The 71,453-nt window shown below is 40.0% G+C and overlaps 4 protein-coding genes across 6 annotated transcripts in view; 2 read left to right on the top strand and 2 right to left on the bottom strand.

The window, feature by feature from the left end:
• LOC138960793 (uncharacterized) overlaps positions 1 to 1,940 on the top strand; it is an 8,293-nt gene extending 6,353 nt beyond the window's left edge. The window contains exon 5 of the mRNA XM_070332471.1: positions 1,352 to 1,940. Within this exon, the coding sequence (XP_070188572.1) occupies positions 1,352 to 1,656 (305 nt within the window). The 3' untranslated portion in view covers positions 1,657 to 1,940. The remainder of the gene's footprint in view (positions 1 to 1,351) is intronic.
• A 12,249-nt stretch (positions 1,941 to 14,189) lies between these two features.
• On the top strand, positions 14,190 to 39,498 carry LOC138961810 (protein phosphatase 1 regulatory subunit 16A-like). 2 transcript variants are annotated; one of them, XM_070333486.1, is made up of 12 exons: positions 14,190 to 14,267; positions 16,818 to 17,571; positions 20,275 to 20,345; positions 21,143 to 21,288; positions 21,741 to 21,844; positions 22,975 to 23,099; positions 23,886 to 24,011; positions 26,108 to 26,183; positions 26,614 to 26,737; positions 27,507 to 27,551; positions 33,628 to 33,745; positions 36,211 to 39,498. In XM_070333486.1, the coding sequence occupies exons 2-12, from the start codon at positions 17,301 to 17,303 to the stop codon at positions 36,997 to 36,999; spliced, it is 1,995 nt and encodes a 664-aa protein (XP_070189587.1). In that variant the 5' UTR covers positions 14,190 to 14,267; positions 16,818 to 17,300; the 3' UTR covers positions 37,000 to 39,498. The 2 variants fall into 2 exon arrangements, with proteins under 2 accessions (XP_070189587.1, XP_070189592.1); XM_070333491.1 differs by lacking the exon at positions 27,507 to 27,551.
• Positions 39,499 to 53,363: 13,865 nt separating this feature from the next.
• On the bottom strand, positions 53,364 to 58,899 carry LOC138961793 (F-box/LRR-repeat protein 8-like). 2 transcript variants are annotated; one of them, XM_070333471.1, is made up of 4 exons: positions 57,851 to 58,899; positions 57,114 to 57,325; positions 56,212 to 56,307; positions 53,364 to 55,793 (listed from the first exon to the last, which is right to left on the bottom strand). In XM_070333471.1, exons 2-4 carry the CDS (start codon positions 57,315 to 57,317, stop codon positions 54,876 to 54,878), a joined length of 1,218 nt encoding a protein of 405 aa, XP_070189572.1. In that variant the 5' UTR covers positions 57,318 to 57,325; positions 57,851 to 58,899; the 3' UTR covers positions 53,364 to 54,875. The 2 variants fall into 2 exon arrangements, with proteins under 2 accessions (XP_070189572.1, XP_070189581.1); XM_070333480.1 differs by having other exon boundaries at positions 58,229 to 58,899.
• A 9,529-nt stretch (positions 58,900 to 68,428) lies between these two features.
• LOC138961769 (F-box/LRR-repeat protein 8-like) overlaps positions 68,429 to 71,453 on the bottom strand; it is a 5,336-nt gene continuing 2,311 nt past the window's right edge. The window contains exon 4 of the mRNA XM_070333443.1: positions 68,429 to 70,986. Within this exon, the coding sequence (XP_070189544.1) occupies positions 70,066 to 70,986 (921 nt within the window). The 3' untranslated portion in view covers positions 68,429 to 70,065. The remainder of the gene's footprint in view (positions 70,987 to 71,453) is intronic.

Below are 71,453 nucleotides of genomic sequence, written 5' to 3'. Positions count from 1 at the left end.
GTCGAAAACGAGGCTGGATGTCTAAGGGGGGACTATTATAGAGCAGTTTTTGCCACGAATTGGTCCCCCGGGGGACTACTTCAGAGGGGGGACCGGACCGGATCCTACACCGGGACCCACACTTTTAATGTTTAGACGGTCCATGGACCCCCTGAGCGGAGTTTTAGAGGGTCCCAAGAGGCCCGGGTTCCTAAACCCCGTATGTACATATAACGCATTGTGATCTCGAAAAATATGATATGAAGTGGTTTTTTTTATTTTATTACCGGGCCAGAATATTCGAGAAGGACACTTCAACTAATCTTTGTCAAATGCAATACACGCACACTTTGTGCCCGCGGGAAACTGGCATAATGTGTGCTTGCACTTTGACTAAGCTGACGACTGCAGTTTGAAAAGAGTATACGGTAACAGAAATTTAGTGCGTCCCTCGACCCGCTCTTTATAGGTTAAGTGCGTCCCTCGACCCCCTCCATGAACTTCTAGTAGGCCTACCTGATTTCGGCTTCTAGTGCGTATAGGACGCAGGGACGCGCACTTTGGGGACTCAGGGTCTCCCTAAATAAACGTTTTAGGCACACAAAAAAATAGGTCTGTTTACGGTAACCCGATCGACCCTATTTTTTTCGCGCGACCCTAGACTTTTTTTTTGGCATTTGGGGGGAAAAAAAAAGAAAAAAAAAAATCTTGGTTTTTTTGCAAAATAACGTAAAAATATGGTTTTTTGGAAGAAGAAAAAAAAAAAAAATCCCGACCTACCGACCCTATTTTTTTGGCCTATGTTACCGTAAACAGACCTCTTTTTTTTGGCCTTATATAGTCAAAACAACAAACTCCACACAACGCTTGGGTAACTAACCAGAAGCGACTATGGACAGAATATGGTGTCCGTTTTGTTAGCTTGTTTTCGTCAATGTAATTGTAATCAAGTTAAAAACACGAATGGCTTTTTCTAATAAGAGGTTAAAGGGGGGGGGGAGGGGGGGTAGTAAGGCAACAAACCCAATATAGGCTCCTCTCCGTTATACATGTTATAGTAAATTCACGAAACCAGGTAATTTAAAAAAAATCATGAAGATTTCAGTAAATTTACTGGTTCACTCGCTCATGGTGGTCATTCATGAATTTCAGAGAAACTCCGAGTTCATATAACTTTTGTTATATATGTAACGTTTTGTTTTGTCATAAATTAAACGTTCGAATAACACACCTTCTTGGGTTTTTTTATTCTGAATTTTGGAACGTTGGCGGTCTTTTTGGATTTCCGAGTTCATTTATTTATTATTATGGGTTTTTTGTGGGTTTTTTTTTAAATTTCAATACCTACACATTTCATTCATATTTTGTGCAGAGAGTGACTTGCAGGCAATGGGGGGTACCCACACGACAGCTGAACCTCATACCAGCACTGATCACAGTCCCAATCATGCAACTCACACCCCGAGCCCCACCCACGCTCCGCCCCAGGGAAGCGTGACAAACAGCGGCCACGTGACAACGGAACCTCATACCAGCACAGATCATAGTCACAGTCCCCATCATGCAACACACACCCATACACATGCTCCGCACCAGGGAAGCGTGACACACAGCGGCCATGTAACACACGGCGGCGGCGGCACACACGGCAATGGGGCACATGGCCATGGCCGCTGAGAAGAAGAATATGCACACAGAAGCCATGACGTAAAATCTCGCGTTTCAGTGACGTCAAACTGACGCATACATTAAAATCGTCGGATATCAGACAATGTCAGTGTCCTGTGTCACATCTCCTTAAAACAAAACAATTTTTTTTATTCAAAGCTGCATGACTGTATGAAGTCCTACTGACGCAGAAAGATCGCTTGATACCAGACGATAATTATCAGTGTCTAGTCCCAAGTCTCCTTTTTAGAAAGATGAATAAAGAATACTGCATGGCTGTGCCATACCAGGTTTACATGAGTTGCTTTTTTACATTCAATCAAGTTTTGACTGACAGTTTTATTTGAGGGTTCAGGGCGAGGTTTGTCTCCCTATGTGTCCGTACTGTCTGTGTTGTCTGTCTGTCTGTCCAAATAAAAGCATATCTCAAAAACAACCTGACTCTCACGGATTCATCAGTTTTCTTGAAATTTGTGTCACACAACCTGGTCCGGACTATGAGATTGCATTTCTTCTAGGTACCTTGAAATTCGTTTTATGAAATGTTCACCGATCAAGCGAACTATTATTCTACATTATGTTACAGCAATGTTCAATCCGTCGAGATGTCCCATATACTAATGACTTACATAAAATTCACCGATCAACCGAACTATCATTCTACTTTATCTCGGAACCCCACCCCTGGAAAAAGCATGTACCTTGCTTTGAGTGGTTTTTTTTTTTTTTTTTACTAGTTTTAGCACCAAAACAATGCTGCTCTTAACCCTCAAAACAAGGCCTAGAATGCACCAGATTGCACAGATTTTAACCGTTTTTCAAAAATTTTCCGGGGGAGCATGCCCCCGGACCAGCAGGCGCGCGCTTGTGGCTTCGCCACTTCGCTGATTTGCCCCCCCAAAAAAGGAGGAACCCCCCCCTTTCAACTTATTTGGTCCGGCCCTGTTCCATATGAACGCTCACCAAAGGGGAACATCCTAGATGCCCTACGTAAAGGACGATGGGTAAATGAAACAAAATTATAATCAAAGAAATTAACTGAGTTAAAACATACTTAAGAACAACAATATTACAGTCATAATTATAAAGAAATCAAATAATAATGATTATAATGTAAACAATAATGAAAATTCAAAAATAGGAAAAGAAAGAAGAGCAAGTAAGAGAGAGAGAAGAGAGAGAGAAGAGAGAGAGAAGAGAGAGAGAGAGAAGAGAGAGAGAAGAGAGAGAGAAGAGAGATAGAGAGAGAAGAGAGAGAGAAGAGAGAGAGAGAGAAGAGAGAGAGAGAGAGAGAGAAGAGAGAGAAGAGAGAAGAGAGAGAGAGAAGAGAGAGAGAGAAGAGAGAGAGAAGAGAGAGAGATGGGGTGAAAGCATATTATAATACACCAATGTTTACTCCGTCCAGAAGTTCATTTGCTTAAGTGAAAAACAACACTGGACAGCATATAAAAATACATTCACTAGAACTAGCAGCATACACTCAGAGCTTTCTTACCTCAAGTCACACACATACACACACACGCGCGCGCGCACATACACATACACGCACGCACGCACACACATCGCTGCCTATTGCAATTTTATAACGTAAAAGAAATCGCAGTTGCTGGTAAAAATAAAAGATAAATTAAAACATTTCATTTTCATTACTTTATTGTCCCATCGCTGGGAAATTCGGGTCGCTTCCAGGCTCCCAGTGGAAAGCTAGCAGCAACGGAGTCGCGCTTCCCAGGTGTCTGCGTGTTTAGGTGTATTCACCTGCACTTATGGCAGAATGACCAAGGACTTTTACGTGCCATATATTGTGGTGACACAGGGGTGCCGTCGGACATGGCTTCCGTCTCTCGGTCTGCACATAAAGTTGACCCGTGTCCGTCCAGGCCCGAATTCGAACCAGCGACCTCCCGATCACAAGTCCAGCGCTCTACCAACTGAGCTACAATAAACATAGGTCTGATGGTCATACATACAATGAAAGAACAGAACTTTATCTTCTTTTTGTTGTTTTGTTTGTTAACAGGATGCAGTAAGCGACTGCAGGACTGACCAACCTGAATGATCCACAGGCAGATTTCAACAGGCTGGACTGTTCCAGGGACATGCTTGCGCATCATGATATTGCACAACAGATACATTACCCTTCAGACCCACAGCAGCCAGGACCCATTTTCTTCAAGACGCCAAGAAAATGTGCGTTATTTGGGGTCATGACAGAGGCACTTCCTCAGATGGTACTGTTCCTGTTGGATGAAGCAGTTGATGTTGGCAAGTGCGCAAACACCGTAATCTCCATGCTCCACTTTTTTTTCCAACACTACCGACTGAAGGAAACAACGTGCCATCTCCATGCGGACAACTGCAGCGGCCAAAACAATGCCATGCTACAATACTTGTTGTGGCGAGTGATAACTGGGCGCCACACATCCATCACGCTGTCATTTCTCCTGACTGGCCACACCAAATTCGGCCCAGACGGCTGTTTTGGACTTTTCAAGCGAAAGTTCCAGAGAACCAAGGTGGACTGCCTTGATGATATTGTGCGCGTGCCCAAGCAGGCATCATCATCTGGTGTGCTGATTCCGCAGCTTTGTGGAAACCAGAGAGGGGATGTCCTCGTGCCGACTGTAGACTGGACAGCCTTCTTGGGCTAGTGGTTCAGAAAGCTTGAGGGCCTCAAGCAGTTTCAGCACTTTGAATTCCAGCCTTCAGGTAAGTGAATGGAATTTGGCCTTGGTTGAGTGTACTTTTTTGTTGGGGGGAGGGGGGGGAGGGGGGGGGGTGGTTGGGGGTGCTTACAGGGTGGAAGGGGAGAGTGAGTGTGGCCCGAGTGGGGATGACTTTGTATTTGTTTCCTTAACCTAATGAGTAGTATTAATTACACATAATGCTGTAGTATTATGCATTGTGCAAAAAAACATTAGCCAAAAAAAATCCAAGATATCTTGAAGCTAAAACAAATTGTTTACAAAACATTTAATTGATTGTCTACAGGTGAGGTCTTATGCCGTGAGCGGGTGGGCAGTGCTGTGCAGATCGACAACATGCTGAAAGCGCCAGTAGATTTCAATGACACCGCACCACCTGCTATCAAGCTACCAGCTGGTCTTTTGATTCCAAGGCAACAGTACCTGTACCATGAGATCAGAGAGTTTGTGCATTCTGATCACCAGGGCTCTGTGTGTCCTCAGCCCAAAGACAGCGAGTCCAGTGACTGTGCAAAACAGAATGCGTCACTTTTCCCACCATCGTTTAAAGCTCCGTCATCCGAACCATTCACAAGCTCCACAGCTGCTCCCCAGCACAGGAAACCAGGTCGCCCAAAGAAGAAACCGAGGGGAATGGCAGCAAAGAAGCTGAAATTAACAGAGTGAAAATGTCTGCTACGTGCTATGTGTAGAAACCCAGTGAGACATTCTTGTGCGCGCATTGTTTTGCTCATTAGAGCTCAAACCATGATCTTTATGGCTGTCGTTGATTTCTGTAAATAAATTTTGCAGCAGAAATTAGTAGTCTGAGTGCAATCTGTGGACAAACCTGGATACTTTGACACCAAATATAATTATGTCTGGAAAAATTCTAATTCAAGAGTTATGAGAAATAACGCATTAATAATCTTTCGACGTCAATTTCCGCAAATCGCGAAATGCATTGAAGCATGTTTCAAGTTTTTGTAAAGAAAACACCTAATTCAGATAATTATATTCTGTTTTTTTTGCATTTTAATCAACTGGAAATGCGCTTTTAGAAACCCTGAACAACTTTTTTTTCCTCCTCAAACGGGGCATTATACCTGATTTTCTTGTGCTCTGTTACATATATTTATTTATCTATCTATTTCTTTGTTTCTTTTTGTAAACGTTGTTTCTGCCAAAGGAAAGGAAAGGAAAGGTTATATTAAGGTTCCGAGTTACTATCAAGTTCCAAAATGGCTAACAATTAATGGGTAAAGGGACACAACCACGTTACGGCTTAGATTGATGTCCCTTTTTGATGTTGTTTCCCTTACCTCAAAGTCGCAGGCGACTGTAACAGTGGAAAATTTAAGTAAAGTGGTAAAAGAGAAATGATTAACAGAGTTTAATTATTGGCCGAATAAAACAAAACGTTACAGTCACAGATATTTCGACCCAGCGGTTTTTTAAGTGCACAGACAAACAAATATTAATTAAACAAAACAAAAAGACTTGTCTTTTCCCCAAGCGGCTAAGTCTTTTATTTGTTTAATTAATATTTATTTGTTTAATTAATATTTATTTGTGTGTGCACTTAAAAGACCGCTGAGTCGAAATATCTGCGACTGTAATGTATTGTTTTGTCAATAACAAACGTTCCAACAACTTACCTTTCTTGTTTTTTTATTCTGAATTTTGGAACGTTGGCAGTTTCTTTGTTTTTGGATTTAATGGCCAAACGAGTATGGCACATCTGAAAAACAAAAGATGACGTTTTCACACACATACAGTCTTACACACACACACACACACACACACACACACACACACACACACACACACACACACACACACACTTACACACACACACACACACACACACACACGCACACGCCGTCTCACACACACACCGTGCACACACACACACACGCATACACACTGGCAAAAACACTCAGTGCTCTCTTCCTGACAGAGAAGGATTATCATTCTGTCTGTTGGCTGGTTGCAAACTGACATAGGCACTTGACACAAGTCACGTAGGATGGGGGTGGGGGGGGGGGGGGGGAGGAGGGGTATGTGCCGCTCTAGCTATTGCCTATTATTACGCAGTCCGTACGACACAAAGTTCCTTCATTCACACTGACATCCCCAACCCCTCCCCCCTCCCCTCCAAACAAACTAACGAAAAAAGAACCCGCCAACCCATTCCTTCCCCCCCCCCCCCCTCAAACAAGCCCCCACCTCCGCCCTGCACTAAAACAAGCGCAAGAAAGCAATGGCTGGGATAGATATAATTGCAAAATAATTTGTGTTCTTGTGAAAAGGTCAAAGAAGGGCACACAAACATAGTACATGTAGTAATAAGGGAGATTTATGAGGGTTGCGGAAGGAGGTCATTTTGACGATTCTGACGTCACAACGTCCGTATGAAACGTCAAATAGGGGGAAGGGCTCCTTATATGGACCACTTTTTGTTTCATGCTGATAACTAGCTTGTTTTCTTGCGAAGAAGTTTCATTTTGTGTGTGTTAGTCCTTCTCTCTTGGGTTAACCGTTAGGCCTACTTAGAGTGAATTAGCTTTGATAGACATTGAGCAAAAATTAAATACATAAAACCATCACAAATGGTCCGTATTAGGAGCCTGGGCGCCCAATATGGATCAGTGAAGAGGCCTTAGCGAATCACTGTAAAAAGGCCTAATACTTCAAAATAATAAGATAACAACTTAGTGTGCAAGTCAGACTAATTAAAATATGCTTTCGATTTATTTGTTTCGGGTTGATGAGAGCATTATTTGAAGCACACCAGGGAACTAAAGAAGCTTATCAAAAACAAAGTGAAAATAGTGTCATGTTGTATGTCATTTTGCTGGTGTTTGTGAGATATTTCATGTGGATTCAACAGGTTTTTAATGCTGATAGATGTGTTCACAGAATCTTCCAACGCAAGTCCTGAATACGATGAAAGGATAATAAAATTAATCCATAGTGACAATATCGACTAAATTGTGAGAGAAAAAAAACGGAAAGTGGATCACACGGGTTCACGATGGCTCAGGGGTTAAATAAACCACGAAATCTGGTCAGTCAGTGTGGTTTACGCGAGCTAAGTAGCAATGCAGAGGAACTGTTTCATTTAATGCTATTAAATGCTGTTGCAAGTGTGTTCCATAAGATTAGAACTGCTTTTTTCATTAGAAGATTTTTGTAAACCATTTGAGACATACTGGGACTTTAAGGTATCAGTCACGTCTATATCAGGTAATGCTGCCTGGTTTGGTGGAGGGTTGTCAAAAGTGTATCATACCGTGAGTGTCAGTCTCACAGACATGAGCTACTTTATCAAGGTCAATCTGGTCAACTTGTATGTAGTTATATGGTGAGTTGGCAGAATTACCCCTTTCGCATTCGCCACTGGCAAGCGAACACTCTTATCCATGTTTCCTGCATGTGCACATCAGTGCTTGTTCAACTTTGCAGATGTGGCTCTTTTTTCTTGTACAAGAGCGTCACAAGGCAGAAGCTCTAAATTTGTTTGAAAGTGTCCAATGTCCTCTCTTGTGTGATTCTTGTCTGAATTAGTTTTGTAGCAGCTTCTTCAAATCTTGACGTGTGTGTCGTAGCGTCCTCTGCATTAGAGCGAAAAGTTACGACATAGAACTTTTCTTGGATGTTAGGTATGATCATCTGTTTTCTTTTTCCTTGCTCTGAAATTGATGTTGCATTTTGTCTGGTCGCTGTAATTCACAAACCTCGTATCTCAATGTTTTTGGTTTTTTTTCATCGGAATGAGCTTATGTATAATTAATATGTTGAGAGTTTGCATTTATTTCTTTTTCTTGTATATTTTTCTCATGTACCCCCATGGAGTTTCTTGAATAAATTCTTTGCCTTGCCTTCCCTTGCCTTCTTGTCGTCATCTCGCACAAGCACAGTAGTAATCTACAGTCATACACACGCGTGGACTCTTACCGCTGTTTCCCTTCGGCATTATATCACAACAAGTCGTAGCATTTGTGAGTCTGACAACATGATAAATGTATACCGGCCACTCCCTCGACGGTGTATATACTTTATCTCTGAGTGTCACAATAGCTCTCTCTCTCTCTCTCTCTCTCTCTCTCTCTCTCTCTCTCTCTCTCTCTCTCTCTCTCTCTCTCTCTCTCTCTCTTTCTGTGTTTCTCTGTCTGTCTGTCCACGGTCTCGTGTCTCTCTGTCTCTGTCTCTGCCTGCCTGCCTGTCTGTCAGTCTGCCTCTCTCTCTCTCTCTCTCTCTCTCTCTCTCTCTCTCTCTCTCTCTCTCTCTCTCTCTCTCTCTTTCTGTGTTTCTCTGTCTGTCTGTCCACGGTCTCGTGTCTCTCTGTCTCTGTCTCTGCCTGCCTGCCTGTCTGTCAGTCTGCCTCTCTCTCTCTCTCTCTCTCTCTCTCTCTCTCTCGTAAAGCGTGTACGTTTATTTTATTCCCATTTCGATGCGTGTGGACGATGGTTTCAGAAAGGTAAGCCTCTGTTTGGCAGTTATCGCGCACGCTTCACGCTAAGTCGGGATTACTGAGGCGTGTCGAAAAAACTTCGCCTACGCAATTAACATTTTTTTTGCGTGCATGTACGTGTTGTGACCCTGTCACTGGATCAGACGCAGCAGACAGAAGAAGAAGAGAAACAAGTCGCGTAAAGCGAAATTACTACATTTAGTCAAGCTGTGGAACTCACAGAATGAAACTCAGTGAACGCACTGCATTTTTTCACAATGACCGAAGTCCGCCGCTTGTGCATAACGGAGTGAAACTGACGAGCCTGTTCAGCGCGGTAGTGGTTTCGCTGTGCTGCATGGGCTAGCACGCTTTTCTGTACCTCTCTTCGTTTGAACTTTCTGAGCGTGTTTTTAATCCAAACATATCATATCTATATGTTTTTGGAATCAGGAACCGACAAGGAATAAGATGAAATTGTTTTCAAATCGATTTCGGAAATTTAATTTTGATCATAATTTTTATATTTTTAATTTTTAAAGCTTGTTTTTAATCCAGATATAACATATTTATATGTTTTTGGAATCAGGAAATGATGTAGAATAAGATGAACGTAAATTTGAATCGTTTTATATAAAAAAATTATTACAATTTTCAGATTTTAATGACCAAAGTCATTAATTAATTGTTAAGCCTCCAAGCTGAAATGCAATACCGAAGTCCGGCCTTTGTCGAAGATTGCTTTACAAAAATTTCAATAAATTTGATTGAAAAATGAGGGTGTGACAGTGCCGCCTCAACTTTTACAAAAAGCCGGATATGACGTCATCAAAGACATTTATCCAAAAAATGAAAACAATGTCTGGGGATATCATACCCAGGAACTCTCATGTAAAATTTCATAAAGATCGGTTCAGTAGTTTGGTCTGAATCGCTCTACACACACACACGCACACACACACACACACACACACACACACACACACACACACACACACACACACACACACACACACCCACACACGGGTACATGACATAAGCTCGAAAGACAAAAGCTCGAACGACAAAATCTCGAACGACAAATGCTCGAATGGACAAATGCTCGACGCGACAAAAGCTCGACGCGACATATGCTCGAACGACGAATGCTCGAATGGACAAATGCTCGACGCGACAAAAGCTCGACGCGACATATGCTCGAACGACAGATGCTCGAATGGACAAATGCTCGACGCGACAAAAGCTCGACGCGACATATGCTCGAACGACAAATGCTCGAATGGACAAATGCTCGACGCGACAAAAGCTCGACGCGACATATGCTCGAACGACAAATGCTCGAATGGACAAATGCTCGACGCGACAAAAGCTCGACGCGACATATGCTCGAACGACAGAAGCTCGACCGGACTGTAGAATGATGCTGTCAAAACTACTCTGATAACGTCATATCTGAAACTGTCACGGTGATGTTGTTCTAGTTTCGAGCGACAAATTAACTAAATTTGTTTGATATCACGTGGTTGTGGTTGTGGTTGTGGTTGTTGTGGTTGTTGTTGTTAGCACGCTGCTGGATTCCACACACACACACACACACACACACACACACAGAGTCGTCAAGGACCGGATCATGAGTAGTAGGAAATGTTGTTGGCCATTCCGAAAAGGAACTCCATGAACAGACGCTCCGTGGTGCGCTCCGCATTGGCTGACCAGCCGTAGAATGCGATGCTCTTGTCGCTCGTTTTGTTCTTCCGGCGCTTCTTGCGTTGCTCTCCACAGCGGGCTGCGTGAATTGCCATGTCTGTGTGCGCTTGTTCTCCTTTCAGGAATTTGAGAAAGTCCCAGAGATTGGGATGATCTTTGCCAATAATAGACTGGACTCGGCGATGCTAGCCTTCTAGTGCATTTGTGTTTCTTGGTTCATGTTCAATCGTCCTTTCATGAACGCACCACATGGCTGGGTTGAACACAGGGTTTCTCCAAACGAGGCGAAGTGCCGCTTACCTGAACCTTTCCTGATAAACAGTCAATCCCGGGCCAAATCAAAATAATAACATTGACAAATCTAAACCCCGACACGATCTTCCCCCTTCTTTTCTCTCTCTCTCTCTCTCTCTCTCTCTCTCTCTCTCTCTCTCTCTCTCTCTCTCTCTCTCTCTCTCTCTCTCTCTCTCTCTCTTTTGCAGACAGATTTTAAAATAACACAGACAGGCAAAATAACACCGAGAACGACATTCGAGCTTTTATCGCGTCGACCTTTTGTCGCGTCGAGCATTTGTCCATTCGAGCATTTGTCGTTCGAGCATATGTCGCGTCGAGCTTTTGTCGCGTCGAGCATTTGTCCATTCGAGCATTTGTCGTTCGAGCATATGTCGCGTCGAGCTTTTGTCGCGTCGAGCATTTGTCCATTCGAGCATCTGTGGTTCGAGCATATGTCGCGTCGAGCTTTTGTCGCGTCGAGCATTTGTCCATTCGAGCATTTGTCGTTCGAGCATATGTCGCGTCGAGCTTTTGTCGCGTCGAGCATTTGTCCATTCGAGCATTTGTCGTTCGAGATTTTGGCGTTCGAGCTTTTGTCGTTCGAGCTTATGTCGGACACCGCACACACACACACCACGACCCTCGTCTCGATTCCCCCTCTATGTTAAAACATTTAGTCAAACCTTGACTAAATGTAAAAACAAGTCGCGTAAGGCGAAATACAACATTTAGTCAAGTAGCTGTCGAACTCACAGAATGAAACTAAACGCAATGCAACGCAGCAAGACCGTATACTCGTAACATCGTCAGTCCACCGCTCACGGCAAAGGCAGTGAAATTGACAAGAAGAGCGGGGTAGTAGTTGCGCTGAGAACGATAGCACGCTTTTCTGTACCTCTCTTCGTTTTAACTTTCTGAGCGTGTTTTTAATCCAAACATATCATATCTATATGTTTTTGGAATCAGGAACCGACAAGGAATAAGATGAAAGTGTTTTTAAATTGATTTCGACAATTTAATTTTGATAATAATGTTTATATATTTAATTTTCAGAGCTTGTTTTTAATCCAAATATAACATATTTATATGTTTTTTGAATCAGCAAATGATGGAGAATAAGATGAACGTAAATTTGGATCGTTTTATAAAAGAAATATTTTTTTTACAATTTTCAGATTTTTAATGACCAAAGTCATCAATTAATTTTTAAGCCACCACGCTGAAATGCAATACCGAAGTCCGGGCTTCGTCGAACAATACTTGACCAAAATTTCAACCAATTTGGTTGAAAAATGAGGGCGTGACAGTGCCACCTCAACTTTCACGAAAAGCCGGATATGACGTCATCAAAGACATTTATCAAAAAAATTAACAAAACGTATGGGGATATCATACCCAGGAACTTTCATGTCAAATTTCATGAAGATCGGCCCAGTAGTTCGGTCTGAATCGCTCTACACGCACGCACACACACACACACACACACACACACACACACACACACACACACACACACACACATACACACACACATACACCACGACCCTCGTCTCGATTCCCCCCTCGATGTTAAAACATTTAGTCATAACTTGACTAAATGTAACAAGAGTGTGGCGGCTCAACTTCAGTCAGTCCATCGCGGCTCATCACAGTAGTACATGTATTGTGCAGAATAGCTGAAAGTTTTGAGAGTAACGCCCAGTGAATGCTCAGGGGTGCTGTTTCAGCAAGTTGATTTGTAAGGGGGCTTTCGGCTAGACCGTGTAGTAAAGCTGAATTCAACTAATCGTACTCAGAGCGTTGGCACCGTTTAGCCGGCCGGACACTGAGCCGGATCATTCATTCAACCGGTGACGTCCCTTGCAGCGCGGCCAAAACTAGGAAGGCAGAAGAAATGGTAGACCATATGCAGCAACACGTACAAAAGGGGGGAAAACAAGAGATGGAAACTGATGAAGGCAGGAATCGAACTGAATTGAAGACACAAGCAATCGACACAGCCATCCGCGTCGAACGCTGAAGAAGAAGAAGAAGAAGACACAAGCATTGTTCTGGTAGTGAACCCTCCAGCTCATGGTTGGTAAAGGCAATCGTTGTTGTTGCGGATACCGAGACATGAGAACATCAGTCCCGGCGAACACTTGAAATGCAAAACAAAGAGGTTCGCGGCAGTAAAATGGACACTAAATTGACATGGGAGGCAATAACACTGTCTGCTTTTCCCAACTTGACGAAACTTAGTTATGCGGTTTGTCAGTTCGCATCTCCCGCCACAAAATGTAATGATTAACATTTCCCGTGATCACGTTTTGGGGCTCAAGACTGTGTGCGGTATTACTGGCCGTATAAAATTTCATCTCACACGGCATCACTGCAGAGCGCCTAGAACTGTACCCGGCACGGAATATGCGCGATATAAGCCTCATTGATTGATTGATAAAAATGACCCACATACAATTTTCCCACATAATCAAACACAATGTCTTGACGTGGGCCTACTCCTGATCGAGGGCCACGCTTACCTAACCGGAGAATGCAAAACATTAATTCGTAAAATAATTGCAGTTTTTGACTCCGTGCATGAAAGTCAATCAAACGTGGTATTTTTTCAAACGCGGATAGCCGCCTGAGATAAGGCAAGTTGTTCAGTTGTTCTTAGACCACAATTAGCTTCAGTCACTCAAGAATTTTTCCAAAGGATTATTAGGGGTAAAAATTGTATCACTCAGTTTAAAACAAGTTGTTTTGACCAATGTTTTGACAATTTTGCTCCCCTCACTCGACCCCCACCCCCCCGCCCCCCCCCCCCCCCCCCCGCTAATCAGTAGCGTATATAATTGTCGAACTTCAAGTGTTTAGTAAGTTATGTAAAGGTTTATTTAAATTATTCATTCTCAGATTCAGCCAATTGCACAGTATGTTGCTGAGTATAGCGGGGTCAGACTTGAGAAAGCTGAATTCCAGTGTGAAATAGTTAATTTGTTTGCTCTAAAAATACTGAATTTCTATAATGCAATAAGCTGTGTCAAATATTGGTTGAAATTGTCAGAATTGAGTAACACTGATCATTTTTCGTTCGGCGAATGCTGCATGGCAGTATCTGTTTAGAATATGAAATTAGTGCCATTTTCTGCCCCATCGTCAGTAGGCCCCTATGTGTCTCTTCCGAAAGTCACTGAACTTGACACGCCTTTCAGTCATATGAATGTGAGGGCCCTTACCGCTGGAGCATAATATCCCTTTTAAAACTTAACTAATTCAAATTTTATTTACTCGGATTGAAACCGTTTACGCGCTGAGATAGACAAAAAAAGAGATAACAGGCAGCTTCAGGACTGAGCACCTTGCTCTCAAGTCGTCAGCACACACCTGACATTTCCACCTGTCACATGATCGGCGGAACTGACGTTCAGCGCCATCTGCCCCAGCGACACCGAAATGTCGGCGACTCAGGAATAGCAGTGAAAAGCGACAGCTCAACTAACGGGGTCTGTCAGGTGGGTTGTGTGTCATTTTATGCGCCCGTTCTGCTTTTGATTTCTAAATTTTTTAATGTATGGACTACATTTCGCCCGATCGCCGCTTTTTGTTCAGCGTCGTAAGTGTGTCGTCTGCTCGTCGCAAGTATGACCCACTTTGTTAGAAAACTTCAAAGATTGCCGACCTGATACTCAAACGTAACAACACTTTTTGCCACTGTTCTGACCCTGTTACTGGCTGCAAATCGGCAGTTGATGGCTTTGTGTTCTTTTTCCTCGATTTTTAAGAGTGACTGTGGCCAGGCGGTTCAGCCTGCGGTGGATTAATCGACAGAATTTGTCACCAGCATCCGCCCAGAACGAAGTTGGAATGTTAGTATTATGTGTGCAGTTGGCAATTGTGTAGGAGGGTCATAGATCTTGGCTAAGCCAAACGGAGAACAAGTGACACAGGCCAATATTCCATAAACCCGGCAGCATACTTGAGCAACAACACTGGCTTATTTAGTGGCAGGGTTATGACGCGTACCGTAGGATTGCCCTCACCGGGCTCACGAGAGCGTAGAAAAGGCAGCATGAAGGTGCTAAAAAGTGCAAGACGAGCCGCAAGGAAGTGAAAATTGACAGTCGAAGCATGAATGTGAATGAGCACAAGTGGTAATTGGCGAATAATATTCACATGACAAGTTTGATTCTTGCCCACTGTTGTTGTTTGAAGTGTTGCTGTCATTGTGTGGGAAGGAAACCCAACTTGGCAAGCTGCTGCCGTGTGCTGGGGTATTTGCTCAATGGCTTGGGAAATCCTTGTGGCTGATGTTTTTAGATAGTGAGACTACTTGAAAAAGTTGCTACACAGGTTTCTGATGTGCTGAATGCTTATTAATGGCTCACTTGCCTGCACACAAACTGTGTTTATCCTCTCGCTCCTTGTTCGTTGGTGTGATAAACTATCAAAACAAAGGAAATTTTTAAGGGCATGCATTCATTGCTACATCCGAGAATTGTAGCAAAAGTACTCATCTTCCAGGGATTTCTAAAGAGACAACAGAATTGTAGATGTTGTGTGAGTTCTGTGTGTTTGCGTGATATTATGTAGCATACAGGAACATGTGTCAAAAAGATGTTTTCCACATAAACTCATTGCATAATAATACATGTATCATAGGTTCAAACATTAAATAGAATTGAAAGGCAACCTTTGTCAACCACTACGGTGGCATTCGGACAATGTATTTTCGAGACCCATGTGCTGTATTTTTCCTAAATTTGTACTGTTCCTGTGAATGACAAATCACGTATAAATTAATACATCGAGTCCAGCTGTAGCAAAGATGTAAACTAAATTAGCTATACTAGCCTGCATGTCACAGCTAGCTACATGTCTACCAAAATTACAAGGACGCATTAACTCTGTTTCCATTGATTTTTGATTTTTGTTTGTTAGAAGAACACAGCATAAAATGAACGACTGGTTTTATGTGTACGAAAATTGACATTAACTTGAGATTAAAAAAATGTGGAAAGTGATCAGTATTTTTCACCATAGCACTATATAGTTTTCACATGGCCACAGGGTAGTTCGTTAGATGGTATTGTGAATTATAAGAGGGAAAAGTTGTTATATATGTTATCAGATGATGTAATATTATTAACTGTCAAAGGGAACCAAAATTCCCTGAGAATTATCTGATAGGAACAGCTAGTCCATCAACTGTTGTGCTGCGATTATTCTGTGGGAATTTTTTTATGCTTTAGTTATTACACCATCTGATATTTTTGTGGAAATTTATATGCTAGCTGCTGGTGTCAAGTACTGAAGTAGACAGAAATTCTAAAAAATGAATGTTGTTTTTAGCATTGATTTTCGAATGATAACGCAGAGTGACACTGACAGTTGCCTGTCCCCGTACATAGCTAGGGATTTCAACTTGCAGAGCTGTGTGATGAAAGATAATTTTCAACATGTGAAAGTCCTGCATGAATCAGTGAGAGCACTGGTACTTTTACCTTACCTCTCTCGCTCATTAAGGGGCGGGGCTGCTGTGGTTTTGTTTTATTTGTCTCTTTGTGTCATATCATCAGTGCTGTAACTTTAAGTCATAAACCTTCTAGCTGATCCATGTAATTGCAGTTTTGACTTTTGTGGCTTGCTGTAACCTATGAATCATGTGTGGTTTTGTTGGTGAAGGTAGAGAGAAGGTGTTTACTTGTTATGATGGGTGAACGTTAGTGAGAGTGGTCATGTTTACTTCTAATTGTTCTAAAGGAGTTTGAAGTGAGCTATTTGATCAAACAGACAAACTGATTAGGAAAAAGTTTCAGACTCAGTTGAAAGAAAGAATCTTTGGCTCACATATATTATGTTTAGTAAAAACTTTCAAAGGGCAGTTAGTTGGAATGTACGCTGCCTCCAGGAAAATTAATGCACCCACTGTAAAAGCACGCCACCTTGTTTTTGTTTGTGAGTTGAATGTATTATAAACCCTTGAAAAACATGTGGGTTTAATGTTACTTTAAATTGTAATCAGAATTAATCTTATCTTTATAACTTTCTTTTTGACTTTGCAGACCCCAGGCTTTCACTGATCAGGTAGGACACGACTGTCGGACTGAGCCAGTCACTCCTCATCCCTTTTTGTAAGGATATTCTCCATGCTTGGTCCAGAGTTTTCATCACATCAGTGATGTAGAAATATGCCTGTGCCGTGTGCAGCATTCTCATAAATTTCAGGAGTTTACAGATTCAAACAATGGGTCAGAAGACCTGCATTTCTGATCCGCATAGTTTGTCACTGAACCCCAAGAACTGGAACTGAGATTTTCCTGGGATCGCTTGATACATGAACAGAACGGAGTAGTGATCTACAGCATGAATTATATTAAACAGTTCATCCAAAAAAATTGTGAGCGAAAGTTATTTCGCAACAAGCGTACACGTCCCCACTCATATTTTATATGCGTTTGACAAAACTGTTTCCCTTGACTCTTGAGTTGACGGATAACCTTTAAAAGTGGAGTGCACAGCAAGTGTGGAAAGCTATAATCAGTACCATGGAGCATTATGAACTGGTGCAAGAGATGGGGTCAGTGGAGCGTATGACCACGCAAGACCGCCTGAAACACGCCAGGAAACGGAGGACCCAGCAACTGAAAAAGTTTGGACAGTATGAGCGACAGCTGGACAAAGAGAGCACAAAGAAAAAGAAAAACCAGGACAAGAATGCGCAGCAAAAACGGCCGAAGAAAAGCAACAAGGGCCGTGTCATATTCGCTCCCAACATAGCATTGCTGGAGGCTGCTGCCAGGAATGATTTGACCGAAGGTGGGTGGACATTTTTTATATATCTTTTTAGAGGTTTTCATCTAGATCTTGACAGAATTTTTTTTTTTTTTTTTAGTAGAAATATTCCTCCATTTGTCATACAATGAAAGATTTAATATCAAATATATATATGAAGTTGTGCCACTGTTTTTAAATTCAGCGACTCATTTCATGGAATTTCAGTCTCGTTGTACATGTAATAATAACACTAGTCAACAGACTATACGCACAGAGGGTAGTGAGGGACAGAAGGGTACTATAGTAAAAAGAACTTCACCTGTAAAGCTTGGGAGCAGATGCAAGAGATTAAGGGAAGTAACCTTTTAAATCGACTAAATTTAAGAGAGAAAAAAAGAGAGAAAAAGCTGACGTACCTTCCCTATCTTTTTTGGTCAGTTACCCTAAACCAACATGTATTTTCATTTGGCCTTAGAGTTATGTGGGGGGTGGGGGGGTATAGCAATAGCATCCCCACACCTGAAACTGCTACGTTAAACAACAGTTATATGGGTAGCCTAGTAATAATTTAGGTTGGCTGATCACAGCCCTTGGGCAGTCTGACCAGAGTGGGGAGGTGTTCCCTGTTTGTTCCCTTTGAAGGGCAGCCTGTGGGAATCCTCCCACTATCTATTGTGAAGCAGCGAAATCTCTAGCCTTCCAATGCTGTGACATCTCCACTTTCTCTCATCTCCCCCCCCCCCCCCCCCCCCTTCACTCTACACTATCATTGATCATAGCCTTTGGTCCTTGGGGCTTTGAAAATTACATACCACACCTCACCAGAAAGGTAAAAAGTAAAAATACTATTTCTTTTGTGTTTTTTTCTCACACTCACGGTAGCTCAAACTTCAATCCAAAAAAAAAAGTTCCACTGTTTTCTATTACCCAGTGAGTCATGTGTGAGGGATGAACATTGTTACTGTTAGTGTTAGACTTTGTAAATCAGATTGCTGTTTTGTCAACCAGCCAAAATAAGCCATTTGCATAACATGTCGTAAGAAACGTTTGCCAGCGTGTGTTAAATACAATAAAGAACTGTGACTGTGAGATACGTTTGTCTGCCTGGTATTGCGATGATCTACACAATGCGGCTTTCTGTCAAAAGATACTTAAGATACAGGGGTTGTGAGAGAAGAGCATGCAACTGTTGCCGAAGCAGTTTGAAAAATCGGCCATAACAGAAGTGGAGGTGCCTAACAAAGTAACATAGATAGGACCGGATACACATCAAGAGGTTATTTTATCTTGAGGGTTGACTTGGCTTTGATTTGTTTATGTTTATAACTTTTTCAGTTCATGAAAAGACCAAAAAAATAATGTACCCGGTACTCGTGTGTGAACGAAGAATACATAACGAATAACAGCAACATTTCAACCCAAGGGTCGTCTTCAGGCACACAAACAAACAAAGTAGACTAAAAAGAAGACAGACGATAGAACAGAAAGAAGAACTACAGATGTAACGATTCACCAACTGAAACAAATTGAAAGATGAGTTTAGTTCAGTTCAACCTTCACCGGATTACGCTTTGGGCTACACAGTCTGGATGATGTGGGTCGTGTACGACCCATATTTTCTAAAGGAGGATTTAACGTAAAAAATTATGGGTCGTACACGACCCACGCCAATCCAAATAGGGATACACTCTTTACCGCCGGACTGTGTTGTTCAAATGACGTCATTTATTTGTTTGTTTACAAAGATAATCCTATAAAAATTGGTCGGTAGGAAGGTTCTATGGTGTTTGAGGATTACAATCATGAAGTCTCAATCAAAAACTCCTAATAATTTTTAGAGATATAGACACTTTTGTGAAGCTCTGGGTTGTCCACGACCAAGGAAGCACGGTGAAGGTTAAGGAAGCGGAGGTTGATGTGTCGTTGTTTGGTTTTTTTTAATTCACCATGTGAGCTGAACTTGTTCATTCATATCATTCAGATCTATTTTAACAGCAGGTTTTTGGGTACTTGTCAGGCTCAGTAGCATTGCTCAATTACTGATGAATTAGTCACATAAAGTTTGATGAGAGAGTCACAGATGGCCATTGAAGTACTTGTTTTGCTCAGATTAAATATCTGACAGTAGCTCTAGCAGTTTGCACAGCAGCTGTCCTTGAGAGAAATTCTTTGCTGCAACATGGTTACAAACTTACATGCACATTGCATGGCTATTAATCTCACAAAGTTCACCAGAAGGGTTGCATATTGTACAAATGTTCAGTAGTACTGTTCATCACTGCTTTGTTCTTCAAATCACTGACTCATGGTACCCTTTAATCAAAAACTTTTAGATAGGTACAGAACATGTATTTCAATGTATTGTATTGTAAGAATAGTTTCTACATAAGAATGGCACAGGACATGCTAAATTGCTATGGATAATTTTCATCAGACAGACAATCTCCCTCCAATAACAACTCTTCGTTTTCAAGTTCTAAACAAGCATGAGTTTGATGGTGCATATATGAGGGTGGTGTATATAGATGATGATATTGATAAGTGCGCATGAGGACCGTGGCTAATTTTTACAATTGATTTACGTAAGCGCAACCATAAACTGATAAAGAACTGGGAGATATATATATATCAAGAGTGCTGAAATTTGGTTCTTTTAACATTAGTATATAGACTGAGCCTTGATCCTCTTAACCTTTGCTTATTTGGCATTCCCGGAACTGACACTTGGTGACCTTTCTGTTTCAGTGAAAAGACTTCTGGAGAGTGGAGTAAGTCCTGATGTAACCAACGAAGACGGCTTGACAGCCTTGCACCAGGTGAGAATAAAATCACATTTTTGGAGCAGACGCTTACTGACTTCGATCTCCATTAAGGCATTTGGTGCAGGATAGTCTGAAACTTAACAAGAGAGACCTGCGTCTTTCGTTCAGTTGTTCAACATTTTTTGTTCAAAAGAAAACTTCTGACCCTATGCAAGCAAGCTCAGAGAATTTTAAGTTCGAGAAAAATTTTCAGACAGAAAAATAGCAACAACAAATAAAATAAATAATAATTGCTTGTTTGTTTGTTTGCTTAACGCCCAGCCGACCACGACGGGCCATATCAGGGCGGTGCTGCTTTGACATATAACGTGCGCCACACACAAGACAGAAGTCGCAGCACAGGCTTCATGTCTCACCCAGTCACATTATTCTGACACCGGACCAACCAGTCCTAGCACTAACCCCATATTGCCAGACGCCAGGCGGAGCAGCCACTAGATTGCCAATTTTAAAGTCTTAGGTATGATCCGGCCGGGGTTCGAACCCACGACCTCCCGATCACGGGGCGGACGCCTTACCACTAGGCCAACCGTGCCAATATAAATAATAATAATACCTCAACAAACAGACGAACCAGCGAAAAGAAAGTAAGTAAAAAAGAAAGAAGAAAGGGAAAAAATGAAAGCAAGGGATAAGTAATTGTTAATTGAGAAATGTGTGATAATGCATACATTACATACTGATAGATTTATTACATTTCTGTGTATGAATGTAACTTGTAAGGTCCTCCCTAGTCAGTATCCATTGTCCTCCCTAGTTAGTAACGATGCTTTGATTTTCTTTTTATTCAGTGCTGCATAGATGACTCAGAAGAGATGATGAAGCTGCTTCTGGATTACAACGCCAATGTCAATGCATGTGATACTGAGATGTGGACACCCTTACATGCTGCTGCAACCTGTGGCCATGTAACACTGTGCAAACATCTCATTGACAGGTGAGTGACTGGTCTGTTGGGGTAGGTGGTACAAGTGATTGTGTGTGTGTGTGTGCATGCGTGTGTTTGTGTCACTGTGTTTGTGTCACTGTGTATGTGTCACTGTGTTTGTGTCACTGTGTATGTGTCACTGTGTTTGTGTGCATTTATGCATGCATGCGTGTGTCATAGTGTTTGTGTGTGCGCTCGCCATGGGTACACGTGTGTGTACCTGTGAAAAGACGTTTGTGTGCTTTGAGAATGAAATACGTTGCTGTCAAAAAAACTCTACAAAAAAGTATTTGTTTAAAGCGGAAACTAACCTAAAATGGGGTAAAGACTTACATTAAGTCATCTGTGTTTTTCTATGTATGCTATTGTTTGTTTCTTAGTTTGTTTTTTACTCATGTCCATCTCAGCTGAGTTTTGATAAACTGTCATTGAGAAGCTAAGAGTTTTTACTTGGCTTTCAGGGGGGCAGAGTTGCTGGCAGTGAACGCTGATGGAAACATGCCGTACGACATCTGTGAGGATGAAGTCACGCTGGATCACATTGAAACGGAAATGGCCAAGAGAGGTGAGCACAGACTTTTAACTGAAAGTACAGTGGAACCCTCCTTTTACGACCTTCAAAAATCTGAGAAAAGCAGGTCTTAAAATGGAGGGAGTCTTAAAATGGAGGGAGTCTTAAAATGGAGGGAGTCTTAAAATGGAGGTAGATTTACAGAGGCTATGATAGTATGAACAGAACATCTGAGAAAGGAGGGTCTTAAAAAGGAGGAAGTCTTAAATTGGGGGGTCTTAAAAGGGGGTTCCACTGTATTGCACTGCGTTTCTGTGAAGATGTTTTGCTTTCTTGAATTTCACACTGCCTTCTTTTCTTTGAGAGATTGTAACTACTAACAGTTTTTTGTTTTTCGTTTGTTTGGGATGACACTACAGATGCAGCATGCCCATGTACTCAATAAGGCAGTACTATCAACAAACATGGTGTCTGTTTGTATGGCTGTACAGCAACAGGCATTCACATGTGGCACAAAAAACCACCAAAACAAACTGTTACGTTTACTTTTAGCTTGAGGCTTTACATTACACAAATGAACAATTATTAATAATATGTAAAACAATATTGTTGTGTCTGCATATGTTATTGTGTGCGACATCAATATGATTTTTATTGGCTCACGTAAGTGTAGCCTATGCGATCGTAACTTTGTCTGTCTGTGCGTGCGTGCGTATGTGCGTGCGTGCGTGCGTGTGTATGTCTTTGGTAGAAACTCTAACATTTGAAGACGTCACATTACATTGACGTCACATTATGACGTAAGAGGGTTAGACGTCACGCGAAGGAAGTACTGAAAGTCTCGGTCATTATTATTTTGAGCGGGCCGAGACTAGTTGGCAGTCGTGTCCCTGTAAGTAGGCTACATGCAGACAGACAGATCTAGATCTAGTGTCTCGCTTTCTGGCACAGTTTCACCTATGCTCTTTGTGTGTGTGTGTGTGTGTGTGTGTGTGTGTGAGTGTGTGTGTGTGTGTGTGTTACTGTTTGTCGATTTCTTACGTGAGCCTTGATGGCTTCGCCTCTTGTTTGTTTTAATTTGTACTACTAACAGTTATTCTCCAATGCATATATGATTATTATAGTTGGCTACTATAACTATGCTCATTTTACTTTCATACACTTTTTTCTTATTTGCTGGACAGGGATTACACAAGAACAAATTGACATGACGCGGTTAGCCACAGAACATCAGATGCTCAGCGACCTCAAGGAACATGCCAGCAAAGGGGGAGACTTGGAAGTTCTGGATAATCATGGAGCAACTATGGTAGTGATATTAATTGCTATATTTATAATATCTTACAGGGTTCCACACAACCCCAAAAGTCAAGAGTATTCATACCCTTTCAGGAAAAAAGTAAAGGGTTTTTATACCCCTTCCGGATTTTTCACAAGGTATGAGTGACAATCGGTCAAAGGGTATTATACCCTTAATTCTACGTGATGTGGAACCCTGATCTTAGAACTTTCTCAAGCTCTTCTCTTTTCCTCTTTTGCCTTCCTCCATTTCTTTCTGCTTTGTCATTCTTGTCTTTACTGTTACACAGCAGCATATGTTTGCTCCCCTCTGACCTTCACTTTCCTTTTGCTGAGATCTTATCTGAGAACATTATTTTAGGTGTTTGCATTAGATAAAATGTTTTAGTATACCTATACTGCTGACAGGAGAAATTGGCATATATACATGTTCTTAAAATTTCTTTGTACAAGGGTTTGGAGCTATCTATAGATGCATACTAAAATATGTTAAAGGTGAAGCTTCATGTTCTTCTGGCTGTGACAGTGCAGATTCCTCTTGAAACAAGAGCACAGACTTGATTTCTGTAGGTTATGTTCATTGTGTCAATAACGACAACAAAAACGAAGTAATAAAAAAAAGTAGATGGAAAAGTATGAACGCAAACAAGCATGGAGAAAAAATCTACATACAATGACAATATCCTTTCTGTGCCAAGAGCATTCACTGCACCAGGCCTGTTAATTTGGAAAGCAAATAGGCCTCACATTGGTCAGTGATTACATTGAACATCATTGATTCCCTGTTTCATTCCAGCTTCATGTAGCAGCTGCCAATGGATACATAGAAGTAGCGGAGTTCTTGTTGGACAACCATGTGTCTGTGGATACCAGAGACAACGAGTCATGGCAGCCTGTGCACGCGGCTGCTTACTGGGCTCAGGTAGGATAGTAGCTCATCTGCCTTAAGTGTCTCTCTGTTTCTTTCTGTCTTTACTGTTTTTGATGATTATTGTTTGTATTTGTATCCCCTTGCTTGAAAGTGTTTACCTGTTGACCAGTTTGGATTTTTCAGCTAGTTTGCTTCAATTTTTATGCAGTTTGGTTGTTTGTTTAATATTTTCATTTTCCGCTGTTCTTGTTGTACTTGTAGCAAAGACTAGCTGTAAGAAAGGACCATGCGGACATAACACTATACTCCTTCTGTATTAAAGTTTTCGAGTTCTGTCTGTCTGTATAATGGGCTTAGCTAGCAGTGGCACATCTCCTGCTTCTGTCTGTCTGTCTGCTGGTCTAAGCTCTGTTAATCTTTCGGTCTTTCTGTCACACTGTTTTCTCCACCATTTAAATGTAAGCTACTGGTCAATTGCCTGCTGAGTAAACTTTGCTGCAGAATTTTTTTCTCACTTAGTTACTGTGTGTTGAAATAAGGGTGTTACTGGGTATTTGCACTGTGTCTGTGTGTGACTGACAAAGATTAAACTTCTAGTTCTACGTTACTGTGTCTGCGTGTGACTGACAAAGATTAAACTTCTAGTTCTACGTTACTGTGTCCGTGTGTGACTGACAAAGATTAAACTTCTAGTTCTACGTTACTGTGTCCGTGTGTGACTGACAAAGATTAAACTTCTAGTTCTACGTTACTGTGTCTGTGTGTGACTGACAAAGATTAAACTTCTAGTTCTACGTTACTGTGTCTGTGTGTGACTGACAAAGATTAAACTTCTAGTTCTACATTACTGTGTCCGTGTGTGACTGACAAAGATTAAACTTCTAGTAGAACTACGTTACTGTGTCTGCGTGTGACTGACAAAGATTAAACTTCTAGTTCTACGTTACTGTGTCTGTGTGTGACTGACAAAGAATAAACTTCTAGTTCTACGTTACTGTGTCTGTGTGTGACTAACAAAGATTAAACTTCTAGTTCTACGTTACTGTGTCTGTGTGTGACTGACAAAGATTAAACTTCTAGTAGAACTACGTTACTGTGTCTGCGTGTGACTGACAAAGATTAAACTTCTAGTTCTACGTTAGTCGTTACTGTGTCTGTGTGTGACTGACAAAGAATAAACTTCTAGTTCTACGTTACTGTGTCTGTGTGTGACTGACAAAGATTAAACTTCTAGTAGAACTACGTTACTGTGTCTGCGTGTGACTGACAAAGATTAAACTTCTAGTTCTACGTTAGTCGTTACTGTGTCTGTGTGTGACTGACAAAGAATAAACTTCTAGTTCTACGTTACTGTGTCTGTGTGTGACTGACAAAGATTAAACTTCTAGTTCTACGTTACTGTGTCTGTGTGTGACTGACAAAGATTAAACTTCTAGTTCTACGTTACTGTGTCTGTGTGTGACTGACAAAGATTAAACTTCTAGTTCTACGTTACTGTGTCTGTGTGTGACTGACAAAGATTAAACTTCTAGTTCTACGTTACTGTGTCTGTGTGTGACTGACAAAGATTAAACTTCTAGTTCTACGTTACTGTGTCTGTGTGTGACTGACAAAGATTAAACTTCTAGTTCTACGTTACTGTGTCTGTGTGTGACTGACAAAGATTGAACTTCTAGTAGAACTACGTTACTGTGTCTGTGTGTGACTGACAAAGATTAAACTTCTAGTTCTACGTTACTGTGTCTGTGTGTGACTGACAAAGATTAAACTTCTAGTTCTACGTTACTGTGTCTATGTGTGACTGACAAAGATTAAACTTCTAGTTCTACGTTACTGTGTCTGTGTGTGACTGACAAAGATTAAACTTCTAGTTCTACGTTACTGTGTCTGTGTGTGACTGACAAAGATTAAACTTCTAGTTCTACGTTACTGTGTCTATGTGTGACTGACAAAGATTAAACTTCTAGTTCTACGTTACTGTGTCTGTGTGTGACTGACAAAGATTAAACTTCTAGTTCTACGTTACTGTGTCTGTGTGTGACTGACAAAGATTAAACTTCTAGTTCTACGTTACCATGTTCATTGTTATGCATATTGATTGTGAGAGCTGACTGCATTGTGAACGTTTTCAACTTTACATTTTACAGCAAGATGTTTTGGAGTTGCTGGTGGAGAGTGGGGCAGACCTTGACTCCAAAACCAAGAATGGAGAAACCGCATTTGGTGAGCAAAACAATTTGTAAGATGCTGTTCTGAATGTGTGCATGACACACACACACACACACACACACACACACACACACACACACACACACACACACACACACACACACACACACACACACACACACACACACACACACACACACACACACACACACACACACACACACACACAGAGAGAGAGAGAGAGAGAGAGAGAGAGAGAGAGAGAGAGAGAGAGAGAGAGAGAGAGAGAGAGAGAGAGAGAGAGAGAGAGAGAGAGAGAGAGAGAGAGAGAGAGAGAGAGAGAGAGAGAGAGAGAGAGAGAGAGAGAGAGAGAGAGAGAGAGAGAGAGAGCATCAGTGCTTCATGAAAGGATTAAAATGTTTTTCTGTCACAGAAAAACATGTGCCTTTTAGTTATGCCATCTGCTGCATTGCATTTATTTCAGACCTTGCTGATGATCCGGATCTGAAGCAACGGATCCTGGATTTGAAAGATGAAATAGAGTCAAAGAGATCCATTCGTCAGCAGCGGCAAGGTTCTCAACGAAAACACCGGGTCAGCTCAAGAAAGTGAGTGTTTACCGTGCATTTCAGATTTAACCACAGCCTTGGGAAATCCTTTTGGTTTTGATAAATAGGCAAGTGGGGTAGTGTTCAGTGCTTCCTTTGAGTTTTAATTTCACATTAGAGGGTTATGATTTTAGCATTATTATTGGTGTTCTTCTTGGCATCAGTTTTAGTTTTTTCTGTGACAATGGTTGACCATAAAGTCAGGTGTAGTGTTTGCCAAATTCCATTATTTACATTATGGTGCAGTTGTAGACTCATTTCTGGATGGTGTTATTTTTCATGTCAATAAATCATCCCTAAAATACCTGTGCAGATGCATTGTAGGTACAATTGGTTTTTCATGCTCTGTGAAGTTAATATTTAAAAGCTTTACAAATCAGGGATTTATAAGTGGATGGAGTTTTCTAGGGAATGAGCAGGAACTAGTAACACTAACTGATCATATTCATGACTACGCATGTCTAAGAATAACTGACAGTAACAAAATGAATCCCTGCTTGGTATAGCCATACAGCCAATTGATTATTTCTTAACATCAACCTCAATTTATAAGTTATATATGTGAGCGTATTGTCAGAAATATCATCTGTAGATGTAGCTCTTGCACCCTGTCTTAGAACGCTTTATACTGAAGACATATCTAATACTATGCTTGCTGAACTAAACAGATATTTTGTGTATAAGCTGATTGAATGTGTGAAAACTATTTACTCCAGAGAGGACATGATCCCAAATGTATTTGTTTTGTGTATTGTTTTTCTGTGCGTAGTCTGAATCTGCGCGGCCATACTACAGAGTTTCAGTCAATCGGGAGGTAAATTAGACATTGTGCATCATGAACCTTTGTGTACATATATTGATATTTATATCTGTGGCATCCTTGCTATCTCATCTTCCCTTGTTCCTCTCTGAACTAGAACTCTTTTGAATATTCTGGGCAAAGTCGGGGACAGGCATGAACTGCATGTTTGATCAAGTACCTGCCAGGAGAAGGGATAAGGCATAATGTTCAGAATCACAGAAATCAATTAGTAAACATTGTTCAGTATTTTGTCAGAGGTCTGTTGAATAGTATAAGAACATACAAGCTTTTAATCAGAGTGAAGACACATTTCTTCTTTTTCTTGGTCTGATTATTAATTGAAGCTAATCATTCCATACATTTCTGTCACTCTGTGACCTATTTACCTGACTGATAGAGTACATTTTTTTTAAACGACGTTAAACACCAAATAAAGAAATAAAGAAAGAGTAAATTTCTTTCTTTCATTATTTATGTGTGTGGTGTTTTCTCTGGAGGTATACTTTTGACTTGACTTTCTTTCAAAACTAACCTCAAGACGGTCACCACTGTACTCCAAAGAGAGAGAATTTGTATGGAGAAGCCTGAGATCTTCAACTTGATATTTTACTGAAAGCTCATGTACATTTTATGGTATTGTTTGCAGAGGGTCTGGCTCTGAGCTCTCTAAAACGCTTTCTATGGGGGTAGAGGGTATAGGGGGTAGGGAGAGGTACATTGGCAGGTAATGTTTTAGTGGCCGTTAAAGATGGAGGGAGGTCTGGGAAGAATTGACGAGTATGGAGGGTTAAAATGGCTGATAGCTATGCGACAATAAAGACGCTTCGTTTGTTTGTTTGCTTGAGTCCCGTGATGTTAGTCGACTAATTATCATGGGATAGAAAAATGTACAGTTGTGTTAAGTCCAGCATAATTATATAACTTTGCAGCCGAACAAACAGGGGGAAGTGAATTAAGTTCTGGTGCTTGTAACCCGCTTATCTTATTTGCTTCAGCCCCAATGCATGGTTTGTTGGTTTTCCTGTTGTTAAATAAACAATTATTTCAAAGGCACTTGTATGGCGCTTGCTATCTAGGGATATTATGAAAGGCGGTAAAAAAAGAACAACAGTTAGTTCTGCATTGCAGTCAATACAGTCCCCTCCCTATACATGTATCTGCTTTTAAGCACAACCCAGGTACTGAGGTAGAGTCTTGTTGGTTCTTTCATTGATGCTGTTCATTGATGCTGTTCATTGATGCTGTTCATTGATGCTGTTCATTGGTGCTGTTCATTGATGCTGTTCATTGATGCTGTTCATTGATGCTGTTCATTGATGCTGTTCATTGATGCTGTTCATTGATGCTGTTCATTGATGCTGTTCATTGATGCTGTTCATTGATGCATCTGGTTTGAAGGAGGAGATGGGTATACAAGGGGGTGGGGGAAGATCAAAAGGATTGCTGATCAGTCCAAAATGGAGTGTGATGGCAGTGAGTGGGTTCTAGTTTGTGCTTTCATTTGTTTACTACAGTGGACCCCCCCCCCCCTTTTAAGACCCCCCAATTTAAGACTCCCTCCTTTTTAAGACATTGTTTTCTCAGACTTTCTGTTCATAACCTGTAAATTTACCCCCATATTAAGACTCACTCCTTTTTAAGACCCGATTTCCTCAGATTTTTGGAGGTTTTAATGGGGGGGGGGGGGGGGGGGGGAGTCCACTGTATCATCAGTATTCAGAAGGTGTACAGGGGTCTTTGTTTTAAGTATGTTAAGCTTTGGCATGACTGGCTATTCAGGGGGGGGAGTCTACTGTATCATCAGTATTCAGAAGGTGTACAGGGGTCTTTGTTTTAAGTATGTGAAGCTTTGGCATGACTGGCTATTCAGATTTTAAGGGGTATGGGACATCTTTGAGTCCTGTCACTGTGTTTAAAGCTACTTATATATATTCAAGTACATATATCTTATAGGTTTGTTCTCTCCGAGGAAGAGTTTCAGTATAGATACAGAACAAAGAGTATGAAGGCGTTTCTTTATGTTGAAAAGATATACATGTACTTGCATTTTACAACTGACAGATGAGGGCATATAAATCTGTTCTACAAAAATTCTTGTGATAACAAGGGCATTTATGATAAGGGCTGATGGAATTTTCCACTGCTGTGTTCCCCTGATTCTAATTTGCATAACCAATAAAGTTGCTTTGTTGTATTTGTTGAATTTTGTGAATTCTTGTGCCAAACATCCTGTAAATGCAACGTGACTTGTTAATTGTTCAAATCCAGATGTTTCAAATTGATAGAAATAGATTCATTGTATGTTTTATCTTTTCTTTTTTTTTCCTCTGGTCCATTCTGTTCCTGTATCCAAGGAATTTTAGTCTCATTCTCAGAGTACTACATAGTTGTTGTTTTCCTTAGTGCCTCTGATAACAAGCCAACAGTTTTATGTTTAGCACTGATAGCAGAGCCACGTTAGTTGTAAGTAGACCATTATCTTGCTAGGAATCAGTTTGGGGGCTGATACCACATGCTACAGAAAGCGCACACTTGTGTTAAAGTCCTGTTTGAAAGGTCGGGTCTTCACCAGCACAATGTTACTATTGTTTCCTGGTTGTTTTTGTATTTAACTCCGTGGCCCGTATCAATTTTCTGGTGTACAGAATGGTTTTAGTTTCCCTGTTTGTGTTACAGAGTTGAACAATAATGACAGATGAGGTTGTGATTTGCACCTTTTACTTTTTTCTTGACGAGTGGTCTTTCTTAATTTTTTTTCTTTGCTGTCTATTGTCTGTCATTGCCTTCTTTCTCTCCTTTCTGTTGTCTTTCTTTGCTATTTTTCTCCACAAACAGGATTGAAACCAAAATTAACATTTGTCTTTGTGCACTTAATTAAGTTACAAGAATTCCTGAGCCTGGAAAAAAACTGGAATCCTGTCGGTCATTATTTGTTTTGAGAGTTTAATTATATCCTACAAAATAGTCTTTCCCTGTTGAAACATACATGTATAAGCAAAACTGTGGTCGTATATATATGTCAGGCATTAATTATGCGTTGTGGGGTATTATTCAGTCATATTCTTTTGTTGTTGCACCTTCCAAGCCTGCAGTAAAGTGTCGGCTTTCATGAACGCACACTTTGTACTTCATTCATGAGATATGAGCCCTTCAATATCAAAGTTTGTTTGATACTTGCATTTAAATCTGCCATACTCCCATAAAAACAATGGAACTGAGACTGGCCTTCTCCCTCTCTTTGTGATCCGGCCCTCCTCCCCCCATCCTCTCTCTCTCTCTCTCTCTCTCTCTCTCTCTCTCTCTCTCTCTCTCTCTCTTCAAAAAGTTGTCCTACCTTTAAGTACTTTTATCAGTTAAATTGTTTTACAATTTATAATTATACTACATGAGTTCTACACTTATCTTTTATTTTTTGTTTCTTTTGACTTTTTTCTTTGAAAATAAAATTGCATATCAGGTAATTGTAAAAGAGGTCTGCTTGACTGTTTCAAATTTTACAGCGCTGTTTAATGCATTTACATTTCATTGCTTTTATTTTTATTTTTTTTAATTTTATTTTTTTTATGTGTTCAATGTTTTTGCACCAACAGGAGCTGTTTATAGGCCACAGCGGATCATTTTTTGTTTCCTTGTGCTGCTTGCAAAACAGCCCACAATTATCAACTAGATTATCGCTTGCTCTGTCATCTCTTTCAGGCTTGCACAATCGTCTGATTCCCTGTATAGTTCCAATACTTCACTGAATCTGAAAACCAACGTCAGGTTAGACAGAAACTGAGAGCACATAACCATATTCTCTGTTGTTGCCTTACCAGGCTTTTTGGTGTCCATGTATCATTATCCAAGGCTGAACTCATATTGCAATGTTGTTTTGTATGTGTATTGTAATTTGTATTCTTATTACTTGTGACTGTCTGCTGACGTAACTTATGTTCTGAGTTCTAATCCTTTTTTTTTCGGTTTGCATTTACTTACCAGTGCATGCAGAGTTTCGTCTGTGAATCAACCAGCGCATTGTTTCAAAATATTTTACAAAACCCGTTTTTCTTTTTTTCTTTTTTTCTTCTTCTTTTGTCTTCTGTACATTTTAGAATTCAATTGTCCTTTAAACTTCTGTTCTGACCTTTATTCATCTCTACCTCTGTGGATTTTGAGTATGGAAACAAAAAGTACTCGTTATTAAAATGTTAGATTTGATAGTGTACGTGAGCAGTTGATTTTGTCTTTTTGCCCATCCCATCCCTTCCCCCCTATCCCACCAGGCCACCTCCTTTTGTTTATTTTTGATTCTGTCTGTCTTTCTTTTCATCTCTGGAATAATTTGTTTGGTGTGCTGGCTGGGTTTGATTTAATGGTTCGCACATAATTATATTGCTGGTACAAGAAACAATTAACAAGTGGCTCTATCCCATCCCCCCCTTTCCCCGTCGCGATATAACCTTGAACGGTTGAAAACGACGTTAAACACCAAATAAAGAAAGAAAGAAAGAAAGAAAGAATATTGCTGGTAGAAAGGCTGGACATTTATAGTGCCAGAAACAAACCTTCACTAATGGTACTGGCTGAAGAGTTTTGTTCGATTTTGCAGGTGTGAACAAAGTAAATGGTGATAACAGTACTATTATAGAGAATTTGATTTCTCTAACAGTGTTTGAAGTGTAATTGTCTTGTCCATACTGGGTTTGATGTTCTTGTTTTAAATTAGTTGCCTGACTCTCCCTTTAAGTGTGTCCAGCCCTGAGTCTTGATTCCCCTCCCCACATCCCGGTCAATATTATTATGACTGCCTTGACTTTAATATCCCCACTAGTGTCCTCCAATATATGTTTTGTCTACCTTCAAAGTGAATTTCAATTGAGAAAATTTATATCACTAATCACTATAAAGTATGAATTGGTATGTATGTGGTGCTTACATTGTAATGTTTGATTATTTGGGGAGGGTGAACAAACATTCAGAGCTGATTTGTAAAGCCAGATGGCTGCCTGAGTTTTAAGAGCTTATTGATGGAAACTGATGATCATTGTCAGATACATCTGCTTTGGCTGTGGTGGAAGGGTAAGGGCTGTATCTTGATTTTGAGTCTGTCAATTTTGCATATGTTTCTTGAGAGATTTATAAATACGCAGCATGCAAGAAACGCAGAGCTTTGTATATGTTTGTTTGTTTAGTCAGATTGTATATTCGTTTTTGTTTGTGTGTTTGTTTTTATTTTTTTATTTGCCCTTTTTAACGACCTGTGATACAAATCTTTGAGATGGTATTTCCCTGTAAACACAATTGAGACAAGCATTTTATTTTTGATTGCCCAAACTCCCTTCTTTAAATTTTCTGTTTGCAATGTCCCGGCTGCTTTTAACTGCAGTTTGCATGAAAGAGACGATTGAATTTACCCTTCAGTTTTGTTGTCTCATTTATCTTGTTCAGTATTTTTTTCTGTTCGTTTTTGTTGTTGTAAGTATAAGTTGCTTTTTTCGTGTGATAGCTTGAAATAGCAAATTTAGAGCAAAGTGATTCTTTTAGATAGTTTGTGATGATTATTATAGTGGTCTATAGAGACGGGGAAGGGGGGGGGGTGGTTTAGTTAGATGGAGAGCTTTTGAATGTAGGATGAAAGAAATTAAATACACTAGCTGTGAGCGCTTGAATTTAGTTTCTTTAGATATATAATTGTTAAGAGCGCGGTGTGTAGCTTTTTCTAGCTGAACACATTTTCATGCAGCCATATAATGCACCTTGTTTGAATACAATTTATTTTCCAACCTTGCTAACAGTTTTTGGTTGTTCAGTTCAAGATTGCGTGGCAAGTCTGCTTTGCTTTGCCAGTGCTGTAGACTGCTTTACTGCATATCATTATCACTGAAATAAAGACTGATGGTTAGCCTAATGGGCATTGTTGTCATTAATACAAAGAAGGATACTGATGTACGTACATGCAGTACCAGGACTGAGTCTTCTCTGCTTATTGCATTTGACTCCACACATCAACTATGCAACTGCTTTTGCAGCTGCAGAAATTGTTGATGGTAGTACTATACTTGTGTTTTGGTCTATGTTAAACATGCTGCTGTTGCAATGTTTGTTCCAGTACATCTATGCGCCGGAGCAGTATGCGTGGTGACAAGAGTCAGCTGTTCAAGAAAGAACAGAAAGAGGAGGCTTTACACTTTGGACTCAACCTTATGCATGATGAGGAACTGCTTATGGTAAGATGAGATGTTTTTTTCTCAAATTAACCTTCACCGTGGGTCGTGGACGACCCAGAGCCTCACAAAATCGTCTTTATTTCTGAAACTATTTGGAGTTTTTATTTGAGACTTTATGTAATCTCCAATCACCATACGACCTTCCCACTGCCCAACTTTTAAAAGATTATCTTTCTAAACAAACTAATAAACGATGACGTATTTTGAACTACACAGTTCGGACGATGTGGGTCGTGGACGACCCATATGAAAGTACGTAAGGAATTTTACGTTGTTTATCCTTATTTGGATGACGTGGGTTGTGTACGACCCATACTCTGCAAAGAGGCGGAAAAACGTTGATCCCTATTCGGATGGCGTGGGTCGTGTACAACCCATACTTTTTACGTTGAATCCTTCTTTGGGAAGTATGGGTCGTACACGACCCACATCATCCGGACTGTGTAGTCCAAAGCGTGATCTGGTGAAGGTTAATTTGTATGGTTGAATTCTCAGAAGGTGTGCACTGCATTGTGTGTGTGTCAGTCTGTTGGTGTGTAAGCAAGCAGTGCATGTGCGTATATGCATAAATTTTACATTGTATTTGTGATGTGATTGCCCAGTAAATCATACTCCTATGTTAACGCTGAAGAGGGATACAGTGTTTTCTCCTATTACATTAGTTTTTGAGTCACTTGAGAAAAAGTGACTCTATGTAATCGGTCAGTGTTAGTCTGTCCGGCCGGCCGTCCGGCCGGCCGGCCGTCCGTAGACACCACCTTAACGTTGGACTTTTCTCGGAAACTATCAAAGCGATCGGGCTCATATTTTGTTTAGTCGTGACCTCCAATGACCTCTACACTTTAACGATGGTTTCGTTGACCTTTGACCTTTTTCAAGGTCACAGGTCAGCGTCAAAGGAAAAATTAGACATTTTATATCTTTGACAAAGTTCATCGGATGTGATTGAAACTTTGTAGGATTATTCTTTACATTAAAGTATTTACATCTGTAGCCTTTTACGAACGTTATCAGAAAAACAAGGGAGATAACTAGCCTTTTCTGTTCGGCAACACACAACTTAACGTTGGGCTTTTCTCGGAAACTATAAAAGTGACCGGGCTCAAATTTTATGTGAACGTGACTCATTGTGTTGTGAATAGCAATTTCTTCCTGTCCATCTGATGCCTCATATAATATTCAGAACTGCGAAAGTGACTCGATCGAGCGTTTGCTCTTGTTTACATTTAGTCAAGTTTTGACTAAATGTTTTAACATAGAGGGGGAATCGAAACGAGGGTCGTGGTGTATGTGTGTATGTGTGTGTGTGCGTGCGTGTAGAGCGGTTCAGACCAAACTACTGGACCGATCTTTATGAAATTTGACATGAGAGTTCCTGGGCATGATATCCTCAGACGTTTTTTTCATTTTTTTGATAAATTTCTTTGATGATGTCATATCCGGCTTTTCGTGAAAGTTGAGGCGGCACTGTCACGCTCTCATTTTTCAACCAAATTGGTTGAAAGTTTGGTCAAGCAATCTCCGACGAAGCCCGGACTTCGGTATTGCATTTCAGCGTGGTGGCTTAAAAATTAATTAATGACTTTGGTCATTAAAAATCTGAAAATTGTAAAAAAAAAAAAATTTTTTAATAAAACGATCCAAATTTACGTTCATCTTATTCTCCATCATTTTCTGATTCCAAAAACATATACATATGTTATATTTGGATTAAAAACAAGCTCTGAAAATTAAAAATATAAAAATTATTATCAAAATTAAATTTTCGAAATCAATTTAAAAACACTTTCATCTTATTCCCTGTCAGTTCCTGATTCCAAAAACATATAGATATGATATGTTTGGATTGAAAACACGCTCAGAAAGTTAAAACGAAGAGAGGTACAGAAAAGCGTGCTATCCTTCTCAGCGCAACTACTACCCCGCTCTTCTTGTCAATTTCACTGACTTTGCCATGAGCGGTGGACTGACGATGCTACGAGTATACGGTCTTGCTGCGTTGCATTGCGTTCAGTTTCATTCTGTGAGTTCGACAGCTACTTGACTAAATGTTGTATTTTCGCCTTACGCGACTTGTTTTCTATTGCAGTTGTTGAACTAAGGAAGACCATCTGTGATGAGAAGCACAAAACTCTCCCACAGTCCAAAATAAGAAAAAAAACTCAATAAAGAAATTCACACACATATGAATGTGTTTGCAGAAATATGTTTAACTGTAACCAAACAAAGTTTAAAACTGCCAATCTGTGAGACGGTCTCATCGTGACTTGTAGGATTGGCTGCAGGGGATTCTTTGAGATGTTTTGGCTTCAAGAAACAGAAAGCAAAGCTGTGATAAGACACTCACTGAGACGGTATACTATGCACAAATGAACTTGATGTACATTGGCTCTTGAAATAAGATAATCACAGTAGAGACTTTATATAATTCACAAGCTTGACTGTGATGTATTTTCTGTCAACAGGAAGCAGAGGAAGATCAGGAGAATCTCAGACCCACTGACTTAGACGAGGTGAACATCGTGGTCACCAGTGACGATGACAGCAGACAACAGCCATCCCCACCCGCTAGCAAACCTGACACTCTGGATGGTACTGCACCCTCCGCCCTACCCACCGCTGGAGTCACCACCATCAACATCAACAGACCCACCCCCAAACCCCGCAGCGTCAACAACCCCGACTCTCTTTCAAAGAGTACCGGTGCTAAGGCTAAGCCCCTGGCACCATCAAATTCGAACAGACCCAACCAACCGCAGCAACAACGACAGTCTTCCCCTGCAAACCAGAGAAGAGAAGATCCCACCAAGCAGTCTAACGGTCAAAACGCTGTGCAGGTTGCCGACTCGCAGAACGCGTCGGTCCAGAATGCGAGCAGTGATGATGAGCAAACTCCGCCCCAGTCGCCTCCCCCTCACCCAGGGGCCACGCACGAGCGACGCCAGTCTGGGTCGACGTTGTCGGACTTGAAGAAACATCGGTCCAACTCTCGTGAGAACTTGCTGGACCAAGCGGTGCAGAACATGTTTTTGGACAGTGTTAGCGGGGGTCGCCAACAGCGTCCTAACCCCTCGGGTGGAGGCTCCCCTGTTCAAGGCAGAGCGCCTGTGGATAAGGCCAAGAACGGGCATAATAACAACAATAATGCCGTGCACTACAACCCTGCTGATGGACAGTTACGAAGATACGTCGCGCCCACCAACGCTCCTGTGGTCGGTGACGATGACAAACAAAACTGTTGTGTGATTTTATGAGGCAGGCAAGGAGGGTCTTGTTGGGTCTGACGCTTTATCACCCACCTAACTCTAAAACTCAAAGCCTTGAAAACAAAAAGATTGTGAATATTTTCATAACAGAGAGCCTCATGCAGGTGTAGCCAGTGAATTTTGGAAAACGGAGCTGGATTTATTTTGCGCAAAAAACAAGCAGTGTCAGAGTTCCCTGAGAGTCTACAAAAAGATTGTGAATATTTTCATAACAGAGACTCTGATGCAGGCGTAGCCAGTGAATTTGGAAAAACGGAGCAGTGTCAGAGTTCCATGAGAGTCTACAAAAGTGGATACTGTGTTCAGCATTGTGTTCTGGAGAGTTGTATTCAACGAAAACAAGTGTTTGTACAAGTAAGGACTTAACATGCGTGTGACAGTTTCAAGCAAACCAACAGAAGATAACTATTCGTCTTCATGAGGTTTGTCTTTCCTCCTTAAGATGTTTTCGGATAACATTCAAGTTTGTTTGTTCGTTCATGGGCTGAAACTCCCACGGCTTTTACGTGTATGACCGTTTTTACCCCGCCATTTAGGCAGCCATACGCCGCTTTCGGAGGAAGCATGCTGGGTATTTTCGTGTTTCTATAACCCACCGAACTCTGACATGGATTACAGGATCTTTTTCGTGCGCACTTGGTCTTGTGCTTGCGTGTACACACGGGGGTGTTCGGACACCGAGGAGAGTCTGCACACAAAGTTGACTCTGAGAAATAAAACTCACGCTGACAGCGGCCAACTGGATACAAATTCAGCGCGCTACCGACTGAGCTACATCCCCGCCCTAACATTCCAGTGAAACTGTGAGTTTTGGGATCACTTGACAGAAAGTGCATGCTATTGTTTGACGTTTGAAAAACAAAGGCTTTTGCGCACATGCTCATTTCTGCCAGTGTGCTTGGGAAACTGCCTGACTTGTCGAAGAAATTGTAGGAGAGCAATTATACATGTGTTTATTTTGTATTGTGTCTTCTTCCCATCTCTCTTAAATGAAACATATACTATATTTCTGTGATACTGCGAAAAATGCAGTTAGGGGAACGTTCAAGGTTTTGTTGTGTTGAAGTTTACAAAGTGCAATTATATGTAAGGGAAGGTATACATACTTATTTATTACGCTCATTCCACTTATGATTAATGGTAGATAGAAATAAGCAAAATTATTTAATCAAGAAAAGTTGTGTATTGCCTATGTGTGAATATTATTATGAATACATGATTGCTTCCTCAAGACTACTGTATTGTGTAAATTGTGAACCCAGTGGTCTAATGTTTGACTTCAAGGCAGCTGGCTATCTGCCTTTAGCTCTTCCCTTTCCCTAAGATCACAGTTTTAATTACCAATATAACATTTACCAATATAACATTCTCTTTTTGTGAAGTTCAGACGAATCAGAGTCTGAATTCACGTGTTCTCACCTCATTCAGACTCAGTCATACCTTTGATTTGAGAGAAAAATTTAGAATATTCCAGTCTGTTGTGTTTTTGACCAAAACTTGTTACATAGATAGATTACTATATATTATACTGTTATCTGAAGCTTTAAGGATAAAAGGGAAACACAAAACAAGTTTGTAGATTTTCCAAAAGTGATCAGATGACAGAAACTGTAGGTTTAAAGGATTTCTAAGTTGATGTCAAAGGCTTGTTGTGCATTAGGTTTTAATTGCCTCATTCCTAAAACTCTTCATTTGTCCATTTAGATCAGGTACTCTGAGCTTTTTCTGATTTGTTGCGAAAGAAAGTATTTGCCTGTAATTATTTATTATTATCATATTAGATATGATTAGCGTTGGCATAGAAAGCACTGCTCTTGTGTGAATACTATGCTTCTTGAATGGGCTGTGTGTCTAGCTCAATAAAGTACTGCCTGTATTGTATTCAATCGTTTGTTCTTAAAGAAAAGTACTTATTTTTTAATTTGTCCAGAAAACTGGCAACAGATTATCTGAACAAATGCACAACTTTGCGAAGCTTTTTACTCTTTGGCTTGTAAATTATGCAGAGATGTTTTAATGCAAATGGTAGTTTTTGCACTCCTTTCTGTGTTCTTTTACCCATTCCCAGATGACATGCGTTTTGCTTGGTAATTCAACCTCACTTTTGTTTATTTTTGCTTGACATTTCAACCTCATTATCAAGATGAAGTCTACAGTTCAACTTTAGGTGCACGCAAAAGTTGTGTTTAATTAATTTAAAGTTTTGTTTGCTCTTGGTGGGTGGCTTTGGCAGAAGTTTCCAATGTTCAGCATTATTTAATCACCTTTTACAGCTGTTCAACATGTCTGCTTCAGTGTTTGAATTTGCCAGTGAAATCAGAAACAAAGTGAAAAGAGAATTAAACCTGTGCATTCCATTTCCAATTCCAGTGTTCACCTGTGCCTTTTGATGACAACGGTTTTAAGCAAATGGTTTTTAAGCACCCCATTAGGTTCTGTTAGTTAGAAGATAAATCTTCTTTTTTTTTCTCCCCCCCCTCCCCCCCCCCCCCCCCCCCCCCTTTTTCCCCTTTTAAATTTTTTTTTTTTACAGATTTTGTTTTTTCAAACATGAATGTGCAAAGTTTTTCGAATTTCACATGGCTTTTTCCACTCAACATACAGTAGCAGAACAGATGAATAAAAACGGGTCGATCAGTGAATTTCCAGGCCTGCAACTGTAAATGTTGTCTCCAGGGCAGCAGTGAAGATGAAATGATCGACTTCAGTATTTAGCTGTTATCATGCATGTCACTTGTAGTTAGCCCTTATTTGCATGCAGTTTGTGTGTCTAAATGTTAATGTAGATGAGGAAATGTTACCTTTCATAGGTTAATGAAGCTGAGGAAGCTAGCAATAACAGGTAGTAATGTCCTGTTCTTTATAATCAGCTAATTTTTCCCCGAGGACCTATTAATATGAATTTCAGACTTTTGTGCTCATCTTTATTTTAATTTTTTCCCTTGGTGTTTTTGTAAACAAGTTTGATTCTTGATGTCGTTTGGAAAATGTCAGTTATTTTGTTAACAGAAGAAAAGAATTTCTGTGAATTTGCTTGTCTGCCTTGTTTAGATTCTGCTTGATGATTAGTTCTTGAATGGGTAACTCTCTATCTGTTGCTTTTGATTTCAGTTTTTTGGTAATGGTATTTTGTAAAGTGATGACCATGTGCAAAGGAAAGAATTTTGTTAGCGTATCACATTGTTCTGTTAGATGTTGAACAGTTCTTTTTAACCCGTTTCCCCTGTGTCATGGGAAGTAACTCTGAAAAGTAACTCTAAAACTTGAGAGAAAAAAACCGTAGCAAAGTAACTAGTAACTAGTTTTCCAAAATTATAATTGCTCAAACATCGCCGGAAGCCAGTAGAAATGGTTAAAGATGCGTAATAGGTAGCGTGTTTTAAGGGATCTGCGTACATGTATGGGTATTTGAGGGTGGGATGGTACTGCAACAGTCATCAGTTTTTGCAAAAGTATTTTTGAAAGGAAAGGTTATGCACCTTATTATGTGTTGTATGTGTACATGTATGATGGATAATTGGTAGTCTGTATACATTTCACATAAATAAGTTGTTGAAATGTGTCCCTAAAGCAAATTAGTGTTTGGAAAAAGTTTGTATTTGATGTTCGTTTTTGTTTTCACGATCCTGTGAATCATGTCTCAACTACATTTGGCCATTAAAATACATGAAAACTTACAAGAAATGTGAACAATTTTTTTCCAGAATCTCATTTTATTTATGAGTGGTCTGCACTTCCAATAATGATGAGAAGGGGAGCACGGTAATCCATGCATTCAAGCAGTATGTAAGAAATGTTAAGTCCTTTGGACTGGAAACTTGCATTCTCCCAGTAAGGTCATATATTGTACTACGTTGCAAGCCCCTGGAGCAAATAGTGCTTTTGTGAACAAGAAACAATTGACAAGTGGCTCTATCCCATCTCCCCCCTTTCCCCGTCGCGATATCACCTTCGTGGTTGAAAACGACGTTAAACACAAAATAAAGTAAAGAATCCATGCATCTGTGTCTGTTATAGTGAACAGGCAAGTAGGGCTTGCTTTGCTAACATTGCAAAGAGTGTATGTCAACTGGAAAGAACGTGCCAAGTCTAAACAGTGTTGTTGTACGTTGCTCAATGGTTTTTAGATGGGTCTGCACAAATTGCTCACTTTTATCAATCAATCAATGAGTTTTATATCGCGCATATTCCGTGGGTACAGTTCTAGGCGCTCTGCAGTGATGCCGTGTGAGATTAAAATTTTATACGGCCAGTTTTTTTATCATAGTTCTTCATGTAACATACAAAATAAAGATAGTAGATGATGGAATCACTCTCTTTTCGTGCTCCATGTACTTGTAACTCCAAGATTTTTGTTTTCCAAATGTTGAATTAGGAGATTCCAAACTGCACTTTTTCTTACAGATTACTGTTTAAGCGTGAACCTGGACTGAAATTAGATTTATAGGATGGGACTGTATTATATAGGATTAGATAGTAAAATCATCTTTTCTTTAGCTCTCCGTTATATTTTATACCTGGATAGAATTTCCTGAGTTTTCATAAATTGGACTACGTTGCAAGCCCCTGGAGCAATTTTTTGATTAGTGCTTTTGTGAACAAGAAACAATTAACAAGTGGCTCTATCCCATCTCCCCCCTTTCCCGGTCGTGATATAACCTTGAACGGTTGAAAACGACGTTAAACACCAAATCAAGTAAAATAAAGTAAAGTTTTCATGAAAGTGTTGTACATGTATTGCCTTTTTTAATATATTTTTAAAACAGTGTGTTGGTTCAACAGCATTGCTCAACTAAGATCATGTATACATATAAATATATACCTTATATTCTGATTCAAAGTGGAATGTGTTGTTTAGGTATCTCTAAAGAATAATGTGTTTATGCTCATTTTTATGCAGATTCTGGCAAGAGACCGTTGTCTGCAACTTACATCATTGGAATGTATTAACATAAAAATAAACATTTGTGATATGCCTTTACTTACATTTTGTCACTTGAGGGGGTGTGTTGATTGGTGTTAATAGAGAGATTAAGAAGTGCTACCACATTCGTATGGTTGTCATTTTTGGTTGCAAAAAGTCACACTTTTTTGAGTACACGTGACTTCCGATCTCTATGAACAGAAATTCGCTTCGCCAAGAGAAAAAGAAATTCGTAGAATTAATCATTCTGACGAACGTCACTTTGGTCGCGTTTTCTATTCAAAAATTCGAGTCTCTTGCTCAATCACAAAAATGCCAACCATACGAATGTGGAAACGCTTCTTAATCTTTCTAGTGCTTAGTGAATTCTGTACATATCACATGAACATAATCCTCCGACTGCATGTCCAGACATGAATGCATACATTTCAGATATGAAAACAATTATGTATATATTTATTGACTTGAACGGTTATTTTATAAGTTTTAGATTACTTTTTGCAAGATGGTTAGGGTAGCTGCATGTGTACATGGAATAAATAACCAGATAGATTTTTCATTTTGTACTGTGTTCGTGTCCTGAAGTTTGGGGGAAAAAAGACTTGCTGTTGGTAGTGTGCAGATGTAAATTAATTAAAAAGAAGGAAAAAAAATGAATAAAAGAAATGCAAGGTATATATGTTGTGGCTTTGTTTTTTTTATTTGCTTTCTTTTCTCTTTTTTTTTCGATTTTGTAGAACCTGGCATGTTTTACATTTCATGTGAACTTTGTTTGATGTATTTTCATCATTAACGTGTATGCATGTTTGCTGTTTTGGTCTTTCTTTTGCCATGACAAGTATGGTATACTCAGATCAAGCTACTCCCCCCCTCCCCCAGTATTGGTCTTAGTGTACACCTCACAGTTTGTTTTTTGTTTTTATTCCCTGTTAATGTTCATTTATTTGTGTGTAAATTATTGTGAAAGCTTATTTGCAGAAGGAAACGTTTGAAAGGAGTATAGTAAAACTTGAGATCAAAACTGATGGAACTGAAATCTGTGGGAATGAATGATGTGATAGCGTGATAGCAACCGAAAGGGCATTGAATTAGTTGTAAGATTGAAACCCCTGGCCTTAACTCATAATATATATATATATATTATATAAGTGCAGATTTTTTTTTAAATACAACAAACCTCTATTTTCAAGGAAAATGTGGCCTATGATATGAATAAGTTAACAGACATTCAGGAAGTTATATCTGGGTGTTTTTTCATCAAAGTAAGGGGCATTGTTGTATATTTACTGCTTTATATGATAGTGCTAGACCCAAGAGTGATCATTGCAGTCCAAACATTGAACGTGAATCCAACTGCACAAAGTATCGCTTCCATGTGAAGGGACTAGCTGTTACTGGGTGGCCGAGTGGTAACGCACTTGCGCTCGGAAGCGAGAGGTTGCGTGTTCAGGCCTGGGTCAGGCCGAAATTTTCTCCCCCCTTTCCTAACCTAGGTGGTGGGTTCAAGTGCTAGTCTTTCGGATGAGACGAAAAACCGAGGTCCCTTCGTGTACACTACATTGGGGTGTGCACGTTAAAGATCCCACGATTGACAAAAGGGTCTTTCCTGGCAAAATTGTATAGGCATAGATAAAAATGTCCACCAAATACCCGTGTGACTTGGAATAAAGTGTAAAAAAATTCCATCTCACACGGCATTAAGTCTCAGGGCTTGGAAACATGAATACACGCATGCAGGAAAAACAAAAATGGGTAGCGCCGTATACTGTATGGCAGCTCGCTTTCCCCAGGGAGAAAGCAGCCCGAATTTCTGTGAGGTTACCCTCATGGACTATATAAAATCTTATCCTCCTTATCCTTTCATGTTCAGCTGTATCTTGTTTGGACTACTGAAATCACTCTGAGAAAAGTGATTCCCAGTTATTTGTTCATGGTTAGAACAACCAGGGTAAATAATGTTTGTGTTTGTAGAGGTGCAATGCCCAGGTTTGCATGCACCCCTTTTCGTCAGTTAATTAGTTAATTAATCTGCCATGCCCATCTGTATACCAGTAGATCCCCCTATCTGCCATGCTTAAATCTTATTGCTGTGTCTCTTCGTAGCTCTGTGAATGTCAGTAATACGTTCTTCTTTTATTCTGGGTGTGCGTGTTTATTCCTCAGTGCATAACTGAATAATGTAGTTTCTGGTACACTGGCTCAAAAAGGTTCAGTGTCTCGGTGAAAGTGTTCAAACATTATAACCTCTAGACAACATTTCTCTTTCATGGCAGTGCCTCATATGACAAAAAGGATGCATTGAAGAAACAAGAAAGGTACGGTCACCGACCTTTGACCCATGCAGCGGTCTTTGAAGTGGACGGACAGACGAACACTTATAAATACAGAAAATAACCTTATCTTGTCTTGTCTTTCCGTTATTGCCCACAATCAGCAGTAGTGATTACTTCGGCACTTTATGGGATGTTGCGCAAGTCCAAGAAAGCAGCGTCTCCAGCATCCAAAAGTCCATTAAAATTCACAGGTTGGGGGAGTATGGGGGGGAGGGGACATGAGTCACTGTGGCTACTGGTTTAGTGCGAGGCGCGCTACACAAAGGTGTCGACAGTGCGGGCCTCGACGACAGCTGCTGGTAGAGAGTTCCAGTCCTTCACTGTGCTGGGTAAAAAAGCGGCACTCCGATACTGAGTGCGGCAGGTGATGAGGCCGAACTGCTGGCAGTGGCCTCTTCGCTGGCGTGGTGGTAGGGGGGCCAGCTTCGACAAATCTGACAAATTGTCCAGAAGCTCGCTGGGAAGACACAATCGAGACAAGTCTAGTTCTGAATAAAAAATAAGTTATGAATTTTGGAATGTTGGCAGTCTATTTGTTTATGGATTTTTTATGCATTTAAGTCTTTCCATGAAGACAACTACCCCCCGCGGGTTAGGGGGAGTCCCATATTGGTTGGGACGAGAAAGAATTTACCCGATGCTACCCAGCATGTCGTAAGAGGCGACTAACGGATTCTGTTTCTCTTTTTACCCTTGTTAAGTGTTTCTTGTATAGAATATAGTCCATGTTTGTAAAGATTTTAGTCAAGCAGTATGTAAGAAATGTTAAGTCCTTTGTACTGGAAACTTGCATTCTCCCAGTAAGGTCATATATTGTACTACGTTGCAAGCCCCTGGAGCAATTTTTTGATTAGTGCTTTTGTGAACAAGAAACAATTAACAAGTGGCTCTATCCCATCTCCCCCCTTTCCCCGTCGCGATATAACCTTGAATGGTTGAAAACGACGTTAAACACCAAATAAAGAAAGAAAGAAAGAAAGAAAGATATGAAGACAACTACATTGGTAACCATTCCCTGGATGTGGCAACATTTTAAACAAGCAAAAAGACAAAAACTAAAAATGACACAAAAAGTAATGAAAAACGTTCATTTATCAAAGCAAAACTTGGGAACTTTTGAATGTGCATGCTGATCTGGAATGTATTAGCGGTATGTATATGAAGCTTAACAAATGTGTAATATTTGTTGCAGATAGTTCATGACAAACATGATACGCTGATAATTAGTTTGCTTTTTAGCTCTGAGCTTCACAGATGATTGTATATGCAGTAGGTAACAATTATTGAAAATGCATCTGAATGCAAGACTTTTATCTGCTGTGAATTTTTTAAATCAGTAAATGTTGTTTTCAAATGTGCTGGTGAATGTGTTATGTACACTGTATAGCTTTGACAAACTTGAGAATCTTAGACTGATTTGAGGAAACTAATCAACATTTTGATGTTGTTTTTGTTTTATTGTGATTTGTGTATTTTCTGGCCGGCTCGCATGTAAAAAAAAATCTAACTGCTGTGGCATATATGTTAATATTTTTGTCTTCCCTTTTAGTGAATCATGGTTGCAGAATGACAAACACGTGCTTATTTGTGGGTACTTGTAGTTTGTTTGTTTGCTTAACGCCCAGCCGACCACGAAGGGCCATATCAGGGCGGTGCTGCTTTGACATTTAACGTGCGCCCCACACAAGACAGAAGTCGCAGCACAGGCGTCATGTCTCACCCAGTCACATTATTCTGACACCGGACCAACCAGTCCTAGCACTAACCCCAAAATGCCAGACGCCAGGCGGAGCAGCCACTAGATTGCCAATTTTAAAGTCTTTGGTATGACCTGGCCGGGGTTCGAAACCACGACCTCCCGATCACGGGGCGGACGCCTTACCACTAGGCCAACCGTGCCGGTGTACTTGTAGTTGGGGACTCTTGACCAGTTAGTGTTGACCATATATTGTATTGCCCTAGCATTTCTTCAGCAACTCTCTCCTTGCATATAGCAGTGAATCAAATATTTTTTTTGTTTTTTTGTTTTGCTGTTTAAGGTATGAACTTTTTGTTTGTGCTTTTCAGACAAACAATGTACACTCAAGATCACTTTGACATTATGTGTGGAATGGCGACTTTTTTGTCCACAATTTTGAGTTACACTATAGTTGTTACAGATTTGTACATACATATCGCTATAGGAAGGCAGCCATACACACCCACACACACACACACACACACATACACACACACACACACGCACACACTGGGTAGAGGGTAATTCTAATATTACTCCTTCAGTTTTTATTAACATGTTTTTTAAAGTAGGTATAGGTACATTGTAAAGGAATTCAAAACAAGTATGATTTTGAAGTTTTGAACAATGCTGATCCAGCGTCTAGGCTGAAGTTGCTTTTTTCAGTGGAATGCTTATATGTGACCCTCCACCACGGAATGAGTCGCATGTCACCTTTGCATGATTTTCATATTTTTACATTTTCATAGAGTTTTTTATGCTCTATCCAGTGGTGAAAACCGTTTTAGAAAAAAGCGACAACTGTTTGAGTTATAAGCCTGTGACTAAGGTGACCCACACACTGTTACCAGACACTCCCCGGACTTATATTAAGCCTAGTGCAGAACCGCGCGAGGTGGCGCGAGGTGACATGCGACTCATTTCGTGGTGGAGGGTCACATATTTAGTTGTTTTGCTCGTGTGTAGTTTTTTTAGTGGGACATAATTTTAACCACTGCATGCAGTTGAAAGTTACCAGCAGAACAGGCAAAGAGAATTAACACCCAAAAGAGCTGAACAGGAATTGTTCACTCTGCTTTTGTGTGTTCTATATATGCTGAATACTTTCTGAAGTGACATGATCTCAGTTGTGAATAGTTGAAGTGTATATTTCTATTTTTAGAGACACACATTTTCTCACTACTGTACTTTCACTTTCAGAACAGGTTTTGCAGTGAATCAGCTTTGAAGTCATTAATACACACACTGAGAGAGCATACTCACACACACACACACACACACATGTGAGCACACCCAAACAGGGTGCATAATGAACTCATGGATACTTTTTATCCATGGTTCATTTCTTTTGTTTTTTCTGATGCATTCCACATAGGACATCGCAAGTTCTTCTTCAGTAAAGACTGTAAATCCCCTCATAGTCATATCAGTCCTCCGTCGCGATATAACCTTCGTGGTTGAAAACGACGTTAAACACCAAATAAAGAAAGAAAGAAAGATATCAGTCCTTTTTTATATGAGTTATATATGTTCTGTTCAAAAGTTGTCAAGGTACTTATAAACAGATTGGTTTGTACCGTTTACATCTCTCAGTCACTTCATCCTCAATGCATGGTGGTACAAAGATGCTACAATGTTTTTGAATAAATGCTTTTCATATTGAATGTTTTGTACAATTTTGGACTTATTTAGAAAAAAACAAAAATTCAAACATGTTGCACAGTCAAATGAGACTGCGGTTACCTGGAAAATTCTAACCGGAGTGTTATAGAAATAATTGAAGGTAGCTGTTTGTGTTACAGTATTCTGAGTACAAAACAGCATACACTTGAATGAACTGGTGATCGCCTGACCTGAGTATTGTATCCAGGAACTTATGCACAACTTGCATGTTGTAACTTCCTAAACAGATGTGTTTGTCGAGCAAGAAAGACTCCTGTTGTTAGTGTTGTGAATTGAATCCTGGGTAGAGGCGGGAGGATTCCTCCTTCCCTCCCGCCCTGCCCTTCCACCTTTTCTGCCTTCCTCGGTGATTGTCCTGTCAAGCAGTCAAAGGAGTGTCTTCATATCAATGTCAGATGAGAGGATTGAGAAGACGATGGTAAAATCAATATATATTTTGACAATGCACTTTGATCAAAGGATTATCTGAATAAAAACAGCTGATGTATAACCAGTTGTCTTTGTGTTATGTCTGTGTTTGTATGGGGAATCGATGGCTGGTGTGCTTGTTTGCAAGTCTGCATGGACACAAGGGGAAGACTTGGCCCCTTCCAACCTAGCGCGGACACAGTGGAACCCCCATTTTAAGACCTCCCCCTCCCTCAATTTAAGACTCCCTTCCTTTTAAGACCCTGTTTTCTCAAGTTTTCTGTCCATAACCTCTGTAAATTTACCCCCATTTTAAGACCTCCCCCATCCCAATTTAAGACTCCTGCGCTTTTAAGACCCTCTCAAGTTTTCTGTCCATAACCTCTGTAAATTTACCCCCATCCCAATTTAAGACTCCTACCCTTCCTTTTAAGACCCTGTTTTCTCAAGTTTTCTGTCCATAACCTCTGTAAATTTACCCCCATTTTAAGACTCCCTCCTTTTTTAAGACCTGATTTTATTAGATTCTTGAAAGTCTTAAAAGGGGGGGTTCCACTGTTGTCATAGATGGGGTTGTTGATTTCAACAATCAGTGGCAGTAGTAGCGTGGACAATGAAAAGTTTGCTTCCTGTTGAAAGGCACATACCCACCTTACCAGGGCTTACACCAAACAAAAGTGAAAAACCTGAAAGGCCAGGGTGCACGGCGGCGCCCCCCAGAAGCTGAGGCTTTTTTTTTATTATCTTGTAGGGACAAAGAACAAAGTTTTACTTTAAGAAACCGGATTTTTCGTTGTTTTTTTTAAGTTTTCAAAAACCGGATTCTCAGCGAAAGGTGTTAGCCCTGCCTTACCGTGTAAACATGTGGGTGCACCATCATACATCTGGCTAGGCTTTGCACTACATGTAGTGTCAGTCTGCAAAATTCATTCATCCAAAAATACTCACTTTGCACAGGAAGCGGTCAGTATGTTGAGGTTTGGTATAAGTCCAAGTGGAGGGATGGCCTTATATACCCCATTAAAAAAAAGCCTGGCCACATCCGAGATAGTTTTTTTTTGGGCTGAACAGTTTTCATGGGAAGGACTGTGCATTTAACTTTCCTCCTCCATGCACTGCACCTACCACACATTATGTGTATGTGTTGCACAGTTACCATTGTGAACTAAACAAAGGTAAGTTGAAATGCAATTTATTCAATGAATATTCTTGTTTGAACTTATCCCTTCTACCATTGTCCACCTTCACACACATTCGACACACACACACACAAACATTATACAAACAAGCACTCACATCAAAGAACAAATGACGATTTCAAAAACTAATATATATTGCACTGATATTAGTCATGAAATTGAAAGAAAATGTTATCTGTCGAACGCTGAAGAAGAAGAAGAAAGAAAATGTTATTTGTCGAACGCTGAAGAAGAAGAAGAAAGAAAATGTTATTTGTTATGCATGATTTGCACATTCAAAAATTCTGAAGCAGAAATGTTACAAACAATAGAAGAGGAAGCAGAACTCTGCCATTAATAAAGTATAATCTACTCTATATATACATATCCAGACCTGTTTACCCGTACGATTTTGGCGTAATTTATTACGATTTTCTGCAAAAAATACACCATTCCGCTATCCGTGTCAAGACTACGATTTTTATAAATAAAAAAAAATGTATAAAAAAAAATAAATTAAAAAAAACACTTTATTAATTCACATGTTTGGCATTCTTTTTTTCAATGGCAAAATGGGGTGAAAAAGCACAGGACTGACCAGAGATCATGTCTGTCTGATGAGACGCTGGAGAGCCATTTAGTGGTGAAGTCTCGCCCTCACTCATTCGGCAAGCGCAAGTACAGTAGAGAAGCGCTTGACACACTGAAAAAGGCCTACTACGAGCAAAAGAAAAAGAATCAGTGATGCATGTGCTTTTGATGTGATCTTCTTTGAAATTATGATGACTACAAAAACTGACTGATGTGTTTTGTTTGTGAATGATGGATATATGTGCATGATTGCGTTTCGCAGACACAGTTGTCATGTGCGTTGTAATTGGCGACGAATGCTGGATGATTACTATTTTTGTGCCAGGATTACTATTTTTGGGGCTGAGCATTACTCCAAAACACTTATGGGGGTAAACAGGTCTGCATATCAGTATCACACTGTGTTTGATCACCGATTATGATCTAACGATTTTGATTAACAGCTATTGTGTTTTCAGCGTAGCAATACGGTCCGATATTAAGACGAGACAAGTGTAATGCCGACGAGTCGAATTCCCCCATGTGTCTATCAGAATAGCTATCTATATCTATATATATAAACGACTAGTGTCTGTCTGTCTGTGTGTCTGTGCGCGATGCGCGGCCAAGGTTCTCGATGGATCTGTTTCAAATTTGGTGATCATATTCAGGTACACCCTGGACACAACCTGGTCGATGAGATATTTCAACACGTGCTCTCAGCGCGCAGCGCTGTGCGCGCTGAACCGATTTTGGTTTTTTTGGTCTGGATCCACTACCAGTAACTCTTCCTTATCTTCTCCAGTGTTTTCAGCCGCGATTATCTCCCTTCCTCCGTGTGGCGTCAATCCATATTCCCGTTACTACGTTACTATTTTTAGAAGGTCACTGCACGTTACTATTTTTAGAAGGTCTCCAGTGTTTTGCGCGTTTATCTCCTTTCCTTCGTGCGCCGGCAAAGCCGGCGTACACCCGGTCCCAGGCGCAGCCTGGTATTCGGCTCTACTTCTTCCCGTCGAAGCCGGTACCCGGCGCAGCGGGTAATCATCTAGTATATATATATATATATATACGACTTGTGTCTGTCTGTGTGTGCGTGTGTGTGTGTTCGTGATGCACGGCCAAAGTTCTCGATGGATCTGCTTCAAATTTGGTGGGCATATTCAGGTACACCTGGACACAATCTGGTCGATGAAAATTTTCAACACGTGCTCTCAGCGCGCAGCGCTGAACCGATTTTGGTTTTTCTGTTCATCCATTCCCAGTAACTCTTCCTTATCTTCTCCAGTGTTTTGCGTTTATCTCCCTTCCTTTGTGTGGCGTCAATCCATATTCCCGTTACTATTTTTAGAAGGTCACTGTCCACAACGCTCAATCCATATTCCCGTTACTATTTTTAGAAGGTCACTGTCCACAACGCTCCTAATCTTCTCCAGTGTTTTGCGCGTTTATCTCCCTTCCTTCGTGTGGCGTCAATCGTGTACGGTGCGCCACTCACCCGGCAAAGCCGGCGTACGGTGCGCCACTCACCCGGCAGAGCCGGGTATTCGGCTCTACTTCTTCCCGGCGAAGCCGGCTACCCGGCGAAGCGGGTATTCATCTAGTATATCTATATATATATACGACTTGTGTCTGTGTGTCTGTGTGTGTGTCTGTGTGTGTGTCTGTGTATCTGTGTATCTGTGTATCAGGCATGGGAATTGTCCGCCGAACGGCGGATTTCCGCCGAATTTTTTTTTTGTTCCGCCGAAAATGCAAAAGTGTCCGCCGAAAAAATAAAGGGGGGAGGCACACAAAAAAAGCACCGGTTACTTTGGCCTTTGCGCAAAAGCCCGCGAAAACTTTCCGTACTTTGTTCACGCACTGCTACCGCCCGCCTCAGTTATTGAACTTTCATGTTTGAAAGTAAACCAGATTGCACAGATTGTGTTACAAGTTACATTTTCCTGTTTGTCTCAACAGATCAATTTTTTTTTACAAATTTAAACCATATAATACATGTATTCATCCTACATACGTGAGAGAGACACCCGCGAGATAATAATCGTGCAAATCACACGTGTGTATATCATGTACATGAGGTCATGTCAAGCAAGTCTGGCAGGGACCTGTTTTTCCACTGCTCATGATGCCAAAGTCACCGAGACAAACGTTATTATAGAAGAAAAAAATTGCGCTCGCTAATTACCCTCGATGAATTTTTATAACTAACACGTCACGCCACACTTTCAGAGTGACGTTTGTTTGCTTTGACGTAATAGATTGCACGAGGCTTTAGAAGAGATCGATGTTCCAAAACAAGTGTCTTCAATTTAGCTGCCCTGAATGCAGGACATTTTCAGTAAAATACACGTAAGTACAGTATAAACAGAATAATACATGGCTTGCTGTTTCGTACCAGATTTACACTCGTTGCTTTTTCAAATAGTGAACAGCTCGCTTTCGCTCGCAGTTCAATATTTAAAAAAACAACTCGTGTAAATCTGGTACGACACAGCAAGCCATGTAGTATTCTCTATATATTTTTTTTCTTCAAAAAAGCAAAAATTGGTACATTTTTGTACTAAAAACTCTGATTCTAAAAACAGAATTTAATGGCAAACTTGAAGCTCAGATGTCAAGATGACACCAGATTGCACCATCTGGGTTCTTTGGATAAAAAAAATTTCCGGGGGGGCATGCCCCCGGACCCCCCTAGCCCTAGTAAGGCTAGGCGCTTCGCGCCGTCGACTTGACGCTTCGCGTCTTCAGTTCTAAATGTTCCGCCTTTTTTACAGTTTCAATTCCCATGCCTGGTGTATTCGCCATGCACGGCCAAAGTTCTCGATGGATCTGCTTCAAATTTGGTGGGCTTATTCAGAGAGACCCCGGACACAACCTCATCGATGAGATATTTCAACACGTGCTCTCAGCGCGCAGCGCTGAACCGATTTTGGTTCCACCTCAGCTACCCGGGCCCCCATACCGACACACCAAAGCCGTTACACCACATCACAACGCCAAAGTTCTCGCTGGATCTTTTTCAAATTTGGACACCGTATTCAGCTACACCCCGGACACAATATCATCGATGAGATATTTCAACACGTGCTCTCAGCGCACAGCGCTGAACTGATTTTGGTTTTTGTGTTCATTTCACCATTATAAGTAACTCTTCCTTATCTTCTCCAGTGTTTGGCGTTTATCTCCCTTCCTTCGTGTGGCTTTCCCGTTTGTAAGTTACTATTACTATTTTTAGAATGTCACTGCGCTGTCCACTGCGCTGTCCACAACGCTTCCCTTGCACCCGTAAGTTGTTCTTACTGTCAAAGTGAAAAGGTCGAATCAATTTATAGCCATGCGAAAAATACACTCTCACCTATCTCTATATATTTATAGATACAGATATGCATATATATATGCGGCTTCTCTGTGTGTGTGTGTGTTTGTGTGTGTGTGTGTGTGTGGGCAAAAACCTGTGTATTGTAGAGTTCTGTTTGTGATGTGGTCTAGCGGCTTTTGTCTGTCTGTATGTTCTGGCATTTGAGAAGCCACAGCAGATAATATAGGGCTAAGAAATAAGCTCTAAAATTCTCAATCCCGTTTGACAGGACTTCGCCTTCAAAGGTGATTGTGGTGAACCGCCACGCTGTCTGTCTCTGTCTCGCGATTCACCCCGGCGAAGCCGGGTATTCCTCTAGTATATATATATACATGTATTAACTTTACAAAAATTACATGCATTATGGCATATTTAGGCAAAAGTATCACATAAGGCACATGGGCACAGTCAGAGAACAACTTTGAAGTACAATGATACATACAGTTAATAAAACTGTGCAATACAGTGGAACCCCCTTTCAAGACACCCCCCCCCCCCATTTTAAGACTCCCTCCTTTTTAAGACCTTGTTTTCTCAGTCTTTCTGTTCATAACCTCTGTACAATCACCCTCATTTTAAGAGTCCTTCCTTTTTAAGACCCGATTTTCTCAGATTTTTGGAAGGGGGTTCCACTTTATTGAAGTCAGAAAAAACAGAAATTGCATATAAAAAAGCATTGTTCAATTGTCTACACCCACAACTTATGTTAATTGTTGCTTGCAGATAATACAATGCTGATTACAAATTGGCGTCTGGCTTCTTCTCATACCTCAACTACCAAATGAATATTGTGAAAAAACATAACACATCATGGCATTGCCAATATTATGACATACAGGTTTAACCTGAGGTTACCTCTACACGCTACTTTCTGCAAAAGCTCAAATCAAAAGCAGATGGATTACTCTATACCTACATTCAAGCGTCACATATAAATGCAGACAATTACATTATTTTCAATCACATGCCATTTTCATCACAGAAATGCCTAGTTTTGACCTTTTATCCATTTTTCCCTGTGCTACATAGTTAGAAGTCCCTCCAACAAACAAACAAAAACAGAACAAACTTATAATATAATGATATATAAATAAAACCATAATTTACTCCCCATTAAATATGAAAATAAAGTCTGATGCAGCTATCAATGTCTGCCTTTTTAATAACAGATATAAGAAAACAAATCTGACTTAACCCTTACACTGGTGCAATTCTGAAACACATGTTACATAGCCACTGGTGAATTAACAGAGAGAAAAATAAAGACAAACGGTCATATAAATTTTCGCATCCATGGGAGGTAATCGGAACCGACGAAACAGACTGAGCCAGTAGCGCGACATATGTCGTGACAACCAGCCTAAGGGTTAAACAACCTGAAAACATTCTTTTTGTAAGCAGTCTGCAAACACAATACAGTATTGCCTGGGTTCAGTACTAATTCGTTTCCTCATTACGACAATCACTCTGTCCATTAGCTGAGAGCCCATCAGAACTGACATAAACTAGTCTTTGCGACCTTCTTTAAGTACTTAAATATAAATATGAACAAACAAACAATAAACAACAAAAAGTACCATTTTGCTTAAAAAAAAAAAAAAGTCTTAACATCATCAGATATCCTAAGACTTATCCATCAACATAACAAACCCTCTAGATTAGCCACACACTATTTGTGGCTGTCCAGTCTGTCTTGAGCTTCTTCAACAGTCTCCGCCCCTACCACCCAAGGCCCCTCCTGCATCCTCGACTTGAGAATGTAGGCTCCAGAATTCTTGATCTGTGGGCGCAGTTCCAGGATTTGACTGACGACACTCTCGCTCAACACACAATACACTACCAAGGAGTTAAGTCGCTTACAATTCTCTGCCATGCGCAGCAGAGCTTGTTCCAGCTCTTCAGAGTTTCGAGTCTGCAGCACCATTTTCTCCAGTGTCTTGTGGTAACAGTTCGTGGCGTGGTTCACTTCATCATAAACGCGTGTGAAAGTATCCAGGCGCAACTCGGTGACAGGTATTTCAGGCTTCATCACTTCACAGATTCGATGGAGTGGGCAAGTGTGGTCAAAACCAAGTGACACCCGAAGAGTGGGGATTTTTTTCAACAGCTGAGACCAAGCTTCAGATGAAAGATCTGTTGTGTATTTTGCCTCCCGTCGATACAGAATAGACAAATACTGCAGACATGGTGCCTCCTGATCAGCAATCTCAGTCAAAACATCGTCTGTCAAACTGAGCTGGAAAACGCTTAGACTTTTCAATCTTTTGCATTTTGATACCAGATGACGAAGGCAGAGAGGTGATACCTTACAAACAAGACTCTTGTTCTGAATGTTCAGGTACTCCAGCCCTGGGTGGTTGTCTGACAAAATGTTGAACAAAGAGTCGTCCAAAGCAATATCCAGACCACTGAGATCTATATGGGTTAACTTGCTGAAAGGTTCTAGGTCATCCCCAAATGTGCCAAAGAGAAGTTTCAGTTCCGCAATGAATTCCTGGCCTGCGTAGAATAGAGGATTCTGACCCAAACAATGCATTGTCAGCGAGCACAGCATGCGTTCTTTGTTCTTGGCAAGGATGTTTAGTGCCTGAAATCATAGTCATAAGAAAAAAATCATTACCTAAGTAAAGAACTAGCATGAATAAAAATAAAAATATGGCAGGGTGTCCCTCTAGGCTCTGTGCAAGCACCAAAACAAAACTGATTTTAACTCTGACAGTAACCACTCTTTGCGCATAATTCTCACTACCTCTCCCCAAATCCCAAGCACCACCCCTCCCCCCCCCCCCCCACCCATCCAGCTACTTGTATTCCCTTTTCCAAGATTTTCTGTTCATTAAATTAACCTCTGCGAATTTGCATTTATTTTCAGACTCTCTAATTGTTGAGACCCGATTTTCTCACATTTTTGGAGGTTGTAATAGGGGGGTTTCACTGTATTAACTTTAATAAAGAATAGGGGGGGGGGGGGGGGTAAACAAAAGCATGTAAAAAGATTCGCTTACTTTGCAGGCATTCTTGCGATTTTGACAGTCTATCTGGTCGACTTCAATCACCAAAGCCTTTATACGATGACCATGTAGTTCCACTGGTACCAGCACCTTGAGACAAATAACATTCCGTCAGAATAAAATGATCAAATAACACAGACCAAACATAAACAACTGGGACACAAAGAAAACGAGCAGAAAAGTACTTTTGCAGGTCCAATAAAAATGCACACACATTTACGCGCGCACATACACACACACACACTCATACACAGAGACACATTCCCGCGCGTGCGTGGACTCACACACATCACAAACGCCTTCACAGTAACTGACAATAGTGATTTGTTTTTAAAAGTAATTATTTATTTGGATTATTAAAAGTGACGCTCCAACAGCCAAGGGAAGAGATCCGACCAACCCCGACCACCTCTGGTGACAAACTGCTTGAGCATGTGGAGGAATTACAGAAGACGACCAACGTCATCTTCAGAACTGATCTCCCAAGTGTGACAGAAGAGAAGAAGAAGAATATCAAAGGGAGCAGACTTCAAGCTTTATACAGTGGATCCCCCCTTTTAAGACCCCCCAAATTTAATTAAGACTGCCCCTTTTTTAAGACCTTGATTTTTTAGATTGTTCATAATACCTGTAAATTAACCCCCATTTTAAGACTCCCTCCTTTTTAAGACCTGATTTTCTCAGATTTTTTTGAGGTCTTAAAAGGGGGGTTCCACTGTACATCAATTTACAGGAACTTTAGGAATTGATTGCGCAGATATAACATGTTGATCGCTCTGCAGAGACGCAAACAATGAGCTTTACATATATATATATGTATGCATGTGTCTCATCTGAATCATCCAAACACAGCCGTATAATTAGCATAAGAGTTTTCTCTCTTCACATTTACCAACCTTTTCATGCACAGGAAGCAGAAATTTGCAGACAAAACGGCGCCACAGAAGAGGGTGCTGCAGGCAGGTGTTCCAGGTTTTGCAGGCGAGCGCTGCCTGAAGTCGTTCGAGGGGAGTCAGGTAGGAAAACACAGAAACCAGAATGTGCTGTGGCAGAACCTCCCATGTTTTGGATGCGAAACAGGGTTTTGCCTCTGAACCCATTCTGTCATCTACAGAAAAAGACACACAAAAGACATACATGTACTTCATATGGTACTCTTGGTTTTTGTTTTACTTATTTGTCTTCATACTGGCTTTTAAACCTTGTCTTTATATATTTTAATTCATCCTCAATTTTGACCTTTTCTCAAGTTCTCCAGAGTTTCTGTAATTATAATTGTTATGTTATTAAGCTCTTGACGATAATGCTGTTAAATAGACTGCTCTTAATATTCTTGATTCAAATGGGAGAATTTGCTTCAAAGTGATCAATAACACAACATGTTGAGCAAACTCATTAATCGATTCAGTTACCCGACTGATTATTGCAGCAAGGTCATCCATCGTCATGCATGGCCATAGAGGCACACAAAAGGCCTAAATTGATCCCTTTATCAAATAGATCTAAGAAAACAAAATAAGACAATTCACCAATGTGCACAATGAAGTCCACTCAAGAGTCCTAAGACTTCAAATACCATCACTCTGCTGGTACATTGTGATAACTTCCTTGCCCCATATATATGTATACACACCTGTTGAACGATATATATATGTCTTATGAAAGATGGGCGGTTCCCCGTAGTTGCTCCAACTTGTAATGCCGATACAGCCACATCGTACCAGACGCGGCCCTTTTATGACAAAGCACCCTGCTAGAAACTATATACTCCACATTACTCAGCACAGTATTTAGCAGTGAGATTATCGTCTACAGGTATTTCCTTTTAAGGCAATGTTTGATCTTCAAGGTTGCAGCGATAATACTTGAGTCAGCCTGTGCTTCGGATTAACTTGTCCGTCTTTAATACTTCATCACAAACAGCAAGCTGCCATAGTAACTGGTGGGATGAATTTGAACTAAACTTTCACTTGCTGCCGAATGAGCATCCACAAATAAAGGTTTTAAATACCTGCGAAAGAGTTTACGAAAGCACCTTGACCTTCCTTTACTAGTACTTGTATCCGAAAACCTCCAAAAACCCCGAAAACCTAAAAAAACAAAACACTGAAAACCCCATTTAGACTAACTAAATCTATCTTCAAAGTGAAGTATTGGACATGCCTGTGAAAAGTAAGCCTGATTCATGCTACATGCACCCTTATATTTGTGTTGAGAGCCGGATTATCGACGAAATCGATGCAACAATTTCAATGCAAGGGAGGTTACTCGAAAGCACAAGTATTGATGACGTCATGTGATTAGTGCTTCCGCTCCTTCGTAAATCCTCGCACAAACACGAAAATAAAGCCATGAACGGTGAAAGTTGCAAATATAAATCATGATTGCAAACAATTATGTAACAAAACACGATCTAAGGACGAATTTTCTTCTCTCTGATGAGGTTTTCGTTTTTGTTGTTGAGGTTTTCGGGGTTTTTCGGAGACAAGTAGTACCGCCTTCGCTGTGTTGTTGATTACAAATTGTACAAAATTCGTCTGCTATGGAGGTATCATTGTGTGGTTTGTTATAAGTATCATAATGTATCAGATGACTCTAAATTCTTAATAAAATGCACACATGTATTGTATGAGTGTGCTATGATGAATTAGTGTATACGACAGAAGTATGTAAAGGTCAGTTAAGACTAATTTAAGATGTGTCATATGACACCCTTCACATTTTTTGTTTCGTCTGTTTACAGGAACACACTGATAACATTAGTTAACTTTCACACCGAGTTCTTTTGGTCATGATTTGAGCACTGGGATTAAATTTACTTTACATATAATTTTGTTCTTATTCCCAAGTGTTATTCATTCACCTGTTTTTTTATATCGACTCCCAAGCAGCATTTTCATGATTTTGTGTTTCTCAGGTTGTTAGACCAGCCTGGAGACAACATATATGAGCCAATGTCAAAAGGTGCTGTCTGACAGCTTCGAAAATCAAAGTACACCCAAAGTAAAATGACTGGTGTTTTGAGTTGCTTAACACATTCAGTATATAGTTTCTAAAGGAGAAAAGGGAAAATCTTTCACAACGGCTGTGTTATTTGGCCGTTAAGTTGAGGCTTGACGAGTGTCTCTTGTGGCATGTAAGGACATAAACCTGATTTTTTCCTTTTTTTTCTAGAACTTTCATTTCTACTGAGCTCGCATATGAGTATTGGGGTGTAGATTAAATATAATCAAGGTAAAAGCGCATAAAATGTGTATGTTAGCAACATGAATTCATTTATTGCTATCACAGTCACAAACGGTATGTGCTCCATACAAAAGTTCTTTAATTTGAGGTTTTCTCAGATATTGTTGAAGTCAAAGCTTTGAAACTTCACATACTTGTATGATTGTATGACCTCCAGACATGGTGAGAGAGTAGTTGACCTTCGTCACATTTCAAGGTCACGGCGGGGTCGTATTGGGTCAGAAAGTGATAAATTGGTATTTTCTCGAAAAGTTTTAAAGCAACAGCTTTTAAACGTCACACACTTCTTTGTTGAGATAATATCCAATCCTGATGCTCAATTTGGTTTACTCTTGTGAAATAGCAAGGTCATAGCAGGTCTGTCTTAATGAGGAGAAAAAAATGTATCATTGTTTTTTTATGTTTTTGGGGCTACATCTTTGAAACTTCACAAATTTCCAGAGTTTGATAGCCTACACACATGATATAAATATGGGTGACCTTTGTCAAATGTCAAGGTCACGGTGGGATTGTCTTCGGGTCAAAAAGGGAATAATTTGGAATTTTCTCAAAATGCTTTGTAGCGAAAGCGTTTAAACTTCCCATACTTCTATGTTTTGATGATATCAAAATATGATGCGAGTTTGATTCTCCCTTGTCAAATATCAAGGTCATAGCAGGCCGTCTAAGGTGAACAAAAAGTAAAAAGTATCATTGTTTTGAATGTTTTGAGGGCTACATCTTTGAAACTTCCACATTTCCAGGGTTTGATGTCCCCCATAGATGATACAAATATGGAAGACCTGCGTCACATTTCAAGGTCACAGTGGGGTCATGAAATATATTCCCAGGACAAGAAAACGCCCTGACATGACGAAAGACTAGTTGACTCTGGTCAAATGTTAAAGACACAGTAAGCCTCCCGTAAACCATCACAGATACTGTCGGGCTTTTACACACAGTACAAACACCCTTTCATTTAAACACTCACCGCTTGAGAACATCCTAGGTGCCCTCCGTAAAGAGCGAGCAATTTTCAAAGAATTTATTTTTGCGTGGTTTGAGCCATCGTGAACCGTGTGATCCAGTTTCCCTTTTTCACAATGTAGTCGTCAGTTAGTAATTTGAATGCGACTCGATGTGAGCTTATCTGACTATGCACGAAACAAACGGCTGTGGTTCACAAGAACTCTAGCGATGGCTTTTGACTGTTTAGAGGAATCGGCGATAGGCATAAACCGTCGTCTGCTACGAGAACCACGACCTTGCGTGACCCTGCTTCCGGGCTTTTTTTTTTCAAACTTTAAAAACTTCGAATTGTACTGATCTTGTCTTGATGAAAAAAGAATTCTTTTATGATTTAAGAATGTTTGTGTAACAAGCTGTCAATTTATTATTTAGATTTTAAATGTTAGGTCTAGCGCCAAAACGCACCACGGTCCGATTGTCTCTGAGACAATCCGCAAAATTAATTCTGTAAAAATTGCTCGCTCTTTACGTAGGGCACCAGGGATGTTCCCGTTTAGTGAGCGTTCACATGGAAGGGTGTTTGTACTGTGTGTAAAAGCCTGACAGTATCTGTGATGGTTTACGGGAGGCTTACTGTGCCTTTAAGGTTTGTAATGTTGGAGTCTTTTTTTTTATTTCTTTTTTACATTTAGTCAAGTTTTGAAATCCCCATACGTTTTTTTCATTTGTTTGATAAATGTCTTTGATGACGTCATATCCGGCTTTTCGTGAAAGTTGAGGCAGCACTGTCACGCCCTCATATTTCAACCAAATTGGTTGAAATTTTGGTCAAGTAATCTTCGACGAAGCCCGGACTTCGGTATTGCATTTCAGCTTGGTGGCTTAAAAATTAATTAATGACTTTGGTCATTAAAAATCTGAAAATTGTAAAAAAAAATAAACATTTATAAAACGATCCAAATTTACGTTTATCTTATTCTCCATCATTTGCTGATTCCAAAAACATATAAATATGTTATATTCAGATTAAAAACAAGCTCTGAAAATTAAATATATAAAAATTATTATCAAAATTAAATTGTCCAAATCAATTTAAAAACACTTTCATCTTATTCCTTGTCGGTTCCTGATTTCAAAAACATATAAATATATTATATTTGGATTAACAACAAGCTCTGAAAATTAAAACAAATAGACATACAGAAAAGCGTCCTATCCTTCTTAGTGCAACTACTACCCCGCTCTTCTTGTCAATTTCACTGCCTTTGCCATTAGCGGTGGACTGACGATGCTACGAGTATACGCTCTTGCTGAAAAATGGCAGCTACTTGACTAAATATTGTATTTTCGCCTTACGCGACTTGTTTTATTTGTTGCCAAGCACATCATTGTGGGGCTTTTAATGAATAACATGCATCCGTCCACTCACAATATATTTTCTTTCATCCTTCAACATTTACCACTCAAAAAGTCTATAGTATTAAAATTCATGAAACAAATGAAAGGCATCTACGGATGTATAGATACATAATTGACCACACTCATTTGGAATACATTCTGACAATTCATTATAAAGACATCTTTAGAGAGACAGAGAGAGAGAGAGAGGAGAGAGAGAGAGAGAGAGAGAGGGAAAGAGAGAGAGAGTGAAAAAGGGGGGGGGGGGTCAGGGGGGTAATGATGGTGGAGGTAACATTTACAATTGTTTTTATTTAAAAAAAGTTACTAAATATTTGTCTTGGAACTTTTTAATCAAAAATAAATATTTCTGATCTGCAGTTGCCTTTTGAAGATAACAACAAGTCGCGTAAAGGCGAAAATACAACATTTAGTCAAGTAGCTGTCGAACTCACAGAATGAAATTGAACGCAATGCTATTTTTCAGCAAGACCGTATACTCGTAGCATCGTCAGTCCACCGCTCATGGCAAAGGCAGTGAAATTGACAAGAAGAGCGGGGTAGTAGTTGCGCTAAGAAGGATAGCACGCTTTTCTGTACCTCTATTTGTTTTAACTTTCTGAGCGTGTTTTTAATCCAAACATATCATATCTATATGTTTTTGGAATCAGGAACCGACAAGGAATAAGATGAAAGTGTTTTTAAATTGATTTGGACAATTTAATTTTGATAATAATTTTTATATATTTAATTTTCAGAGCTTGTTTTTAATCCAAATATAACATATTTATATGTTTTTGGAATCAGCAAATGATGGAGAATAAGATAAACGTAAATTTGGATCGTTTTATAAATGTTTATTTTTTTTTACAATTTTCAGATTTTTAATGACCAAAGTCATTAATTAATTTTTAAGCCACCAAGCTGAAATGCAATACCGAAGTCCGGGCTTCGTCGAAGATTACTTGACCAAAATTTCAACCAATTTGGTTGAAAAATGAGGGCGTGACAATGCCGCCTCAACTTTCACGAAAAGCCGGATATGACGTCATCAAAGACATTTATCAAAAAAATGAAAAAAACGTATGGGGATATCATACCCAGGAACTCTCATGTCAAATTTCATAAAGATCGGTCCAGTAGTTTAGTCTGAATCGCTCTACACACACGTGTACACACACACACACACACGCACATACACCACGACCCTCGTCTCGATTCCCCCCTCGATGTTAAAACATTTAGTCATAACTTGACTAAATATAAAAAGAGGCATTGAAGCCTTGGTTTTCTCATAAATACTTGTGCACATTTTAGCAACCAAAATTATACAGTTTAATTCTTTCAACAGAGCTGCATGCATTTTTCGATTTTTAACTCCAAACATGATTTCATGCACAGTTAACTTTATCTGTTTATCCAACTGTACCCAAATATACAATTCAATTTATTTCCAAAACTCAAGTACCACTGGGCCAAAGAAAAAAAGTGTTCTATATAGTCAATGCTATTACTACAGTGTGAACAAATATTGTCTTCCACAACTTTCATTTTACATAACATAATATTTGTTGGGTAAATATTGTGAAGTAATTTCCATTGTAATACTCGTAGCCTTGTCTCTTTAACCGATTCAAAACTCATCAGCCAATCTTTCTTGTCAATTTCATAATTAAATTTCCTCCTCCAAAATCCAATTGCACACGGTTCAACAAGTTTCATGCTTACTAATTATTTTCTAAACTGTTGTGCGTTGTGTACTTTCTTACCACGATAAGAGGGGATATCCATCAAATCAATTTCTTCCTTTCCGTGCATCATCTTATTAATAACATTTACAACAACAGCACGAACCATGTTATATTTCAAAATTCTCTGTGGGGATTTTCATAAAACATCACAAATGAACTGATAGGAAACAAACTCTTTTCTATGTAAAACATCATATACGCTAACAAGACCCTTTCTTGTCCAATCTTCAAAATACAGTACATTTCCATCATAAACAAAATATTGGTTATTCCATAAAAGCGGATTAAATAAGTTATCGCAGACAAGTACTAGTGCTGGTTTAGCTTGTCAACTTTCAACATTGTGTTGGTGCATGTCTCACAGAGGCACTGCAGAAAAGTCCGATTGGTAGACAGCAGGATGTGTTTTGGGCGCCTCCGTGCAAAAGGGGTCAGAGATATTTTGTACAACGGATTTTCAGATTTGAATATTTCAAACAAGTCCTCCACTTTCTTGGTCAGAACTTTCTTCTGGATCATTGACACTTTTGACACTGTACGCTTTCCAGGCACATCGATTGATTCCCTGTCGTAGAATTTCTCCACTTTTGTGTCTGTCGGACGTTTACGCACGTACAGTTGCTTGAGAGTTCTACAACTGTCTTGATGTACTGCTTGTCGCTTGAGTAACGTTTTAATGAAATTTTGTTTCTGAAGAGACTCTTTGTCCCGCTTCCTGGAAATGGCATTAAATGCCATTTTTACTGACTTCAAAAAGCTCACTGGTCTTGCGAGATTCGTCAGATTGTCTTTTTCTTGTTTTCTGTGGTATCTGTCCATTCTTATTTTGTTCAATTCCCTCTTCTGTTTATCTGTCATGGAAGATCTTCTTTTGCACTGCCGAAACTTAGCATTTTCTTTGGTTTTCTTCTTCTGCCTGTCTGCAGGTGTCTCCGCTTTACGAATTATGTTTTTAATAGCCGTTTTCTTCCTTTTTGCTGCAGTTAGCGGAGAGCTGTTTTTCTTTTTTTCTTTCTTCGCGCGAGCCCTGGGACACACACACACACACACACACACACACACACACACACACACACACATACACACACACACCGCACATTATGAGTTGTAATGTTGAGTATCGGTATCCTCATATTTGTAGTTCTTTAATTGTCCATGCAATGATAATCTCGGTGTGAAACGGCAGGTCTGCAGCAAACGGTTTAAACTGAAAATCATTAACCCGGAGACGGGTTTTAGCGCAAAACATTGGGTAGTTTTTTTTCCCGGTTTATTTCTTTAAAAAGAATTTTACATAAACACATTCCTAAACCTACCAAAATCTGACACATTTTGCGCGCTTGAATGCATGCGTGCATCGGTGCGTGCGTGTGTGTGCGTGCTTGCTTGTGTGTGTGAGTGCTTGCATGCGTGTGTGCATGGGTGCGTGCGTGCGTGCGTGCGTGCGTGCGTGCGTGCGTGCGTGTGTGTGTGTGTGTGTGTGTGTGAGTGTCCTCGTTACAGTCTGTACACTGAAAGGTAATCAAATTCGCATACTCAATTTTTAATTCGACTCTGGATTAGATGGAGACTTGACAGAAGATTCTACAGATTTGTAAATTACCTGCTCAACTGTTTACGATGTCTTGCTTTCTCGCGATCCATTATGCTCTCCGCTCGTCGGTCCGGTGTTCCCTCCAAGCCTTGCTCAATACGTTCTGTCTATCCAGGTAGGCAGCATACTCCTGGTCGGGTTTTTTTCATCCTTTTCTTGTATTCCGAGCATCGCTGGGCACCGGACTGTGTTTTTTGGGCCGCGGTCTTAACACTAGCGCGCCGTGCGCGAAGTTCAGAAAACGGCCTAGATGATTGGGAATTCTGGCCCATTATTATTTCTTCCTGGTCATCTCAAGAGAGTGATGAAGAACAAGCATTTGTCGATAATTAAAGCACGTAATCAATCTTCTAAAACAGTGGTTTTAATTACATAAATTTTGTTTGGATGGACAAATGACGTCGTGTGTCTAGTGTGACCTGTGACGACAAATTGTTCTGTCACACAATAATGACAATTCCTTTTTATTTCTTCTTTTCAAAAACTGTGATTATGAAGCAGTCATTTGATTTGCTTCTGACTGCTAGCCAAAAAAAAGAAAGAAATTAAAAATTTTGTGGAAAAAAAAGGAAATTTGCTAAAAAAGTGTCTAGTGTGACATTGTGACGACAAAGCTTAAATTAGCCAGAAATGGTACCAAACTTCAAAATATAGTGGTTATTTTCATTGTTTTTCCTTTTTACCGACAGTTTTTGTTCAAAACTGGTTCTTTTGTGTATCTAGTTGAACAACAACATTTTTTGGAAGCTTTTTTAAAGTTTGAGTTTTTGTGACGCAAAGAGTCACGCTAGACACGCAATTTTCAAACTTTAATAATTTCTTTAAAAAACGGACAAATGGGAAGAAAAACACACAGAACTATGTATTGGGGTTCATGCAATCATTTGGTTTAAATCCAACTGCCCAGAAAAAAAGCTTATTAGCATTTTTTCTAAACCTATCGAGAGTACTCAAACACCTTGTCAAAATACGTCCCTAAAAAGCACTAATTTGCGTAATGAATGAGGAGCAGAATTTTAACTGTTTATAGTTAGTCTTTGGTTTTTCTCTGCGATCATCTTTATTCATTAATCTCTCAGAAAAACCAAAAGTTCCATCTGAGTGTACATTCAGTAAATAGTTACAGAACTTATAAAATACCTAGCGTACCCACAGCACCTTTTGACATTGGCTCATATAGGCCAATTGTAGCAGATAATGACAAATTTAATGGGTTCTTTCATACGTAAATTCGGGAAAACCCTATCTAGCATCATACAAAATTGTTCATAACTCTAGAAATACACTTAAGTCTTTTTTCAAAAACTATAGTCTGTTTCAAAGACTTGCAACAATTTTCAACATTATAAATAAAAAAAAACTACACTTCTCTTTATTTGAATCAATTTCAATTTCAAAATCATTGTTTTAGAGTGTCAGCCACCGACCTGACGATATGACGACCATAAATATTGAACGCAGAAGAAGAAGAAGAAGAAGAGTGCAGATAAAAAAAAATCATTGTATGAAGAATTTGAAAAAACAATTGATTATACCGGCCTACTTACCAAGTGCCCTGAAAGTTAACTATCGGTGTAGGTATACATGCATAGGTAGTATAGGGACAATGAGTATAGGCTTCGCAGCCTTTTTACGTCCCCTCGCTCATTGTATTCCAAATTGTATTTGGGTCTGTGACAGCTATAGTAGGCTGCTGGATTTCTGCATTATTTGGCAGAAATGTCAGCCTTATGTTGGAACTTGTTTGTAGCCGTATGGATGCCAGCACTTTTGTGAATTATCTACTTCTATAATATTGTATCATGTTAAAATTACATCCGTTACCCTTGTCGGCATTGCAGTGGAAGGTGTGCAAACTGGAATTACATCCAACTGTAATTCTTTTGGTAGAACTTTAAAGTGTACTGGAAACACTTTTACAGATGGCCGACCAACACATTTGACCAAGCAGCAACTTGAGAGAAAGAAAATTAACTATAAACTTACTGTGAGTTGGCATGCTTGAGTGTGTGTTCATTGAATAAAAGCTGTAAAAGTTTGTCAACAAAATTAGGGAGAATGTTGACATTACACATACTTTTTACATTTAGTCAAGTTTTGACTAAATGTTTTAACATAGAGGGGGAATCGAGATGAGGGTCGTGGTGTGTGTGTGTGTGTGTGTGTGTGTGTCTGTGCGTGTGTGTGTGTAGAGCGATTCAGAGTAAACTACTGGACCGATCTTTATGAAATTTTACATGAGAGTTCCTGGGTATGAGATCCCCAGACGTATTTTTCATTTTTTCGATAAATGTCTTTGATGACGTCATATCCGGCTTTTTGTAAAAGTTGAGGCGGCACTGTCACACCTTCATTTTTCAATCAAATTGTTTGAAATTTTGGCCAAGTAATCTTCGACGAAGGCCGGACTTCGGCATTGCATTTCAGCATGGAGGCTTAACAATTAATTAATGACTTTGGTCATTAAAAATCTGAAAATTAATGTAATTAAAATTATTTTTTATAAAACGATCCAAATTTACGCTCATCTTATTTTACATCATTTCCTGATTCCAAAAACATATAAATATGTTATATTTGGATTAAAAACAAGCTCTGAAAATTAAAAAGATTAAAATTATGATCAAAATTAAATTTCCGAAATCGATTTAAAAACAATTTCATCTTATTCCTTGTCGGTTCCTGATTCCAAAAATATATAGATATGATATGTTTGGATTAAAAACAGGCTCAGAAAGTTAAAACGAAGAGAGGTACAGTAAAGCGTGCTATGCAGCACAGCGCAACTGCTACCGCGCTAAACAGGCTCATCACTTTCACTGCCTTTTGCACTAGCGGTGGACTACGGTCATTGTGAAAAAATGCAGTGCGTTCAGTTTCATTCTGTGAGTTCCACAGCTTGACTAAATGTAGTAATTTCGCCTTACGCGACTTGTTTTTGATCTAATCTCAGCTTCAGTGAGAAGTCCAAAAATTGTTACTCAATTTTGATCAATGCTGTGTCTTTGTCACCTTCTTCACAGTGCCTGTGCTAGACATTATCGAAACAGGTGCTTCTTCATAAGTAAGAAACCTGGTTCTCATTAAAAAGAAAAGGAACAAGTCGTGTAAGGCAAAATTACTACATTTAGTCAAGCTGTGGAACTCACAGAATGAAACTAAACGCACTGCATTTTTTCACAATGACCGTAGTCCGCCGCTTGTGCAAATCGGAGTGAAACTGATGTCATCAAAGACATTTATCCAAAAAATGAAAAATACGTCTGGGGATATCATACCCAGGAACTCTCATGTAAAATTTCATAAAGATCGGTCCGGTAGTTTACTCTGAATCGCTCTACACACGCACAGACACAGACACACACACACACATACACCACGACCCTCGTCTCGATTCCCCCTCTATGTTAAAACATTTAGTCAAAATTTGACTAAATGTAAAAAAAATAAAATAAAAAAATAAAAAAATGCATAAACAATAATACATTTTATTTTTTTAAACATTATTTTATTCCCAGTAGAATGTGAGCATTGAAAATAAAGTCTGATATAGCTATATCCATGTCTGTCTTCTTCATAAAATCTGATAAAGAAAGGGAAGTAAGCTCTCTAAATGTATACGACATGTGCGATAGAGACAGTGCGAGTTATGCTGAATCGAGTTATGCTGAATCGGTCTCCTGGAAAGCGACTTTCAATGCTTGTTATTCTCTCAGGTGCCAGGTCACTGGTTCCACATAACTCTCACTGTCTTTATTACAGATCTTGCATGCATTTAGAGTGCTTACTTACCTTTCTTTATCAGATCTTTTAATAATGCTCTGCCTTATTTGTTTCACATTCTTCAATAAAAAAAATTAAAAAAATCTGATTTTCAAACAATCTGAAAAACATTGTGTTTTTGTAAGCAGTCTGCAAACACAATATTACCTGGGTTCAATACTAATTCGTTTCCTCATTATCCTCATCGTTTCCTCGAAAATTCTAGCTGTGAGCCATAAACACTGAAATGTGAGAGCCCATCAGAACTGACCGAAACTAGTCTCCGACCTTCTATAAGTACATGTACTTAAAATATCACTTATATGAACCTAAAACAATAAACAACAAAAAGTACATGTACCATTATCCTTGAAAAATAAAAAAGTCTCTTTTCTTTAACAATCTTTTTAACATGACATCAATATATCCTCAGACTTTAACATCAGCATATCAAACCCTCAAGCTTGTCATCATTTTCAGAGTTTTCATTCATAACCAGCTGGTTAACAAAAAACCACTGTTCATATGTGACAAATGGAGGTGGTGAGTGGGTTGAAGTTTCAGGTGAAACATGGATTGTTAAAGAAAAAGCCAACCAGGCTATTTATTTGATGTGTGGAACCATTGCGGCTTTGGGTACGTGTTTTTGAGGACAGCGATTTAAAGCATATTCACTCTCAAAGACCCAATCAATGTTGATAATTACCGCGGCGACTCATGGTCAATTTGTAACTTATCTCTGTAATCGCAAAATGCACAACAGAAAGTCTTCAATCACTTAAAAGAAAAGGCACATACCAAAAACTAACTGTACTCGCAAATATGATGGCAGCTCTGTACATATTTAGACAGGAAGAAAAGCTGCGAACAGGTTACATTTGATGTCACACACAAGCATTCTAAAAACTGCTTTCAGAAAAGGGATCCTCATCAATTATTGTGCATACTTTTGCTCTTCCAAAATGATGACAAAAAAGATGTTTGGTGACTTGTTGTCATACCAGCATTTTTTGTTGGTCCTTGGGGAGCATATCACCTTTTAATTAATCTTTCGATATGCTCCCCTCGGACCAACGAAAAAGCTGGTCAGTCAACAAGCCACCAAACATCTTATATTGTTTCCTCAAAATGACACACTATAGCCACACACTATTTGCGACCGTCGAGTCTGTCTTCTGCTTCTTCAACAGTCTCCGCCCCTACCACCCAAGGCCACTCCTGCATCCTCGACTTGAGAATGTAGGCTCCAGAAGTCCTGATCTGTGGGCGAAGCTCCAGGATTTGACTGATGACACTCTCACTCAACACACAGTACACAAATAAGGAGTTAAGTCGCTCACAATTCTCGGCCATGTGCAGCAGAGCTTGTTCCAGCTCTTCAGAGTTTCCAGTCTGTAGCACCATTTTCTCCAGTGTCTTGTGGTAACAGTTTGTGGCAAGGTTCACTTCATCAAAAACGCGTGTGAAAGTTTCCAGGCGCAACTCGGTAACAGGTATTTCAGGCTTCATTGCTTCACAGATTCGGTCGAGTGGGCAAGTGTGGTCAAAACCAAGCGATACCCGAAGAGTGGGGATTTTCTTCACCAGCCGAGACCAAGCTTCAGATGAATGAAGATCTGTTGTGTATTTCGCCTCCCGTCGATACAGAATAGACAAATACTGCAGACATGGTGCCTCCTGATCAGCAATCTCGGTCAAAACATCGTTTGTCAAACTCAGCTGGAAAACACATAGACCTTTCAATCTTTTACATTTTGATACCAGCTGAAGAAGGCCGCTTGGTGATACCTTGCAAATAAGACTCTTGTTCTGAATGTTCAGGTACTCCAGCCCTGGGTGGTTGTCTGACAAAATGTCTAACAAAGAGTCGTCTAAAGCAATGTCCAGACCACTTAAATCCACATGGGTCAACTGGCTGAACGGCTCAGGTTCATCCCCAAATGTGCCAAAGAGAAGTTTGAGTTCCGCAATGAATTCCTGGCCTGCGTAGAACAGAGGATTCTCACCCACAAAATTCACGGTCAAGGAGCACAGCATGCGTTCTTTGTTCTTGGCAAGGATGTTTAGTGCCTGAAATCATATCCATCAACAAAATCATAAAGTTCAGTTTCAGCAGGAGTAAGAATGAAAAGACATTGGGGTGTCGCTCCGTATAAGCACTACAACGCTGAAAGTATAGAAGATTTTTGGAAATAACTCCTCCAGGTTTGTATGTGTATTGTGAAATAGTGAATACTTTTGTTTTTGCTCTGACAAATAACTTTACACACGCTTCTATTCCTGTGTCCCCTCGCTAGTGATTGGCCCCTCCCATGTTTGTCAGAGTAAAAGGCAAGGGCATTCACTCTTTCACAACCCATAAAAACCTGACAGAGTTATTTTTGGAATTCATCTATTGTAGCTTACACTGGCGGCAACCTTCTCTCATTTTCTCTCAGCATAATTCGCACTACCTCTCTCATACCCCCAAGCAACACCCCCCCCCCCCCCCCCCCCCCCCATCTAGCTACCCACCTCCGTCCCCTCACAGACCTTCC

This window comes from Littorina saxatilis, linkage group LG1 (assembly GCF_037325665.1).
Source record: "Littorina saxatilis isolate snail1 linkage group LG1, US_GU_Lsax_2.0, whole genome shotgun sequence".
Lineage (NCBI taxonomy): Eukaryota > Metazoa > Mollusca > Gastropoda > Littorinimorpha > Littorinidae > Littorina > Littorina saxatilis.
The sequence above is the reverse complement of the archived record's forward strand: the minus strand, read 5'-3'. Positions and strand labels throughout refer to the sequence as shown.

Coding starts and splice junctions, on each gene's coding strand:
- LOC138961810 (XM_070333486.1), top strand. CDS start 17,301: ATGGAGCATTATGAACTGGTGCAAGAGATGGGGTCAGTGGAGCGTATG. Junction 21,845..22,974: donor AACGGAAATGGCCAAGAGAG/GTGAGCACAGAC, acceptor TTTGCTGGACAG/GGATTACACAAGAACAAATT. Junction 26,184..26,613: donor GAATGGAGAAACCGCATTTG/GTGAGCAAAACA, acceptor CATTTATTTCAG/ACCTTGCTGATGATCCGGAT.
- LOC138961793 (XM_070333471.1), bottom strand. CDS start 57,317: ATGGGTTCAGAGGCAAAACCCTGTTTCGCATCCAAAACATGGGAGGTT. Junction 56,308..57,113: donor TGCTTCCTGTGCATGAAAAG/GTTGGTAAATGT, acceptor ATTTGTCTCAAG/GTGCTGGTACCAGTGGAACT. Junction 55,794..56,211: donor ATCGCAAGAATGCCTGCAAA/GTAAGCGAATCT, acceptor CTATGATTTCAG/GCACTAAACATCCTTGCCAA.